This window comes from Solenopsis invicta, chromosome 12, assembly GCF_016802725.1.
Source record: "Solenopsis invicta isolate M01_SB chromosome 12, UNIL_Sinv_3.0, whole genome shotgun sequence".
Lineage (NCBI taxonomy): Eukaryota > Metazoa > Arthropoda > Insecta > Hymenoptera > Formicidae > Solenopsis > Solenopsis invicta.
Window position 1 is genome coordinate 4,946,045 of NC_052675.1, and position 72,089 is coordinate 5,018,133.

At 36.1% G+C, this 72,089-nt stretch overlaps 5 protein-coding genes and 1 pseudogene across 6 annotated transcripts in view; 4 read left to right on the forward strand and 2 right to left on the reverse strand.

The window, feature by feature from the left end:
• Positions 1-1,711: 1,711 nt before the first annotated feature.
• LOC120359080 lies at positions 1,712-4,966 on the forward strand. The gene has a single exon (XM_039455386.1). The coding sequence runs from the start codon at positions 1,712-1,714 to the stop codon at positions 4,964-4,966; it is 3,255 nt and encodes a 1,084-aa protein (XP_039311320.1).
• A 170-nt stretch (positions 4,967-5,136) lies between these two features.
• LOC120359081 lies at positions 5,137-6,129 on the forward strand. Its single transcript, XM_039455387.1, has 2 exons — positions 5,137-5,171; positions 5,322-6,129. The coding sequence occupies exons 1-2, from the start codon at positions 5,137-5,139 to the stop codon at positions 6,127-6,129; spliced, it is 843 nt and encodes a 280-aa protein (XP_039311321.1).
• Positions 6,130-17,692: 11,563 nt separating this feature from the next.
• LOC105193398 (epidermal growth factor receptor) lies at positions 17,693-24,839 on the reverse strand. The gene is given in 8 exon segments (XM_039455853.1): positions 17,693-20,199; positions 20,202-20,488; positions 21,066-21,084; positions 21,086-21,267; positions 21,395-21,800; positions 22,354-23,568; positions 24,048-24,358; positions 24,711-24,839. Coding segments are annotated over 8 exon segments (2,496 nt in total). The 5' UTR covers positions 24,766-24,839; the 3' UTR covers positions 17,693-20,178.
• Positions 24,796-31,395, reverse strand: LOC105207340 (annotated as a pseudogene).
• Positions 31,396-36,337: 4,942 nt separating this feature from the next.
• LOC105206900 lies at positions 36,338-37,244 on the forward strand. The gene is made up of 3 exons (XM_039455854.1): positions 36,338-36,600; positions 36,698-36,826; positions 36,954-37,244. Exons 1-3 carry the CDS (start codon positions 36,483-36,485, stop codon positions 37,163-37,165), a joined length of 459 nt encoding a protein of 152 aa, XP_039311788.1. The 5' UTR covers positions 36,338-36,482; the 3' UTR covers positions 37,166-37,244.
• An 18,602-nt stretch (positions 37,245-55,846) lies between these two features.
• LOC105199864 (UDP-glycosyltransferase UGT5) overlaps positions 55,847-72,089 on the forward strand; it is a 187,387-nt gene continuing 171,144 nt past the window's right edge. Inside the window, exon 1 of one of the 2 annotated variants that reach the window (XM_039456254.1) lies at positions 55,847-57,188. In XM_039456254.1, the coding sequence (XP_039312188.1) occupies positions 56,072-57,188 (1,117 nt within the window). In that variant the 5' untranslated portion in view covers positions 55,847-56,071. The remainder of the gene's footprint in view (positions 57,189-72,089) is intronic. The other variant, XM_039456253.1, reaches the window with a different exon arrangement.

Consider the following 72,089-nt stretch of genomic DNA (forward strand, 5'->3'; position numbering starts at 1 on the left):
GTATATTTTATGTATGTGTGCATATAAACATATATACATATATACTGTACGATACCACGTATATATATATAGTATCTTTAATTTAATTCAATAAGTTTCGCGCCGTCCGGTATTCGCGCCACATCTTAGGCTCGTCCTGCGCCTCGCGAGCAGGCATCGCCATCTCTTGGGTCTCGCGACCTTTTCCGCAATTTTCGTTCGTTTTTCGGCTGCGTCTTGTCGTAAAGCGCGAGCGCGAACACTTCTCGTTGTGAGCCGCCACGGTGCGTGTCTATAGACATTGTTCTCGTCATCTTTTGTGAACGTTTGTACTACGCGAAATACAGTTTTACACATGGTGCGCGGAGTTTCTCCTTGTTCCCCACCCAGCGAGTACACCGTATCATAAAGGCAGCGGACATATAAAACGTAGAGAGACACATGTCTTTCGGCCACGGCCACCGAGCAAATTCCGGTGGCATTCGTGGAGAGGCACAGCCTCACGAATATACATTTGGTCCTTCGAGCCGGATACGCGGCACATCTGCAATTTCACTGCTGCTGGACACGCAAGGGAGTATCTAAGAGGTGAGCTACACATCACACGAGACGCAGCCGACGGGAACGAACATAAGCGTTCCATCCTTGTTCGTCTTCTGCGAGAAGTGTCGAGAGGTCGGCAGCTCAGACCGAGCTACGAGACGAAACGGCTAAGTCTTCGCCGACGAGGCATCTACGACGAGGTCACACGACGAGGGCCTCGTCGAGGAGGGTTGACGGCAACGGCAGGATCCTGCGAGCATCGGGCCATCTCCTGCATCGCCGTTTCCCGCCACCGAAGGAGAGTGAGCGAGACGGGAAGAGTGCGCGCGAGAGAAAGGGTGACTGATCGAGACGGGAAGAGCGCGCACGCAAGAGAGAGAAGGAAGACTACGGCCCCGCGCGGTTCGACGTTCAAGTTTTCCAGCGGAGACTTCCAACGCGGGCAAGCCATCCCCCCCCGCTACCATCGAGCGCGGCAACAAGCGACTGTAAGTAAGGTTAACATTTACAAGGTTGTGCCGTATCGATAGCATTGATACGGTTTTCATCGCACCTGCAATATGCCGAATGACGGCAACGATCTAGCGGCGCTCAAGCGTCGACGCTCTACGTTGGTAGGATCGTGCACGCGCATACGTACTTTCGTGGACGCAGTCGAGTCAATTACACCGTTTACACTAGCTCAACTCGAGGAGCGCAAAAATAAAATAGACGGTTTCTGGGCAGAATACGACGTCGTGCAAACTAAGCTGGAGTTATTGGACATTGCGGAAGCGGATCATCGCATTTCGTTCGAGGATTCCTATTATACGATATCGGCCAAGTTACGCGAGTTAATGAATCCCCCGATTGTACCGCGCTCTCAGTTCGCACCGTCCACCTCGAACGCCTCCAACACAGTGGAACATTTCAATCATATAAAATTACCCAAGTTAGATCTCCCAAACTTACGGGAAAATACGACGAATGGTTTCCGTTCTTCGATACATTTAATTCTCTCATTCATGTAAACGCGGCGTTAAGCAATATTCAGAAGTTGCAATATTTGAGAGCATCCGTCATCGGCGACGCGAGCAAAATAATCTGCGCGCTAGAAATTTCTGAAGCGAATTACGAGGTAGCGTGGAATTTATTAAAACAGCGCTATGACAATAAGCGAGTCATTGTACAAAGTCATGTCAAGGCCATAATGGATTTGCCATCCATGGTCAAGGAAAACATTGTCGAATTGCGGCAAATCGCGGACGGTGCAACTAGACACATTCACGCCCTTCAGGTTTTAACGCGTCCTACGTCTCACTGGGACGATATATTGGTTCACGTTTTAAGCAGCAAACTCGACGCGCTTACGTCACGGGAATGGCAACTGTCATTAACGGGTTCCGAGTTGCCCACTTTCAAACAGTTCATCGATTTCGTCGCGCATCGATGTCAGACTTTGGAAACGAGTTCCAAATCAAACGCCCCCTCAAAAAATGCAAACGCTTTGGCGCAATCTAACGCGAGGCGCCAATCTTCGTGTGTTGCAACGCTAAAAACAAAATGCGGCTTTTGCAAGGGAGAGCACCTCATATATTATTGCCAAGATTTTCTAGCATTGCCGGTTTCTCAAAGAATCTCGGAAATTCGGAAAAGAAAGCTTTGCACTAACTGCCTGCGATCTACAGAGCATGCGTCCAGCAAATGCTTATCAGGCGGCTGTAAAATTTGCAAATTAAAACATAATTCATTGCTTCATCTTGCGACCGTCGCGACAGCAAAATCCGTTACTCCGGGATCCGAAGATGAGGCCGGGGAAAGGGTTCCGACGAATTCTCCGGCAGCGCTTGTTTCACACCGCTTGAATTCCTTCGATAACAAACATGTTATGTTGTCAACCGCCGTTGTTTATGCGTGCGATAGTCAAGGTTCACAAAAATGTTGCCGCGTGTTGTTAGACAGCGGCTCTCAAGCGAACTTCATCTCGCAACGATTCCTGACGGTTCTCGGCCTCAAGGCGCGTTCTCTCGACATTTCGATCTCGGGAATCAACAAAACAGCAACGAGATCATTCGGGGCAGCAGAGGTCAAACTGCAATCGCGAACGAATCCCTTCAGCATTTTGGTGGATTGTGTCGTCACTGATCATGTGACCGACAAAATTCCAACAATCACATTGAAGCGAAGCGCATTCGAATTCCCTCAGAATCTCAAATTAGCCGACCCCCAATTTAATGTGTCGGCGGAGATCGATGTTTTGATTGGCGCCGAGCATTTCTGGAACCTGCTCTGCGTGGGACAGGTAAAATCTTCCCCAATGTATCCAACCTTGCACAAGACACGATTCGGATGGATTTTGGCAGGGCAATTGGACGCATCACCGAACTCAGCACGTAAGGCGCAATCCTTTCACGCATTGATAACAAATACGCAGTTGCATAATCAACTAACGCGTTTTTGGCAGGTAGAGGATGTCTCTGAAATTTCAAACAAACATTCCGAGGAGGAATCTCTGTGCGAGCAACATTTTTTGCAGAACGTGTCGCGAGATAGGCAGGGCAGATTTATCGTCAAGCTCCCGTTCAAGGAGCGGGCATTCGACCGTCTTGGAGATTCGAAGGACATCGCTCTGAAGCGATTTCGTAATCTAGAAAAGCGATTCATTCGTGATCCTAAATTAAAGAGTCAATATTCTCAGTTTTTAAACGAGTATCTGGCATTAGGCCACATGAAACTAATTGACGAGCAGTGCGACGATGGCGCGGAATCATTCTATTTACCCCACCATTGCGTTTTCAAACATACAGCAGGTTTAAGCAAAATACGGGTAGTCTTCGACGCCTCGAGTAAAGGCTCGACAGGGGTGTCGTTGAACGACACGCTCATGGTAGGCCCAACAGTACAGCAGGACTTATTTTCGATTCTTCTGCGATTCCGTACCTTTCGCTTCGTCCTGGCGGCGGATATTATTAAAATGTATCGCCAAATCTTGGTGCACCCTTCACAAACGCGCTATCGCATTTTTTGGCGAGACGATCCTACGTCCGAAATTAAAACGTATGAACTCATCACTGTGACATACGGCACATCTTCTGCCTCGTATTTAGCCACGAGATGCCTCAAATGGCTGGCTGAACATTACACAAACGACTTTCCCGTAAGTTCTATGTGTGTAGGGCGAGACTTCTATGTAGATGACGTTCTAACTGGAGCGGATACAATTAGCGAGGTAAAAATGCTGCGAGAACAAACAATTCAGTTATTGCGTTTAGGAGCCTTCGAGCTCAGCAAATGGGCATCTAATTGTCCGGGCCTGTTGGCGACTAACGCACAAAACGAGGGTGTCTTCACGATTGACACCGGCATGGAGTCGTCTATATTAGGAGTTTATTGGAATCAATTTCAAGATACCTTCCATTTCTCATACAAACCTGACGACAACCAATCAACCGTATCTAAGCGAGTCATTCTATCCGAGGTCTCCAGACTCTTCGATCCACTCGGGTTATTGGGTCCTATCATCGTGCTAGCTAACTTGATTTTGCAAGAGCTCTGGCAATTAGGCATCCACTGGGACGAATCTGTCCCGCAGAATCTTCATTCGCGCTGGTTGAAACTCAATTCACAATTATCTAGCATCAATCAAATTTGCATCCCACGTTGCGTCAAGCTCGACACAAATCCGCAATCAATACAAATTCATGAGTTCTGTGACGCGAGCGAAAAGGCCTACGGAGCGGCAATATACCTGCGAACCAAGCTAGGAAACGATGCATATCACACCGAATTGTTGTGCTCTAAATCTCGTGTCGCGCCCCTGAAGGCCGTTTCCCTACCGCGCCTTGAACTATTGGCGGCGGTATTGTTAGCCAGGCTAGTAAAAAAAGTCGATACAGCATTCAGCCTCTCTGAGGTACAAACCTTCTTATGGTCGGACTCCACAATAGTCCTGAATTGGATAGTCTCGCCATCGCGAAAATGGTTTACTTTCGTAGCCAACCGAATCAGCGAGATTCAAGGGGCTACGAATCCCAGCAGTTGGCGTCACATTAGGTCGCCAGAAAATCCTGCGGATATTCTATCACGCGGTCTCGACCCGCAAGAGTTAACAAGCTTGTCGTTGTGGTGGCACGGACCCGCATTTCTCAAACTGGGCGAGGAATCTTGGCCCAAGTCCGATTTCGTACGCGCACCAGAAGACATGCCAGATCAAAAAAGGTGTACCACAGCTATTACCGTCATCGAGCACTCAATCGTCAACAAATTATTAAGCAAATTTTCAAACCTTAACAAGGCATGTCGCGTACTTGCATATTGTTTGAGAATTACGAGGTCCTTCCGCCCAGCCGCACCCACTATTTTCATATCTCATCACGAGGCGTCAACCGCCCTAGAGGTCATGTGTAAATCCGTGCAAGAACAAGCCTTTTCAGATGAATACAAGGCCTTATTGAAAGGTCATTAACCCGGCCAGTCGCATATTGTCCCTCTCACCCTTCGTGGATAAGGACAAGCCAATCCGCGTGGGCGGTAGGTTAGGCAATTCTAATCTAAGTTCTGACATGCGTCACCCAATTCTATTGCCACAAAATCATATTCTCACTCAAAGAATTATAGAACGGGAACACGTGCGCAATGCACACGCTGGCGCGCAGGCCACGATGGCCGCAGTAAGGCAGCGCTTCTGGCCAATATCTCTTCGATCGGTTACGCGAAAAATATTAAAAAATTGCGTGACGCATTGTGATTCGAGAATCTAAGCGACGCAATGCTGGAAATCACAAGGCATATTTATCAATTTTTGTATGCTTTGCTACAAGGGGGGTGCATTTGGAACTCGTTTCCGACCTCACATCAGATTCCTTTATTGCCGCACTCAAGCGTTTTGTGGCACGTAGGGGTAAACCGGTTTGCATATATTCCGATAACGGAACGACGTTTGTCGGAGCTCAAAGGCAACTTAAAGAATTTTTCGACCTCTTGTCTCAAGATCAAACCCAAGCTGACATCAATCTTTTCCTGCGTGATCACGAAACTGCGTGGAAATTCATTCCACCCAACGCGCCGCACTTCGGCGGACTTTGGGAGGCCGCGGTAAAATCGGCGAAACATCACTTGTACCGAATAGCCGGAAAGTCGCCTTTGACCTTCGAAGAGCTTCAAACAATATTCTGCGAAATAGAAGCGATCTTAAACTCACGTCCTCTAACTCCACTAAGCGACGATCCAAACGACCTCTCGTATTTGAGCCCAGATCATTTTTTGGTTGGCACGGCCTTGAATAGTTTTCCTTACACTGATGTTACTGATGTAAGCGAGAATAGACTGGTTCGTTGGCAGCGTGTCGAACAAATCAGACAGCATTTTTGGCGCAGGTGGAGCCAAGAATACTTGCATACCTTACAGGAGCGCACGAAGTGGAAGATCAACAAGGGCGAACGATTAAAGCCTAAACAGATGGTCCTGCTTAAATCACAGGGATTGGCCCCCCTACAATGGTCAATCGGTCGAGTGGAGGAGGTTCATCCCGGACCAGACAACATCGTTCGAACTGCCACTGTCCGTACAGCGCGGGGTCTGTTTACCAGGCCATTGTCAAAAATTGCTATCCTACCCATTGAGGAATAGCACGTCATGAGATTTTTTTTGTAATCCGACCGAACAAACTCGCGTAATTTTAAGTTTAGTTTGTAACCTGCGCCATTTCATTTCAGTAATTATTTCAAGTTTTCGAACAAGTTATTTGCGTTCAAACAATTATTGTAACATGCTCTTCCAGCAATCGCCTTCTCAAACGATCACTCAGTGATCCAAGCTGTAACATGATGTTGAAAGTATGTCCTTTCAACGGAGGGGCGGCGTTGTACGATACCACGTATATATATATAGTATCTTTAATTTAATTCAATAAGTTTCGCGCCGTCCGGTATTCGCGCCACATCTTAGGCTCGTCCTGCGCCTCGCGAGCAGGCATCGCCATCTCTTGGGTCTCGCGACCTTTTCCGCGATTTTCGTTCGTTTTTCGGCTGCGTCTTGTCGTAAAGCGCGAGCGCGAACACTTCTCGTTGTGAGCCGCCACGGTGCGTGTCTATAGACATTGTTCTCGTCATCTCTTGTGAACGTTTGTACTACGCGAAATACAGTTTTACACATGGTGCGCGGAGTTTCTCCTTGTTCCCCACCCAGCGAGTACACCGTATCATAAAGGCAGCGGACATACAAAACGTAGAGAGACACATGTCTTTCGGCCACGGCCACCGAGCAAATTCCGGTGGCATTCGTGGAGAGGCACAGCTTCACGAATATACATATACATATATATATATATATATATATATATATATATATATATATATGTACACACACATATACATGGAATGTAAATAGAATGTAAATGCATAGAATATTTGACAAACATACACATATCTATTGCATGAATGTACTATGCACATACAGCGCGTTGTATTCGCATATACCTACAACATCCAATGTTCGTCATTTATGTATCACTGTATGTGTATAGGATATGTTCTCAGATAACAATTCAACATCCAATGTATACACATTGATATACATCAGTATATACATTAGATATCTACATATATATATATATATATATATATATATATATATATATATATATATATATATAAATGCGTACGTTATAATTGTAATTCAAAATATACATTCACACACACACACACACACACACACACACACACACACACACACACACACACACACACACACACACATATGTATGTTGCGGAGATCGGACGACGGACGAGTGATGCCGGGCGAATTTAGATAAAAAAGAATTCTCGGGCAATTCGAGATATTTGGCACTTCGAGATTTCCTGTTACTAAGCGGATTTATGTTCGGAATTCCGCGTTACCATGCGCACGCTTGTTTATTAAAAAAGTGCAATTTGTTATCGGTGTTTTTTGTCCTGAATACGCGTCTCGGCCTCTCTACGCTCTCGACCACCGAACAAGAGCAGACATAAAACGTGTGTAAATTCTTTATTTCAGTAAAACCATTAATTCTTTGAGCCTTCTTCCGAGAGTGTTAAACGCGATCACATCGCTCCACGGCTTCATAACGCAATATTATTATAACCACGATAAAATACGCGCTTGTTGTAACGTATGCGCGAGTGACAATAAGCAGAAGAACATTATCCCTTCGACGAATCCGCGACCCAGGGTAGTGACTCCTAGGCGACGTCCTTACGGACTCAGGGCCGCTGCCTCTAGGCGTCGTCGCGGTGGATACGCACATCTTCCTTAGACGTTGCCACGGTATGATGTGAATACACGAATAAATTAATACAAATTATAATATTGGCGATAGTACAATAATAAATAAAATAAATCTTTGAAAATCCAGTGCGCGAAATTTAAGTGTTTCCCACTGAACAGTCAGTTTTTAAGATACGTATGGTAAAAATTCAGAAAAATAGTTTTTTGAGAGAACTAGATTGTTGTATAGGTTATTATATTATCTATAATATAATAATATTATATTATTGTTATATTATATTAATAATAATATTATATTAAATAATAATAATATTATTGGCCACTGTTTCGATTGACCACCGTCCAGATTGATCTCATTAACATGATAGGTAAAGTTAAAGTGGTTTACGTAAGTAAAGTGGTCTTTATTAGAGATAATCAGATAACAATTTTATCAGATAAAAAATTTTATCTTAAGAACTTAAAATGACAACGGAAAAAATACTTTCTTATGATAATATCTTAGTCTTGTGATAAATGCCTCTTCTCATCTTATCTCTTGAATGTAATTATAATAAAGAAATATACGAAGAGTCAAAGATACTCGGTATCTCTTTGTAGATTTATATCTTTTTTTTACTGCTTGATATGTAACATTTTTGAAATCAATTCGATAATTTTGTTTTGAGGCGAGAATTTTAATCAAAATCTACTCAAATATATAATTATAATTGACAATATGTTCAGTTATTATAAGAATGCTTACTCGGTTCCATTTTTATGTTGTTAATGTGTTCCTTGATCTTTGTTCTTAATTGTCTTTTAGCCTTATCCTTATATACTTTTATCAGATTATTATTTTTGTCCAAATACCTATAATCGAGAGTAAATAAGGATTTATTAATTATAATTACGTATTTGAAAGTGCGCTCAATTCAAAGATCACAATTGTTTCGCGTTCGAAGGCAAAAGTGCAACAGTGAGAGTTCGGCAGCCCGGTGGATCTCAGTATCAAGATTATATATTGACATTATAATGCTGCCGCAGTTTCAGAAATGCCACGAATGTATGGGATGACGAAATATCTTTTAGTAATTTGTCCATCAGCATTATCATAATCATTGGCAACATTTTTCAAGATAGTATTTTTAGTTATAAAGTCCTAAATGCTTCTGTCAATGTATTTGAAAATAGATTCTAAAGAATATCCATTATATAACAACATTTCTATAACCAGTTCTAACAAGCAAACCTACCCAAATGTTACACTCCGATTTTGATGAACTTTGAATATGTTGTAGTCTAGGTCAAAATAAGTGACACGTATTTTAGGGGGTCAAGCACCCCTTTGAAGAAAATTGATTTGTTTCTTTCAGAGCTTATATCGTTGAAACTATATAGAAGATAGAAAAAAATGTTTTAATTAAAAGTTGAACAGCTTGTAAAGTACTATATAACAGTGATAAAAAAATTAAAAAAAGTTTTTTTAATACTTTTCCTTCCTTATCTTAGGTTGAACTTAGATGAATTCAACTTCAGCAAGTGACTGCAACTTGTTAGCATTGATTGGCTTCTCCGACAAATTTTTTTGTGGCAGTAACATGATGGCAACATGAAGGCAGTTTATCGTCATTAGAAATTATTTGCAACGAATAGCAAGTTTACAACAATATGATGGAAACATGTGCAAAAATATGAATACTGTGCATTCAATGAAAACGTGATTGTATAAATTATTAATATTCTATCCTAATAGATAGATAATGTTTCACTTATACAATTATCTTTATTTCATTTATTTCCGTCATCTTAATATTGAAATCCACTGGGCTGCCGAACTCTCACTGTCGCACTTTTGCCTTCAAACGCAAAACAATTGTGATCTTCTAATCGAGCGCATTTTCAAATACGTAATTCTTGAGGGATTAGGTCACAGTACACTGAGAGAAAAAAATTGTTAACTTGTCTAAAATTTTCAACACAATTAAGTATTTTCAGCTCAAGTATTTATGTATTTAATTCAAATGCATAAAACACTTGAACTTTGATTTAAGCATTTATATATTTAATTTAAATACATAAATATTTCAATTAAAGAAATTTAATCCAGTTGAAAATTTTAGTCAAGTTAACAACTTTTTTTCTCAGTGTAGCGCACGAAGAAAATAGCCTGTTTTTGACAAGAATTCATGGACATATGAAATTCACGAGAGAAAATTTAAATAAACCTTATTACTTATTTTTTATTGTTAAAATATTTATATTATTTTCTTTTTCATTATAAAAAATGGTGGCGATACGTATCCGCTTGTAGAGACCTTCTATTTTGACATTATCACACACGGCCGTAAATTTGGTACGTGAACCATATATCAATAGTATACAAATGATGTATGAATCTATCTAATTGTATAAGAATTATATGCGAATCTTATGAGAATCGTATGCGATCACATGCTAATCGCATGATTAGGTATATGGTATACGAATTACATATCACCGTTAGACATTTGTTTCGGAACCACGTGTGACATGTTTGACGTATGTTCCGAGTCATATAAGATTGCGTATAAGGTATACGATTTTTATATGACTCGTATGCGACCACACGGCAATCGCATTATTAGACATACGATCGTTATGCGATCACATACGAATTACATATCACGGGTGGAAATTATATAGAATCACGTGTTTAACATGCGGATTTATCGTATAAGAATTATATATGATTCTATACGATAGCACATCCATCATATACGTCATACACGATATACATCTCATACAAAATACATGCATATTTTGCTAAGCGTAACTCTAATTAAATCATTGAAGAAGTCTTCTGAAACCGAGTTTCTTCTCGCATAACGACAATAAATGTTAACTCGATTTATAAATTATCTTACATTTGTTTATTTATTTGCAATAATTATAATTATATACATTCTAAATAAATAATTATTTTACTTTGGCTGTTTCATATTGGATAGTATACATATATTGTCGATGTATTTAAAATCAGTTTATTTTTCGTAATCTGTGCAGTATTTAAATCTTTTTACAGATTATTAATGATATTAATAATTAAAAATATATAATCATATATGAACTTTTAGACGAAATAGGTTTATGAATGAAGAAAACTCGATTTATATCCTAATGAGCAAACAATATTTATTAAAAGTTTTTTAATAAAAATTTTTAATTTAATTTAATTATTGTATATTTAATTTAATTTAATTATTGTATTATATTAACATATATTTTTTAAAGTAGTAGATAGATATTTTGACCGTTACTGTATCAATACAAATTGAACAAGAATGCCTTTAACGGTCGCAGCTAGATCTTCGTGTTTGTATTGTTTGAGTGATTTTTATATACTTTACTCAAATCTTGTTCAATTTAGAACTGTGTTATGACTGAAAATTAATTCGGCACGCCGTTCATTGAATTTGAGTAAAGTAAAAAAATCACACAAACAATACAAGTACGAAGATTTAGCTGCGACCGTTGAAGACATTTTTGTATAGTTTTAAAAGTTTGGGAAAAAACCCGTTTTTTTCAATTTTTCCGCGGATTTTTTCGGTTTTTTTCTCAGAGATAGAAAAATTCATTGGAAAAATTCACAAAATGTTATACTATGGTGGTACCTCATCAGTATCAAAGTTACCTGTTTCATGATATAATTTCTTAACTCTAGCACGTCACACTTATGTTCGAGTTTGTAGTTTGCCATACTTCTATTCGTAAGACATCTCGATTTTTTGTCTTGTCACTTTCATTCTAATTAATATTTTAAAACTTGTATTGTAAAGATTAAAAAATACATAGTCTAAATATCATGCTCATAAGATAATAGCAGGTTGAGAGGACGAAATAATTAAATTTATAACAATTATATACAGAAAGACGTAAACTATAAAACGAGATTACACTTCAGGATTTTACCGGATCAGGATATGGCTAATTAGAGTTAAAAATCTGTGTTAATGAAAAATAATTAGAAAACGATCTGTATAAAGTTAAACTAATATTAGTTTCTGTCCTTAAAGTTTTTCTTTTTATTTATGATAATGTGAATACGAGGGAAATAAAAAGCATATCATGAAACATAAATAAAAACAGAATTAATGTATTTTTTTAATAAAATGAAACGTATATACTTCTTGATAATGACTAATATTCTAAAAAAATTCTTTAAATGATTAATATAAATATTAACTTAAATTAGTCTTTAAACTAGTTGCTAGGATTACATTTGTTCTTAAAACAGTTTGTTTAAGAATTATGATAATTATTAAACCTCAAGTGATGTACATTATTGCAAATATAAACATAAAAATGAGCTCAATTTTCCAGCACTTATACAAGTTGTCTTACTTTAATAATATTGTAAAATTAGCTAGCATGTCATTTACACAGCAAAAACAGCAATTTTTCAGAAGAAAATCGGAATTTTTATAGTTTTTTTTCCAGCGATTTGAAAAAAGCGGTTTTTTTAAAACTATACATTCTTGTTCAATTTGTATATATTTTTTAGTTGCATTCTTAGTTAAACAAATAACAAAAGTTATTTTAGATGCTATTTTGCATTTGTGAAAATAGTAAAAAAACTATAATTTTACATGTTGTTACGTCCGCGGATTCGCGGGGTCGCAATCCGGGACATGATTCCTTTCTTGAAAGAATGAATAAGGGGGCAGCTGTCACTAGTCGTGTCCCTGAGTCGTATGATAACACGCCCAGACACACGACAATATGTATTGATATGAGGAAGGAGGGATGGGTGTGCTTTTCCTGGGAGGATTGTGAATAACTAAAGCAATAAATTATGTGAACGTATAGAGTTTATTATTAAAAATGAAAAGGTTAAGTGTACAGTGTGGTTGAGCTTGGCGTGGGGTTAAATAAACGATAGTGTGTGAATAGTTAAATTAATAATGTATGTTTATATTTATATATTTGCTATACATGCGAACATAAGAAAATAAATGATAATTTGTGATCACTGGATCGTTTAACCGTGGATAAAACGAATGGTTTCGTGCCGATCCTTTGTCAATTTTAATTTAATTTTTACGTTTTCAATTACCACCGGCGTATCCGCGGTATGCCTTTTTTCGGCCCATTTTCAAAGACAACATGATGATTAGCCAATGAAGGATTGCCACGATGATATGTGAATGAGCAAATGACTTACCGGTCTTCCGAAAGAAATGATTTTAAGTGATAGAGAGAGAAGTCTATGCGAGAGATCTACAATTTTTAATGAGATAAATTATTAATTATGGAAAAGCAAATGGCACAGAGATGAAAATATAAGTACGAGTATATACTGAGAGAGACGAATCCGCTAGGTCGGAGAGGACACCCGTTAGAACGCCTTTTTGAAAGTAGGACTGGGCTGGGAGAAAAATGTTAAGAGTCACGGGGTAGAGAAACGGTGAGTGCGTCGAAGAGTCGCGTTAGCGAATCTTCCTCGACGCCAGGGGAGTGAGTAAGAGAGAGAGAGAGAGAGAGAGAGAGAGAGAGAGAGAGAGAGAGAGAGAGAGAGAGAGTCGACGTCGAAGAGTCACGTTCGCGAGTCTTCTTCAACGGCACTGAGAGTGAGAGAGGAGGGAGACGCCGAGGAGTCGCGAATCTTCCTCGACGCTCGGATGAAAGGGAGGAAGACAGAGAAACGAGTGAGGCCACACTCAAGCTAATGCTTGGTGTGGTTCAATCCTCTGGATCTCTGATAGGAAGGGGAGAGAAGGATGGTAGTAAAGGAAAAGACGATTCGACTTTAACTTTTAATTTTTACTGATGATAAACAAGGTTTTAGTAAATTTAAAAAAACAAATAGATTGTTATTTTTACATTTTACACGCAGAAATTAGCAAAAATCGACAAACCTTAAGGTTGTCATCTTATCTCCCTCTCCCTTACCTTCTTTTTATCGATATCAAAATTATCAATGTGGTCAAGTGGTCCGTTTAGAGACTTGTTAAGACTTATCATGTGTTGAGACTTATCTTGTATGCTTTACTTTTTTCATGATTAAATTTTAAATTTAGATCAAGCAGAGGAATCATATGACGTAATAAAAATTATATAATTCCACTTAAAAGAATAGCAATGATCTTTATATGACCTTACAATTTATCTGAAACGTATTTGACAAATAATGACAAACTGGATTGTTAATTTTACTATCGCCGAGCCGAAGTACATGGCACCGTCTCTAATACATGTAACAAATGAACATTTATGCAAGTAACCATGTGAATCAATAAACATTAATCCTTACGTTTCATTTCTTATGTGTATTCAAATGTATATATGTATACATATATCTATTTATAGACTCATATTTATTAGCGAAATTAAAGTAAACTTAAAAAAATTATAATTGTTTATAAAATATTTAATGTTTTATTTTATATATTTTATTCTATATATCCTCTGATGAAAATTTTTCTTATAAATTTTTATATGAATTGGAACATTTTTCAGAAATATTTAGAAAGTCTACATCTCTCGGAATTCTTTATATACGAGGTGTGTTCAAAAAGTATCGCGAATTTTGTGTTTTTTCAAAAATTATTTATTTATTCATGAATATCTATTTTGTCCCCTTCAAAGTAATCCCCATGAGATATTATACACTTGTGCCAACGGTTTTTCCAATCTTCGAAGCACTTCAAAAAATCATTTTTTTTTATCTTGTTCAGCTCCTCCTTCGATGCCGTCTTTATCTCGTCAAGCGTAGCGTAACGTCGTCCTTTCATGGGCCTCTTCAGTTTAGGGAACAAGAAAAAGTCACAGGGGGCCAGATCTGGGGAATACGGTGGCTGCGGCATCATTAGTGTGTTGTTTTTGGCCAAAAAGTCGCGCACAAGCAACGATGTGTGAGCAGGGGCGTTATCGTGGTGCAAAAGCCAATTTTTGTTCTTCCACAAATCCGGGCGTTTCTGGCGGATTGCTTCGCGCAAATTGCGCATAACTTGCAGGTAATATTCCTTATTGACCGTTCTACCCTGTGGCAAGAACTCATGATGCACCACGCCCCTGCAATCGAAGAAAACTGTCAGCAAAACTTTCACATTCGACCGAACTTGGCGCGCTTTTTTCGGTCTTGGTTCGTGCGGCAGCTTCCATTGAGATGATTGAGCTTTGGTTTCCACGTCATAACCATAAACCCACGATTCGTCACCAGTTATGACCCTCTGGAGCAAATTTGGGTCGTCGCGGACAGAGTCCAACATCTCATTAGCAATGTTCATGCGATGCTGTTTTTGGTCGCAATTGAGCAATTTTGGTACGAATTTCGCGGCGACCCGTCTCATGCCCAAATCATTGATAAAAATCGAATGGCACGAGCCAATCGATATGTTTAGGTCCTCAGCAACTTCTCTAACGGTGATTCGACGATTGGCCAATACCATTTTCTCCACTTCATTAATTTTTTCGTCTGTTGTTGAAGTGCTCGGGCATCCGGCACGCTCTTCGTCGTTCACATCTTCTCGGCCTTCTGAGAACATTTTGTACCACCGATAAACGTTGCTTCGGTCCAAGGTAGCTTCTCCGTATGCCACAGTCAACATTCGGAATGCATCCGCGCACTTAATTTCGTTTTTCACACAAAATTTGATACAGGTTCTTTGATCCATTTTTTTGAATAGGTAAAAATCGAAGACGATCCAAAACACGTGCAAGCAAAGCAGCTGTCAACAATTAAGTGAACATTCAAAATGGCCGAGCTTGTCGGCATAAGTGAGAGACATGAGTACCAACATAACGCCACAAAAAGATCGAAATTCGAATATACGTAACCCGCGAAAATTCAAAATTCGCGATACTTTTTGAACACACCTCGTATTTGAATTTAAAAATATAATATTTCTTATCATATTATTTCTAAAAAAAATATTTTTAAATTTTCCAGATTTTATAAAAAACATTTTATCAAAAATTATAGAAAAATCTTAGAAATCTTAGAGCATTTTACAACTAATTGCATGTATAAAAAATTCTGAGAAAGGATGTACATTTTCCGAGTATTTCTTAATTATGTTGCGGCGTGATTGCCGTCCACGCGATTGTGATCCGCGGCGTGTATCTCGCGATCAGGTGTGGTCGAGAAGGACGTACTCTTTCTCTGATTTAAATACGAGTATACTGTTATAATATATTGTTATAACTCTTACAAACCGAAATAAGCCGATCTCATGTACAGTAGCAAACTTGTAACGACGTGGTGACGATGGTACAGAACAGAACTCGGGAGAGAGAGAGAGAGAGAGAGAGAGAGAGAGAGAGAGAGAGAGAGAGAGAGAAAGAGTGAGTATCCGAAAAAATATTATTGAAAAATGTAGCATATATGCTAATCTATTTAGCACGTAAATTATAAACATTTTTTTATATTTTTAAATTATGTTGTTTCAAATGAAAAACGACAAATGGTAGGAATGAGTGTTCTTTATTACAATAAATTTTTACGATATATAATGATACAATAAAGATCTATAAATTCTATGTCCACAACCGAATGGCCACTCCTCGTAAATTACACAACATTCGATTACCTTGTACAATTTCTAATTACCACGATCAGTCGCAGTTTAATTTACATTTAGAAGACCAAATCTGCGAGAGTGAGGATAATGGAAAGACGTTTTCTTGGTCCGTCCAAGAAAAATCACGTGTCTTTCTTCGTGTGGCGAGTAACGCGTCGCGATGAATGATATATTACAAAGAGAATTTGTTACAATGATAATAATTAGTAACACTTAATGCAATGTACACGATACGTCTTGGCTACATTATTACGTGTAAGATACTGTACGATATGCAGCGAAATTGAAAATCAGTGTAGATTATTTTTTCGCAAGCATTTTTTACAAATGTTTTCGTTTTTATTTCGATCATCATAAAATACGATTGCGATAGGAAAAGTGTGCAAATATTTTTGGAAATTCATAATTAATATCATTTTGTATTTTAATATTAAGAAAAGAAATATTTTGTGTATAAATATATATATTCTTTTTTCTCTACCCGAATCAAATCTGCAAAAACAAATTTTGAGTGGAGCGTGCTATCAATTTTTATTGGTCAAAAGGCAACAAATTGTACGTAGAGTCTATAATATTTGATAATGTCGGTAAACTGCCGTCATAAATATAACGAAGTGTCTGCTGATATGCTGTACCAGTAGGCAGTAGAAGTCAAGAAAATAGCAACGTGTGTCGATATTATGGCTAACATGTTGCTTGCAATTATATGTGTTGCTATTAGAATTGCAGTAGCTGAGTCAGCATTGGTTGACAAATTGATGTCTTCGCAATATGATAACTTTGAATATTAACTTGCTAGAAACTTGCTTGTAACTTTGAAATCATCATCATTAAAATTCATACTGTTGCCGTTACGGCAATGTACACATGTATACATTACTGCGTGTTGATTTAATGTCGGTATATTTGAAATCCTTGAAGATAAATGAAAGACAAATTGCCAGCATTATTAGTTATAATCATAAATTTACGCGATTTCGCTAAGATGCTTAGTTATCTGGGACAGAATTTGTAACTTTTGCTCGATTTTTGCTGCCAGTTTGTCATTAAATTGTTCGTGCGCGCAGATTCTATTTAACTTCTGTCACTAATCTGCTGACATAGCATGTTAGCAAGCTTTGTCGTTGGAACAAATTGAAGGAATATATAACTATTGATCTGTGGTCAAAATTTGATTAAATTTGTTGCTATTTTGTTATTTAGGCAGTTAAAATTAATATCTATTGCACACTGTTAAAAATACGCATTAAAATTTAATGTAATCTAAGGAAAATAAATTTCAACTACATTAAAAAAATTTGATGTTGTCAAAAGTGTACTAAATTTCATGCACATACTATTTTGTAATAGATACAATAAATTTAATATACTTGTGTAATTTAAAGATACATTAAATTTTATGATATTTTTTACAGAGTGCTTACATGTAAAAAATATTATATCAGTGTTGGATGATTTAAGAAAAATGTAGGTGTTTTATATCTAAATGTACATTTTTATTTCTTTATAGTTTCGAAATAACTTGATTTGATTACTTTATGATACTATAAGGAAAGTATCAAAATTAGAGAATTAAAGCTATTAAGGTTATGTGACAAATAATTTAATAATAATGTAATATCATCATCATTTTTCCTCCAAATGATAAAATGACGATAATTTATTGATTACAATTTACCAATATTACTTCCAAAAAAGATCGCCAATCTCGCGCACGCTCCTGCTCATTTATAGCAAATGCAAGGCTCGTAGAACAGAGTTCCCGAGAATTTATTAAATACAATAAAGATCCATTCTCCATCATAAAATTTGCTCTTTCGCATATTTTCTTCTTTTTTTCTGTACAACATGGCACGTCCTATCATACTGTTACTTAGTGTAGTTACACACGGATTGCCGTATTTTGGCAATCGATACGATCATTGATCCGTCCGACTCTTTTTTGCGTTTCTTACACCTATAGAGCTTTTTTGTTTACTATTCTACTCGCTAAATTATGTACAAATCGTGTTTCACGTATAAAAAATGAAATAACTGATAATTTCCATCAGCCAATTGATTCCGCTACAAAGATGATGGCATAAGAAGAAGGAAAAACGTTTTCGAGTCTCTTTGTTTCTCCATTTTTAAGTAGAATCGCGTTCCTCTGCATCGATTCGTATCTCAACGCGAGGCGAATTTATCTTCGGCAGTAAAATAAGACAATGTAGCTTCGCTGTCATAACTTACTGCGAGAAAAGGGAAAATGCAAATTATTGCGGTATTTGAGTGTCAGAAGAAATAAAGTAACTCATATCACAGTCAGCGGTGTACCGCACAAATATTTTGGCCTGGTTGCCCTAACGTCCAACAGTTTGAGCTTTGAACGATAGATAATTGATTTTTCTTTGCCCTCTCCCACATTATGATCTATAAAGCAGATTAAAACAAAGACTACTATTAATCAGACTTATGTTATATGACGCTGCTGCAAGCTGGCCTTTGTAGCGGGACTGCTTAACTTTCGTCATTCTAAGCGGAACACTTTATAAATACTAAAACATCTTTAAAAACATTAACTTCCAACAAGAATTTATATTGAACATTAATAAAATTGAAAAAATATTATTGCCATTTCGAGTATACATACATTCATACATTATTATATTCTAAATTTGAAATTAAATCCTTTGTCAATATAAAAAAATACTTTTAATTAACAACATATTTGAATTTATGTTTATTAGAAAAAGACATAAGAGATTTATTATTTAATGATGTAAAATGCCATTAACAAATCTGTGTGTTCAAAAAAGAAATAAAAACTTTTGAAACAGCTTTTATATAATATAATGTAATGAGCGATTTCCTGATATATTTTTTCAAGTATTCCGCTCAAAAATGTTTAAATTTTACTATTAAAGTTTTAACAACGACTATGAATCTTTTTGGAGTTCGAATGGTCATTGATTTTTTAATAATTTGCGTTGTAATTTCTTTATAACTTTACAATTAAAAAATTTAAATTTGTGTAAAAAAGATATTACTTCACATTTTTAATCAAGTTTGTTGAAAAATTGGTACTGTCATTGTGAATATTAACTTTTAGAGTGTATAGATATCTTTGTAAAAATAGCTAATAAGGGAAAGATCGATTTAAGTTTAAAAAATTTGTAAAGATCAACATTTATAATTTCATTACTTCGAAAAAATTGGGCCGTATTATTTATTATAACACGTATATGATAATAGAGTTAATGTTACAAAGACAAATGTAAAAAGATTTAGTCAAATAAGTAAAATCATTTATATGTCGTTTTCTACCAATTTTGTACCATTTTTCAAACTTATATGAGGACTTCGTTTTGCGATGGCAGGGCCCAAATGCCTTAATATAGTCCTAAAGTAAAACTATTAAGCAAAGACGATATTGACGCTGTCGTTGCGAATTAAGTCCTAGAATATTTCTTATATCCTCGAGAAACTATTACGAGAAGTAATTTATTTACAAGCCACGACAAATGGCACATTAAGAATATCTTTGCACTACTTGTTCGCGAGTATCGCTGTCGCACGATTCCCATTTCCGGTATGTCATTATAGTCTCTTTTATTTTATTTATATTCCATAATACGCACGAGTTTCTAACGCGTCTTACATCTAATCACAATCGAGCACGGCACTTGAGTGAAGTGTCTTTTATAAGTACAATGGGTCCTGTACTCAGAAATTGAGTAGCTATGTGGTCAGATAATGTTGCGATGTAGAAAAGCAATGCTTCTCTTTTTCCCTCCAAGATTCATCTTTTATCCCAATAAAAGTTTTTTATCAGTATAATCATCCCTGGTCCCATATAGAATCTTAAACGGTTCTTTTCGCGATAGCACCACTAGAATCACACCGTCGTTTCATTCTTCTCCTAAAAGGCTTTAATGGCTGCAATTCCCGTTCCAACCGATCAAAGTCATTGTAATATTCGTGATCTGATTTTTCTTCGGAACTTCGTTGCCTAATTTGAGATTCAAAGGCGCCATTTGGCAAAACTTTTTCCAAGTCCGGCGTAGGAATACCCAAGGTCTGCGGCGTTAGCGGACCCTCATCCTGCGGCATTATGTATTCCGGATTGTCTAGTGATGTCTTCCCTTGAATCGTTAGGAAGTCTGGATACTTTCGGAATCTATTGTTCAACCGCTTCGATTCTAGTTCTAGATAAAAAATAAGAAAGTTTTGCTTTTGTAAAGAGCACAAATACATATATGTAGACATATAAAATTATAGATAAATGTTACATTTATATAAAGTGATAAAATAAATAAATATTATATATGGAGTAAGGAAAAATTAAATTAGACGTTGTACAAAATTATGTATATGTAGAAGTACAAATAAATACAGTAAAAAAAATTTTCCTAAGAGTTAATACATTTCTATTTTCAACGTTATAGATAAAATTATTAAATTGTAGGTACTGATGCAGAAAGTTTTGCGTCTGTGCTCTCTGTGGCAAATATTCAAATTTGCCACTACCTTCCGAAAGATAGATTCCGAATACTTCTCGGAATCTATCTCTCGGAAGGTAATAGCAAATCTCCGAGATTATCTTAATACCCAAAATTAGATTATTTGGAATCGGTGTTTAAACTGTAAGTTCCTTATATCTGTTTAAATTGTAAAAAAGTGCACTGCACAGAAATGTACGCTGAGATGTTATCGAGCTCTGATAAAATCTAAGGATTGAAGAGGAACAGAGAGATGAGATTAGTACCAAGGTTTACTTCTCACCTGTTGGTTTGGATTCCCCAAACCTCAATGAGATCCATATATTGCGTTGTATTGACTGGCAGTTGTGGCGATGGCATAAGGTAGTCATCCTCATCCAATGGCAAATCCAATTTCAAGTTTCCGACTTGAGCCTGCTGATGCGCAACAATGTGCATTACTTGATTCACTTTTGTATCGAAGCAGTCATCTGTCACATCGCAATCTGAAATTTCCCCATTGATTCGTTAAAATTCATCCCACGATGTTTGTGCGTATAATGATTCAATATCAATCATTGCCGCAATAGATATTTTATTCCACTTTTTTTTAGCAATTAACATTTTGCTTACCTCTAACACCGACCATCTTCAATGGATCTGAGCAATATCTCGAATACGAGTTATCTATTCCTGCGATATGTCCGCAGTAACCATTGGGATGCGTGTAATGCGTGTGTTGACCGGAATTGCTCGCCTCGTGCGACGCGTTTCCGCTCCCATGATTTCCGCCATACCTCAAGAGCTCTCTATCCCAATTTTGCTGATTTTGCGGCGTTGGAGAATCAGCGGCGAGTGGCTTGCCGTTCGGCCAGCACGATTTCACTGGCATATTTGGCGGTGAACCAGAAGTACTTGATGCGGAAATTGCAGGCGGAAGTGGAGCTCGTGATTTAGGTTGTAGATACTCGTCAGCATCCACCAAAGTTTCAGGACCATCCATCGCTGATGCGAGATTTCGTATCATCTCTTTTTCGTCCTAAAAATTCAAATTAAGAGTCGAGCTAATACTAAATCGTATTGTGAAATTCTACATTGGAAATTTTTGTCATTATATGATTACTATAAAAAGTTATAAGGTATTATTTCTAACTTTGATTTAAAAATTTTATGTCCGACAATCCATATCGGTACGTGGTTTATAAAAAAATATATTTAATAGTTGATACAGAAATATTATTAAGTATCAAAATCTGCTTTGATAGAAATTGTATTGTTCTTCTTATTTTTTTGTTCTATAGTAAAATTACATTACAAAAGTTATTATATTCTAGGAGTCGAGAATATACAATTTTTTATTATTAGTCGTTAAAAATTCATAGATTATTATCGATATCTAATATACTTTATATTAATGAACTGCTTAAGTATACGGATATAATATGAACAATTTGAAGCATTATTGATATGATCGTAACGCAATTATTATATCAATGAAATCCATTACATAATAATTTTAATAATTTTTAATTATTATATCAACATAATTAGCTTCGGTAATACAGCAAATTTTGCATACAAGCAAAATTTACCTGTAGTGTATACGAAGGCAGTCTCATGTATTTATCTCCTTTAATGGCAAGATATCGACCAGGATCTCTAGACATTTTCGCGAAATCTTCGGCCAGTTCTTTAAAGCTAGGTTTGGATTCAGCATCAAGCATCCAGCACTTAATCATAATCATGTATACGTCAATCGTACAAATCGCGGGCTGCGGTAATCTTTCGCCCTTTTCCAATAATTCTGGCACGTTTCGAGCAGAGACATTTTCGTACGGTCTACCACCATAAGTGAGAACCTCCCAAATGGTCACTCCAAAAGCCCACACGTCCGATTTGTGATTAAACACTCGATGCTGAATGCATTCTAATGTCAACCACTTAATCGGCATCTTCCCGCCTGCAGCTTTATACTGCTCCTCGTTAATGTCCAATAACTTAGCAAGACCAAAATCGGTGATCTTCACGCAATTTGGAGTTTGGACGAGGACATTTCGCGCTGCTAAATCTCGGTGAACTAATCTTCTCTCTTCCAAATAGGCCATACCCCTCGCGATCTGCGTACACCAATTTAACAGTGGCTTCGAACCAATTTTGTCTTTGTACCTGCGTACAAAATCTAGCAGACAGCCCAGGGGCATTAATTGAGTCACCAACATCATCTGTGACGTCATGCATACCGCAAGTAATTGTAACAGATTTGGATGCTCACTAGCCATAATATAAGCCTCGTCGAGAAATTCTTTGGACGTATTTGCACCTGTGCCATCATGAAGAACCTTTATAGCAACTGGGATCTTTACGTTCTCTTCTTTGGGTACCCAGAGGCCTTGATACACGTTGCCGAAAACACCATAACCCAATATACCGCCTTTCCTCATCTCTTCTTCCTTGATGATTCGCAGTTTGGCAAGATTTGGTTTTACACCTGTCGGTCGAAGTGGTTCGTTGTCGTTTAATCCGGTCAAAGCCATCGTCATTTTCACTGTGTTCTCCTTAGCTTTCGTTTTTACTCGCCAGAAGTACAGTAACACAACGATGACAATAACAAACACCGCTAATAAAACACCAATGCCAGCCAAAACAGCTGGATGAAACTCGTTTTCCATCTGGTAACCGAGGTCTAATGTTTCTATAGAACAGTATGGCTCACTGTCAGGAGGAAAGATCTTGTGAGGATACTCTGGTGGACAGGTCTCCGTGCAGTTAAAGGATGTTGAGTTGTCGTCGGGATCGCCTATCCTATCCTAAATATGTAAATTATATAAATTAATATTATAACTGTTAATCTTTTCATACATATAAAGGTTTTATAAATAATAATAAAAAATATAGAAGCTTGGTAATGTAAAAAAAGAATTAATAATTCAATAAAGGCTACAACAAGCAATTCAGCAAGAATGATAGTGCTTATTTAACAAATAATTTTATATTTTAAATAAAAAATTCTTTTCTGAATTATAATTATTTATATATAATTTATGTTGAATAAGCGCTATTATCATCGTTAAAATGTTCATTGCTGCATGTTATTATAAATTATAATTATGAAGATATGTGTATTTTGATGTTGATATTACTAAAATAAAAGATCTCTTTTTCCTTTTTATATTTTCTTTTTCCCCCAAGTATGTTGTATTGTCTATGACGTTTATGTATTGTAATAAAATAGATATAAATGTAAAGCGTAATAAAAACTACTTCTTTAATATTGACGTTTACGTACAATATAAATTTTATAATTCCGACATTTGTAGCACTGATTAGGGCCTGGTCCAAAACATTCTCGACATTCTGCGAAGCACGGTATACATAGCTGCGTGTCAGAATCCGCGAAATGATCGGCAGGACATTCTTCTTCACATTGCTCCCCTCTTTTATACTTGGTGCATTGTTGACACACTTGCTCATGGAAGCCGTATCCTGTGCACTTCTTGCAACGTGGGTGGCACTTGCGACAGACAGCTTTTCCGGCGAGAGGTTTTAAAGGACCTTGTTCCAACGGACTCACCCACTCGTAATAATGTCCTGCGAATTTTATAATAAAAAAATTTATATAAACGTTTTTACATACGACATTAAATAATACTTGTTATAACACTGAGAAATTACATAAATTTACCTCTTATTATCATATTGTTTAAAAAATGTATTATAATTAATTTATTATTTTTAATTATACTTTGTAACAACGTTTACTATTATTTTCAAACATTTGTAGAATTAATAAAAATAATTAACATAACAAAACTCTTATTATATATAATATAATTATTGGTTGTATAATAATAATTAATATAAAGTATCGATTTTTTTCTATTTTTCTATATAGAATATAAATTAAATTCATACGCTAATACAAAAGTTATAAAATGATGGTATAACTTATCATCGAGACACAACTCTTTCTTTTGCAAACATCCCTCTGGTACATGGCCGTTCATAATTGCCTTTTCGCAACTATGACATCCGTTGGCGCCTATGTTGTTCTCTGGTTCCTCGCAACCGCCTACGCAATTCTGGTGGCAATGTTTACATTGGCCGTTGTCGTTGTACTTCGAGGATGGACACTCGAGCACACAGAATGGTCCGTCTCGCACATGTTTGCACCCTTTGCATTAATCGGCACTATGACCGGTGCAGGAATTTTTGTATTCTTCGTGACACGTCTTACAGGTTTTTTCGTCTGCTTGATACATTCTGACAACACAATCGTAAATAAAATTATTAAGCGACAATGAATTATCATGTACAGAAGTGACACGTAAAAGGCGCAAATAAAAAAGATTAATTAAAGTAACGGGGAATAAAACATTATATAAAAAGTTTGCAAAGATAAAAGAATAAAATGGTACATGTAAAGAATTATTTAAATGTAATTCAAATTGTTAAGATTGTCATTCACTTGCTTTTTTAATGCAATTAAAGTACTAAGAGTGCACGTGCTGCACTCTCAGTACTTTACGCACACACGTAATATGCTTATGAGATGAATAACGATGAAAAAAAAAAGGCAAAAATTGAGGCTTAATTTCTCGCGGAAGATTTTCAATTTCAACCTTCAATCCATGATCTAGGATAGCAATTTCGATTGGGCAGAAGTCATATTATTGAAACTTTCAATTTCGTATTATTTAATTCTACGCTTATTGACTTACCCAGTATCATTGCAATCTCGAAGACAGTCATTTCCTCGAATAAAGTTTTTACACGATAAGTATTGTTGTCGTCCCAGTCCCCAACATCCTTCGTTTGAACACTTTCCTCATCACATACGAGACCATCTTTAACTGCATGTCGAACAATACTTTGTAAGGTTTTCATATTAGAAATTTAATATAACTTACTTATATAAAAGTGAGTAAATATCGTTCAAACATGTGATTATAATTTTAATTTAGTCTGGAAAACATAAAAATAGCTCTCAAAATAAAATTTATTATAAAAAATATACATGTTACCATACAAAAAATTTATTCCATTTAGAATGTTAATAAAAAAGAATTAATTTTTAAATTAAAAAAAATATTATGTAATCTTATTTATATCTAAATTATTTTACTATACTCACTGCATTCGCTTTCATTTCGATTATTAGACAAAAGGCTTTCATGTTCAGATAATTTCTTGATTCTGGTCCAATTGATGCTTTGTGCGTAACATAGATTTTTATTCTCCAAAATAACGACCAAGCCGGAATAAATCTTTTTTAAAGAACTCAGGCCAAAAGATACTAGAGAAGTTTTGACAATGTACAACGACGCAAAATATTCCGTGAGCGTTCTGCCTCCGATCACCTCTAGATTACGAAAGTACGAAAGGTTCTTGAAATCCTTGTGATCTCCTTGAATATTAAGATAACCCGTAATCTCTTTCAGCGTTTTGAAGATTTCTAATTTATCGGGATGCATCTTTTTGTATCGTTTGCCGAACGTATAATTTGGATAAACGTGTTGAAAACCCTCGAAACTCTGATCCAGAATCGTGATAGATCCTTCAATAATAGTACAATCCTTGAAGGTGTCGATGTTACCAGAGTGCACCTTTTCTACGCCCTTGCAGGTTTTTGGACAAGGGCCATCGCAAGGAACACACTCCAGATTCACTGTTTTCTTTTTCGGTGGACAAGATCTCACGCATGCACCGTTGTCCTTTAAGAGATGATCCGGACATTTTCTTACATATGTCGCCCCATACTTTCGCGTACTTTCCGTCAGGATTGGTTTCCCATGAATAAGTTGTTGAATTATATCTAAAAGTATCATCAACATTTGGATATTAAATATTAAATTTTATTATTAATTTTGTCATCTAAATTAATTTGCAATATAAGCAAAATCCTAGTTTTTTAAATAATTTATTATGTAGAAAGATATGCTTAAATGCTCAGAAAAATATTATTTGTTTGATTAATTATGAAGAAACGATCGAGTCGGTAAATTAAAATATTACTCTGTATTTTGTAACATTGAGGTGATTACGATAACTTTGGCCTTTTAAAATAAAAATGATTTTTGAAAGCATTTGTAGCAAGGAACACAGCAAAAAGATAAAAAACTTTTTAACTAACAGATAAATAAATCAAAATAAATCAAAAATATTATTAAGTTTAACTTTAAAAATATAAATATTATATAAAAAAAATTATGTGTTTTTAAAACAGATAATTTGTTTTTTGAAGCACGATTCTCTTAAACACAAATTCTAAAAAAAAAAAAAAACAAATAAAAGAAATTTCTTTCTTTTTTTCCATTTGTAATTGTTTGTTATTTTAGCATTTGTTGATTGGAGAATTTTTTTATTATTTCTCGCGTGTGTTTCTCGCTAAACATGTTTCCCGCATTCAAAAATCACTTTTATTTTGACGGGCCAAACTTATCGTGATCGTAACATCTTTTGTAGCATTTTACATTAATCTTGTGTAAAGACGGAAGTATATGAGGTGACTTACTTTTACATAGGCGAACATTCTTGCGTGCACACGCCGTCATCGAGGAAATTTTTACAGGCAAGACAGTCGCTCTGTTTAGGGCCGATACAGCCACCCGCAAAAAAGATGGCAACATTCGCTCGGATTAGAACCGAAGCATCTGCCCTGCCAGCACTGAGGCGAACAGTTTGTCTTCGAGAACTTCTGACAGTTCTCCGGACCTTCGCCCCAACAACCTTGTTCGCAACTTTCATCGCATGCTGGACATACTCGTTCTGGCGATGTAAAATTGTACGAGTAAAAGTATTTTCCGCCTTGGCCTGTGATTATTTCTTTCCAATTAATAGTCTTCATGTGACAGAGATTGTAGTTGTTGTACATGCCCACGCTCTCATTGAGTATATCTATGATGAAATCAAGTGCGGCAAGTTAGGTGTTGTCGCAAACGAAATGACAGGTCATCTTAAATTTCTCGCTTAACAATGTTCAATTGATATTATTATTTTTAAGAGATATTTAATTTATTATTAAAGAATATCAAATTTGTATATTTGTAAGCTTTAGACTAATAACATGTTAATTGTTAAAATGTTTGTACGTCACGTCATTAATTATAAACGTAAATTATAAATATAATCAGTTTACATAAATAACTACTTTACATAAATAACTAAATATTCAAACGTATCATACAGATATGTCATTTATCGTTTGAATCTCATTCCAGTCATGTCAACTTGACTAAAGTCTTGGAAGTACTTTATGCCTTATTTTATTTTATCCCTTACATAATACGAATAAAGTAGACAACGTACCTCTAAGGGACGGCATCTCCAGGTTGTGCATTTGACACATTGTAACGAAGAGGGCAAACTCATGGTTGTGAATATTGAGCTTAAAAAGGGTCCTGCCACGGATGATCTGTAGGCTCGGAAGGACGATCTTGCGCACGTCCACGTGACTGATGAGCACGAAACCGGTGACCTCCCGTATATATTGGAGAAAACTGAGGTCGAAGAATTCCTCGAGCCATGTGATCTCCACGTTGCCGTCGACGTAAGTACAGTTGGTGTACCGGTCTCGAAGATTCCGGTAGTGATGTTGTTTGCTGGACGGCACGGAGAGACGGCCATTTGTACCGATGCAAACTACAAGCAAAATCATTAACATATAAGTTACGTTTCTAAATTTATATAAATATTAAGATATATATAGATCGAAATGTGTAAAGACATTGTTATTACTTTAACCTCTATTTTTTTCTCGATTTATTAAAAATATAAATAGATTTAAGAAAATAATTATAATAACAGTAATAGTAATATAACTTTATTTTATTTATTTAATTTAATATAATAATATAAAAACTAATCTATAATTATTATATTATTATTTAGTTTAAAAGAATTCTCCTTTGAAAGATAAAAGAAATGAATTTCTTAAGTTTAATAACCTTATTATTTTAAATCTTTAAAATTCCTCAAATATTTTATCTATATTTAGTAATTTGACAAAGTTATAGATAAAATAGTAAACGACGTATAGATTGATATCGAAAAATTGGTTTGTTTGCAAAGAACTTAATTGAGTACGATGTTTATTATTGGATGTTTTTGAATAAAAAGGAAGTTTATAAATACTTAAGTCATTATCATGGATGATATCCTAATAACTATATTATACTATTCACATTCATTTATTTTGATTTGCACATAGGCGTGAGATAAAATTAAAAATACAGAATACGGTTTTATTACGTTAGTTCGTCACTAAACATTGAACAATATACCAATTACTGTCATGGAAATGTTTCAAAAATGAAATAATGGAAACTAAAATTAGACCACAGTCAAAAATATTTACCGATAAAAGAGATAATGTTCGTTTACAAACGCAACCTACGTTATAAATGACAAGAAGAAGAACAAAATACTTAAGAAAGAAGAATGATAGCCAATTTCAACGAAATTTCAATGATAGCAACATTTTTTTTGAGTAAGATTTTTTTTTTATTTTTGGTGTAGAAGAAAGTTTTACCATTTATCCCACTTCCTTTATAAATCTTTTTACTATTAGTGATTAATAAGTAGCAAGAAAGTAACATCTTTTTAATTTAAAAAATATTAAAATATTATTAAAATATGTGATCAGTGAGTAACAAATAAATATGCTTAGTTTAATGTTACTTGATCTTTGTGTCGTCTTAAAAAAAATCTTGGCAACCCTTCAAAAGAGAATACTTTTTTAATATCTATTTTTAATTGCCATCATATTTGTTATTGCATAAATCAGTTTTACATTTGAATTAATATTGAAACTATGATTTAACGGTCTTTGTTCATCAATGAGTTTTATAAATTACATATAACAATATCTTTCAAGTATATACGTAGTTTAATACTTTATTGAGCAATTCGACTAACGGGATTGAAACCAAATATTGAGATTAGATATGGATTTTCTGTACGTAGAAGAAATCTTGCGTAATTTATTTCCGATTACGATAGTTTGAATACCACTCACACTGTGAAGAGTTTTCCCGTGATCTAGAGATAGCGTTTTATGTATGAAACGTATTGGTGGGCGAACCACTTTTATAAAATGTAGTATACGCGCTGCCGTGATTTCGTTGGGTAATTACAATCTTGAGTTGACTGTGTTTAAATGACTGACGCTTACATTCAGAGGCCGCGTATGCATACTTCGTATATAAGTTATGTTTTATAAACAAACGTTTGTGGTTTACAGAATAGGACAAAACATTTTCGTAAGCCACAAAGTCGCTCGTATTCCTTAGTAAAAATAATTATTAACTGTATATGAATTAATATTAATATTAATATTGAAAGAACGTCTACATAAACTTAGCATGAGAGTTAGTTTCATATACAAATAAAATTAATTCATAATTCTTCTCTTGAAACAAAGCTGAATATCTGATAGGGTTGAGAAGAAAAAGTTTATAGCTACAGAATATTATTTTTACCCGAAATTTTTTTATATGCGCTAGTAAAAGTTGGAAATTCAAAACAGGTATGTTTATATAAAAAAACTAAAATTTAATAAGATAATGAAATACAATTCTTATTTTTCTAAAACTAGTTTAACAAAACAATACATTTTTTTATTGCGGCAATTAAGGTTACATACTATCATAAAAAGCATAAGTTTATTTCAAGTCTCATTTCAAGACTATCTTAAGTAATGTCTTAAGATATTAATACAACTCTCTGATTGGTGAATGACATCTTAAGGTACTTATATACTTAAGACGGTCTTAAATATAAGAATTGACTGATTACCGGTATTGTATACGTATTAATATAAAAAAAAATCTTTATATCCTTTTACATGTTCTTTATCAGCAATAATTGTACGGAGAATTCTGAATAAATAAACTAATCTTTCTTAATATAATAAGACATTAAGATATTTTGAAGAAATATTATCTTATTGTAGTGTATAATTTTCCTTCTTTTTATAATAACTCCTAATAATTATGACATAATCATAAATATCACAAAGTATGCTATATAGAAATTAACTAAACAAGTAAATTCTCCTTGGCACATAAAAACGACCATATGAAAAAGAACTCAAGACTTTATTAGATAGCTTCGCGCAAATTCCTTGCAACGCAAAGAAACGACCGTCGCGGAGAACATACTGTAGTCGCACGTTTGTCGCAACTCCCCTGGAATTTGGTTTTGCACGCAACTTAAATCGCACTTGCATCTTCGCGGACTGTTCGCAAACGAGCGGCTGCGATCGGCACGCGGTGCCGAAAGGACGGTCTTAATCTGACCGGTGATCGGAGTCATGTGAAAATAATTGCGCGGTAAGGACAGCCTTCTTGCGCGAGGTACCTGAGGGATTGTGTCGCAGAAGAAGATATCGTCGCCGACAATGCCGGGATTCGTGAACCAAAGAAGGTAAGAACCGGCGGAACACGAAAGCGAACCTGAGTACTCGTGTATTTGTATCGGCCAGATGCTATTGAGAGTCGCAGGATGCCAAATGTGCGCTTACTGTGGTATGGCGCCAGAAGCCTCGAGAATGCAGACCGAATGTGGATCTGCATTGCCGATGGGACCACGCAGGTTTTCTGTCAACCTACCTTTTGTCCCACAAAGTCGAGCCGCATCAAAAATGAACGACTAGATTGTCATAATGAAGAGGCATGGCAAATATTTGTCGGAATATTTGTCTTACGATTTTTCGTAGAAGAAAAAATGCCGCTATAAAATCGCAGAATTTACAGATTTCTGTCAGACAAATAAAAATCTCTTATACATATGGTTTCCATCAAAAATAATAATATATAATTAAGTTAAGTAGCATCACCAATAATCAATCAGATTTTTTGCATTTGTTGTATTCAAGGTTTCTGTTAAATTTTTCGAATAAGTAGAGACATATTTTTGTACAAAATTTAAAAAATTATTGGATTGATAAATAGGAAACATTTGTTTCAATAGATTTTTCTTAAATAATACAATATTATGTTATAAAATTGTCTACATACTATTACATTAATTAGCAAAGTTAGATGAGCTTGTTTGTATTCTTAGTGAACGTACATACATATATATACATATATGCATAAATAAAATTATTTTCTATGACTACATATGAGTATATGTTTCCACTAAATTAATCTTAATTTGTTGATGAATATTGCTAATTAATATCATTTTTTATTACATTGTATGTCGTGAAAGAAAATTTCTTTGTTATTTTGAACTGCATTTTTCTTGTGTTTTAGGCGTTGAAAAGTTGAGTTCCGGCTTTAGATATTAGCAATTTTTCAGATAAAGTATTGCATCATTTAGACTCATAAAATATGAATTAAGTGCACATCTTATATATATATATATATATATATATATATATCTTGTACACAATTGTAATTACTATAAGTATTTAGATCTATTATATAAAATTTATAGATGTTTGAGAAAGTATTCTAGTCTAAAACTCGTAAATGTTTGCCTATTGTTAAGAATTTTTTTAAAGAAAAACTGCTGCACATTTTTCAACGCGTTTGCATATCTACTTGTATTGTATATATTTAGCAAAGATTACGATTATTTATAAATTGTTTTTTATACAAAAATTATATTTAATTAAATATTAAAAAGAATCGATACTTGTTCTTTAACCGTGCCATTTAATAATTTGCAATTTTTTATTAATCTTAACTCAGACAATAATGAACATTTTACATATAAAAGTTAAATGTCAATAGTTTTAGTAATTTCTAACAAATTGTGTCAGCTAATTTGGTTAGCTAAAATGTATCTGTTTTTAAAAATGTAACATAAAAGATAATAAATATTTAGCCATATAAACATTTGTAAACGTGAACTAAGCATATATAAATCTGCCTTTTGTATCTCTATTCAATTTTTATTTAAATAATTAATTACGTAATAAATTAGTTATCGCGTAGCTAATTAATCGGAATTAAATATTTTTTTAAAAATATAGTCTACATTGACAGAACTCTAACGAAGCCATGAAGGCTATTTAGAGCGCATTCCACTTTTAAGATTCGCAATGCTTATGGAATCATTTCATCTTTGCTGTTTGTTAAATATTAAAGGACAAGTAATGCACACTTAACGCGGGTCACATGTCGTAAACGCGGCACAGTCAAAAGCATTAATAATTCTTTTAATGCTTCTGTGTTTTATGTAGAATGGCCTTAATAATCATTAGAGATTTTATTATGGTTCTTTGAATATATATATGTGCTTCGATAAAAGAAAGAAAAAAAACAATTAATTATAAGTTGTTGATATTTTATTGTTAATATTTAGTTGTTTGCATATCTAATTAATAGTTTCAGTCAAAAAAAATTTATTTTATATACAATAAACAAAATGTTTTTTACTTGATCTAGTATATACATTTTTTTTATGTAGATAAATGAACAAAATATATTTATGTTTGCAACAAATAAAATTAACATTATGAAATACTATAAACTGTACTAGTACATTTTGCAGATTTCAGGATTTGCTTAAGAATTTAATCTATATTGATATATTTCATAATATACTATCTAGTATATGTTGTATAAATATTATGAAATATATTAATATAGATTAAATTCTTAAGAAAATCCTGAAGTCTGTTCTTGCCAATTAAACGCAATAATTTTGTGACAACATTTTGTATGTATTACTTTTATAAATTTAGAAATCCTATTTCAGAATTAAGGTATATGCATTAAAACGTGTCTAAAGTATGGACTTTATGCAGAGAACAAAGAAAGTTTTTTAATTCAAATCTTTCTTATCATTTCTTAGACGTATATGGCGTCCATAGCTGTCAAATCGTGACAATATTTGCCTGATATAAAAGCTCTATAGTCTGTACTTACAAAATTGGAATCTCCAGGCGTATAAATTACACGAAGAAATAATAACGTTGAGTTTTTAGAACTAAACACCTAATTTAATATGAAAAGTTTATTATACAAAAATTTATATATATGTGTGTGCTTGATATTGATGTAGCAATATGTAATGACGTACTGATATTAGATAAACCGTTCGTATGTAGTAAATTGTATGTTTGTAAGTCCTTGTTTAGTCGGTAGCTCATAACCTCAGTAACTCATGATACTTCTTAAGTTTTAATTAATTGTATTTTCTAATACTGATTGATAATTCACTATTATCTGATTAAGACACTTTAGATAACTATACAAAATGCAATTCGTACAGTCATCTTGATAATATTATCTTTAACAATATTAAAGTCCGATTCGTATATAATTTTCTCATACTTTTAATTATTTAGTAACAAATTGCTGCAGAAGAAAAATATTTTTAGAGAATACAATTAAATTTACAAAGTTTAATAAATTAATTAATAATTATTATTTTTCATTCGACTTTGAAACTGCAATAAAAAAATATTATAAAAATATTATAAAATTTTTTTAAATATATACAGTTAAAAGTATAAATAAAGTAAACAAATCTTAATTTTAAAGTTTGTTGTTTTAAATTTTATAGATTTAAATATGTAATTTTGTCACATACATATGTAATAGATAGATTTTTATAACGGTTTTTGCCGGTTATCCATATGGAAATAATATATGATTATTAAACGTTAATGGAAATAGATGTTTCATAAAGTTGTAAAAATTTAACGGATGTTATATACATGGATGTTTTGAGTTTTATGCCTGTTCTACAATAGCAGTAAACACAAGACCGTAAGGTTGTAACGTAAGAAATGAAAATTTTTCATTCGCTTACGAGTTCTTAAAACCACGCCTTACAACCTTACGGTCTTGTGTTTATGCTATTGTAGAACAGGCTTTAGTGTAAACAGTTTTAAAGCTGCAAAATTATATACTTCAAAATTATGTAAAAGTACATACTTTGAAAGTATATAATTTTATATTGAGTATGTTTACTTCTTCGTACTGTGCACACACACTGAATTTCTTTAATTTAATTTTATTAAGTCTTTTTTGTTAAATAAAATGATACCCAATACGTTTTATTTTCGTATTGAAGAAACGCCGAGATTATAAACGTGAAAATTTGTGCAAAAGATATCTCAAGCACAGATATCAACGCTGTGCGATTACTCGCGCGAGACTGCGAGAGACTGAAAACGTGAAGCTATCAATATGTCGTAATAGACATTCTTTATGACTAACATCTCGGGTCTTTCCGTACAGTTCCGTGAAGTGCTGTGTACATGACGTTACATTTATCAAATGACGCTGCATGCGCAATGTGTTAGAATAACGTAAGTGCCATTTATTAAATTTCTTAGAAAATTAAGAAAATTTATTTTTTTGAAAACAGTCAATCAATTACTTCCAAAATTCTATAAAAAAATTATGATATAAAGATATTAACAATCAAAATCTGCAAATAATTTTAATTAAGTTCTAACTTGTATATAAAAATCTTACATAATATATACACTTAAATATTTAAAATTTCAAACGTTGTAAGTCTAAGCATAATAAAAATGTGCAAGAATTATACTGCCCTCTTTTTTACTTTTAGCGGCACATTTCACGAAACATTAATATGTAATGAAAACACAGCAATTATAATTCTTTCAAACAATAAAAGACATTTGCATAATGGCATCGTTTTTTTATGACACGTCTTTTTGGAAATAAAAGAATCGATATGATAATAATTAAATTAATAAAAAAATTTTTTTATTAATCTATTTTAAATTGTTATTTCAAATAATTAATGTTAAATAATTATTATATATATATATATATATATATATATATACAGGGTGTCCGGATATATATATATATATATATATACAGGGTGTCCGGAAACTAGGGAACTTACTGCTTTGACAACTTAAAAGAGATAAAAAGGGACAAAAAAGTCTTATACTATTTTGCGATATTCGCTATTATCGAATTATAAAATAAAACGTATGAGCCAATGTGCGGTGACGCCGCGCCATCGCGCTTAGCTCGTCGGCAAGAGCGCGCGGCGAGACAAATGACGCGTCATTGTTTGAATTTGCACAGCGCGACGGTCTGAATTTGCTGCACCGCGTGTACATACACTGCAAAAAACAAATGTGTTATTTTAGCTAAAACGTCTTCTAACACATTTGATAAATGTGTAAGGTTGTACTCCTATATTGCTAACGGCAATGGAGAGCTGCCGAAAACATCACGGTGCAGACGATCGTTTCTCACTTCCACAATTCGTGTACTTTCGCAATGCGCATGCGCGTGTTCCCAACCTATATTTCATTACCACGTTTATTGTGTCCGACCAGTTCGACGTATTCATCAGTAGCTTTATATATTTCTGTATTCAGTGTTCAGTAGTGAATATTTAAAAAAGGAAATAATGCCGCGATCTTGTTATTTGTGTAAAAGAAAAACCACGGAGGATGAAAAGATTACTTTACATAAGTAAGTTTAATGACAAATAATGAAAGTACATACGTATCTGATTGTTTACAATAGTTAATAAGAATTAAATTATTCTTTTTAGATTTCCGAAAACACCCGAAATACGAAAAAAATGGATCGACGCTTGCGGATTCCATGAAAAAGGATTCCATGAAAAAAATGTGTCCAAAATTTATATTTGCTCACATCACTTTGATTTACCTAATAACACTGAAAAGAGATTACCTCCTGGGGCTATACCCACTGTACAAATAACTGTACCAAATCAATCAGTTGAATTATCAAATGCATCAACAATGAGAAGTACTACAGTGAATACGTCGAAATCATTTGAAGTAAACATCTTCAATGCTGATGTAATGGATTGTGCTAACGCTGTTCATTCAATATCGGAAGCTTTAACTTATCATTCATGTAAGTTACATATAAATTATGTAGAAATAAAAATATGTACACTGTAAGAGGAAATAACATAAATGTCATTTTTGTGATAAATATTTTATTCTTTCAGTGCCAATAATAGAAAATACTAGTGCGTCAAATTCATGTGAAGAAAATATTACATCTCCAATTGTATCTAATGAAATAGATTTTGATGATGAAGTTCAGCCAATATCCGAAGTTTCCACTTATTATCCATGTAAGCTACATATAAATAATATAAGTGATATGGCTCTATAAATTAAAAATAATTAATATAATAGAAAGGCTATAAGGCTAAAGGCTAAATAAGTATTATTTTTGTGATAAATATTTTATATTTTTAGCTTGTGAAGAGAACATTTCTCCTCCTCGAAAGAAACGTATGTTTGCAGAGCCAAGATATATCTCAGAAATTAATACTAGTAACGTTAGCACACCGAGAAGAGCGAGAAGAGTAATCAGTTTTATTAAACAAAAGGATAAAAAGAAAAGTGAACAAATTAAATCTATACAAGATGAAAACAGAAGACTTCGAAAGAGAATTGTTACATTGTAAGAACTAGTATCTCATTTGAAAGAATCAAAATTAATTTCTGAAGATGCTGCAGATAATTTAATAGTATGTTATGGATAATATGGACTAATAACGTATGAAATATTTTTTCTTAGGCTGGGTTGTTAATTATTATGAATAATTAATTTTTAGGATATTTTTTATAATTAATTTTTAGGATATTTTTTATAATTATTAATAAATGAATCGTAGAGTCAACTTAAAGGTGATAAAATAAGTATTATAAACTTGTTTCAATTATTTTCTTTCTATTATATTTAGAATACATTACCGGAAAGTGTGAAGGCGATAATATCAAGAAAAATAGGAAAAGGTGGTACTTATTCTGCTGCAATTCGCAGCTTTGCATTAACATTGCACTTTTATTCACCTAAAGCATTTAATTATGTACGAGAAAAGTGGAATAACTTGTTGCCAAATCCTTCTACGATACGAAATTGGTATCGTGTAGTTGATGGATCTCCAGGTTTCACAACAGAAGCATTAAATGCCATTGCAAAACGCAAGAATAATAATAATTCTAAACCTCTTATTATTAATTTAGTTATAGATGAAATGTCAATAGTAGTAAGTCTATGCCGGTTCTAATTCGGGAGCAATGAGGGGGGGTGAGGGGCGAGGGGGGAATGTAGGCGCGGGGGGTACCGCGGTACTGACATAGGAGGTGGGTGGTGACCCGCGAGACCTAACTTAGGAGGTGGGGGTCAGCCCGCTGAACTGACCCGCGCGTGGGAGTCAGCCCGCGGTCCTACCCGGGAATGATAACAGGAGTGGGTGGTGACCCCCGAGACCAAACTTGGGAGGTGGGGGTCAGCCCGCTGAACTGACCCGCGCGTGGGAGTCAGCCCGCGGTCCGGGGAATGATACAGGGAGTGGGTGGTGATCCTCAAGATGCAGAGGGTGGTGTCACCCACTGATCTAGAGGTGGGATTGAAAGGTGGGGGTAAGTCGCGCGGCAGAGCGGTATGTAGCGCCGAGGATGATGTTGGGGAGAGAGAAGCCCCGTAGTTAGAACCAGCGTGTATTAATGTTGTATGTTTTCTTATAATAATACCGCGGCGATCCTCCGCGGCGATTTCGCGGCGATTTCCGCGACGATTTCGGCGGTGGTTTTTCCGCGGCGGTTCTCCGCGGCTATTTCCGCGGCGTATTTCGCGGCGGTTCTCCGCGGCGTATTTCGCGGCGGTTCTCCGCGGCGATTTCGCGGCGGTTCTCCGCGGCGATTTCCGCGGGGCCCGCCGGCCGCCCGCCGCCGCCGCCTGCCCGCGCCCGCCGCCCGCGCCCGCTGCCGCTAGCGCGCGAAATCGGCGGACAGAGAAAAAAAACGTTCGAGAGATATAGAATATTCTTTATTAGAATATATTGCTTGATGCAGCTCTCAGGCCTTGCCGTGTATTTTGACGGCGGCTCATCACAAAGGTATACGATTACATCGAAGACGAAGCGTACGCCTTGGCTGAATGCTCGCTGTTCTATTGTAATATACACATGTGTTTACTATTATATTATTATATTATAAATGTTTTCTACCTAATTTTCGTTATTCTTCCTGGATCCAATTGGAAGACAGTATTTCACTACGTATAACTTTTCAAGTCTCGTAATTTTCTAGCCTACCGTTCGAGAGATATAGAATATTCTTTATGCAAGTTATATTTGCCGATGCAGCTCTCAGGCCTTGACAATGCTCGATTCTTCCCCTGTGGAATGTTATCGTTCGCGTGACGCAATCACTGTCAAGGCTATTCTATAAGAGACTAAACGCAACTTGTAAAACTAATATACGTTATAACATGGGAAAGGTTTATAACGAGATAAACTCTTTTTTATACATTTCACATTTTTTATTGAGGATGTAATACAATGTGTACAATCATTTTATTAAGTAGTTAATGCGTCGTATATAATAGTATCAATAGCGTAGGCTATTAATTCACACTCAATTTGCGAACTCTTATCATAAGATTTGCGCAATAATTCTGTCGCGTCTGGTTTGTTCATGGCAAAGTTTTGACGCAAAAACGTTACAAAATATTTAAATTTCTCAGTCGCAGTTGCAATGCTCTGATGCAGCGTATAATATACATGCTCCACACAGTGCTCTAGTTCAAACATGAAGAGCATGGTTGTAGGCTTGAGGTAAATACATGCATCGAGTAAAGATAACTTAACAATACTTTCATCACGCAATTTCACGAGTTGCACGGTAAGGTCATGAATCGTTAACGATGGTGCTTCAGTTGACTGGACGAATCGCTCGAAATCCGCACGTTTATCTAACAGAGCTCTCCACGTTCTGTATGGTAGGACAATCCGGTTGCCGCGTGTATCGCCAAGCGATATCTCCACGGAGCAGGAAACAGATAGGAGAGGGGAGGCTTCCCCCTCTTTCAACAATTTTATTATTGTCGTCGTTATCACTTTCACATGTCACGACACGTTTATGCTTCTGCAATTGTAAAGGAGTGGGGGATACTTTTCCCCTCTATCAAACAATTTCATCATCATCGTTATCGCTCGAACGTGTCACGACACGTTTTCGCGGTCTGGCAACGTTATACATGAAACGTGAAACATGACGTACATGAAACATGACGTACATGAAACGTGAAATATGATGTACATGAAACGTGAAGTACATGAAACGTGAAACATGACATACATGAAACATGACGTACATGAAACGTGAAACATGACATACATGAAACATGACGTACATGAAACGTGAAACATGAAAAAGAACGTTAATCTGAACATGAAAAAACGTTAAACTAAACGTGAAAAAACATGAAAAAACGTTAAACTAAACGTGAAAAAACATGAAAAACGTTAAACTAAACGTGAGAAACATGAAACGTGAAACGTTACGTACATGAAACGTGAAACGTTACGTACATGAAACGTGAAACATGACGTACATGAAACATGACGTACATGAAACGTGAAACATGACGTACATGAAACGTGAAATATGGCATACATGAAACATGACGTACATGAAACGTAAAACATGACATACATGAAACATGGCGTACATGAAACGTGAAATATGAAAAAAACGTTAATCTAAACATGAGAAACGTTAAACTAAACGTGAGAAACATGAAAAAAAACGTTGGAGAAACGTAGATGTAATGGAAGGGGAAAAAAAAAAAAATGTATGTCGTATATTACATATGTTTATTTTTGCAATTGTGTCCACCAATTGTAAAGTTTGAATACATTTTGTAAAGCACAATGTTTATTCGTACGGTGTTGCCCACATTGAAAAGTATTAGCATCATCTAGATTATTCAGATTATCCACGTCTTCATAATCCACATCCAAGCTCTCGATGTATGCGTATTCTCGCCGATTGTCCAGAAGTAATTCTCCCAGCCATTCTCGTTTCTCATGTCCTTTGACGTATACAATCTCCTTGTCGTCAGGATTTTCAGCACCCAGTACTGCAGTTGTAATCACTTGTCTCGCTTTCCGGTACGGAACCACCCCGTCGGTGCCCCATCTTAGCCCATGATGCATGGCAGTGAGCCAGGAGGCGCAAGATCTTTCGGATTTCATCAGCCAATCCCATGGCTGGGGGCTGTCAAAGATATAATGCGCGAGAACGTTTCCCCCTCTAAGAGCAGCAAATTCTTTTACGATGAAACCTCTCAATCGTCCAAGGGGGAAACCTTGCAGATCCACGAACGTCGGCACGGACATGTCGCGATCGAAACGAAGACTGTGGTCTACGTCGATGTATCGTATAATATATATGCGTGGAATTAAGTGATTTTGCGCACAATGTTTGTCAACGGGTTGTACTGAATCACGCGATCGTGTATTATCAAGCAATAGGCACTAGTATTTTCTGGTACGTTATCCTTTGTCTCAAATTCCAATCGCACGTCAACGGTTGCGCTCTTGATTGATTCAACTTGCCGACTACAATCTATTATTACGAAAGGACCGTGACGTATAAAATTTGTCACTGTGAGATTCGGCTCGAGATACTCGTATCCGAGATAAGTTTTGCAGAAACGTGCATACATGTCGTACAGAATAGCCCATCTATTTTTACTAATATCTAAATTCATATCTTCATAAGGATAACTATCAGAGTTCAAGTACAGTTTCACGTTGATTAAATTGCAATGGTCGAATCGGCTCGTGTCCTCGGACATGACGTTTTTTCGACCGGTTTGCAGAGCAAAGATGACATATCGCGGCTTCTCGAGTTGAGTAGCGGTCTTGATAGCCCACGAGTGCTTGGTCGTACGTTGCAAAAGCGGATACTCGTATAGATCCCACGAGCGAAAAGCCATGCTGAGGTATCGTCCGCTCTCCAATGTGCGCAGCATCGAAAGTTTATTTATTTCATTCAGTATTACGTGCGGCATTCGCCACTGAATCTTAAACAATTCTATCACAGGCTCTACCGCTGAATTGCCCTTTAGGCAATTGTTATCGTTGCGCGCTCGTATCAAGATCAATTCGTGACGAGCGTTGATCACTACTCGACGGTAATCCTCGCAGAATCCCAACAGCACGTAAAGCGGAATGCAAAAGTTGAAGTAGCCATCAGCGGTAGTCAACTGTTCTTCCCAGCCAGCATTTCGCAAAATCACGCTTTTGTCAGATGACAGCGTTACATAGTTTTTGAGTGAGCTAGTTATACCCACGTTTCTATTACGATCAATCTCGACACCGTCGAGTTCATATCTTATCTCGTCAAACATAAATGCAACACAATTATTTCCCAAAACCACGTCACCGTTGACCTCCTCAGGTTTCTTCTTTTTTGTCAGCCTCCCTTCGACATATAGAAAGCTCTCGTACGGCAATGTATACAAATCCTGTTGCTGTATGGGTATTCTTATCTCGTCGCTGTGCCCGTACGTTGTGTTTGCATACGGCGAATAAGCATGCGTCTCAATCTTGACAATTCGATCGTCAAAGATTGGCTCGTCTCCGATATTTAGAATATCAGTCATTTTTTCTTTTTTTAATCAAGATTGTCGTACCGCGAATCCCAGTGATTGTAAAAATTTAACGTTTGATACACTGAGCCTCTTTCGCTTCTCAGTTGATCGAGTCGGATTATCAATCGATGATGATGATGATGATGATGATGTCACCGGTCTTGTAAAGAATGCGTTATCTCTCTTTGCTCGCTCAGCTCCACTCAACACAAGCATCTCATGTGTCGCGTTATCGTTTTCGAACGTGCAACCTGACGGTAATTTCCTCCCCTCGAAAATCCAGCAATCGTCCGTTTTGATCGACAATGCGTATGGTAAGATCCGTAACGCTTCGTATGATCACTGGCAAGTAAATGACTGTTGCAGGCCTTTCACTGAGCTTATATCCTGAAGGCACGCTCGGAGAAAATTCATGAATCGTATGCACACGCGCACCGTTATTGTATGCACCTGCGGTGATACTACATTCGACGCGGATAATATTTACGTTCATAATATTAATTGACATGTCCGATTCGTGCCATCTACGTGGTTGCAGTATACGCTTCGAGAATCCCAGCAGCGATCCAATGCTGTTGGCTTTGTTAAAGTTTACTTTGTAAGCGCATTTAATTTCACATTTCATCGTGTTATGATTAGCTCGAATCACTATCGCTTCCTCGCTGTCATCATTGATCACGCCGATATCGCCGCGGACAACTAGCGTGTCACCGGCATCTGGCGCGTTGCGTCGTGGACGTTTCTGCGAGATTGCACGTTTCAAAAATTCGTTAATGGCCGGCAACTCGTACGATCCCTCGGGTATCGTAATCTCCACATCGTCTTTGCCGAAATAAAATTTATTGTTTGAGGCGTTCACGTTCGGTATCGTGTTGTAAGTCTCAAAAAGCGTTAAACCGAGTTCGTATTCGGCATCGGTCAAATCTATCGCCGGAGAGTAATTTGCAGCGAGAACGCTGCTCTTTCCGCTTAGCGTTAGCGTAAACGACATGATGGAAAAAGCGTTCAACGAATACTGAGACTCTTCGACACCTCATCGATCTTTTTAAAAGTCAACAGTTTGTAAAAATCTCAGGCACATTTGTCCGCAGAAATTTTGATTGTACGTCTGATAGGACGTTTGATTGTACTCTATCGTAACATTGCTTCCGAAATATCGCACCAACTCTCGAGGCGGTCGAAGATTGCCAAAGCTGTCGAAATATACAACGCGGTTGCCCCTCTTTGCGTAAGCCACCCAGTGCGTGCCAGGGCCCGTGGTATCGTCCAAATTAATGATACCGCTCTCGTTTCGACGTACACCACTCGTCGGTAAAGCATTACGCATGTACACACCTCTAAAATACGGTATGCGCATACGTCTCGCCAGCTGGTTCAATTGCACGTCGGTGGTCACGCCCGCAGGCATTTTTATCGTCTTTTCGACGTTTTTTTTTTCCTCTTAGTTGATACGCCCTGTCCGCGTTTATACGGCCCGAGATAAATTCCTCGTCCGTATTTATAAGGTGCCAAGTATAAACCGCGACCTTGTTCCATCGCGCGATTGTGACGTTGCAGTTCTTCAAGTTGACGTCGCGCATCTTTGCGGGCGCTTACCGCTTTCGCTACATTTGCAGCTCCACCGATCAAAGATCCTAGAACGCCCAACATTGGTAGAATCGGTAACATGCCGCCTCGTTTTGCCGACGGAAGTACTCGTTTTTTTTTCGTCGTCGTCGTTTTCCTCTTTCTCGTCTTTGCTTTCATACCCATGCCGATCTTGGTCTTGGCCTTCATCGCTGCCCAGATGGCTGCAGCGGCGGCTCTCTCGCCCAAAGTCGAGTCTCTCGCGGTAATGCGTTTCCGTGCTGACGCTGCGAGTATATCGTCAGCAGCGTGTCTATCGACGAGTTCGTTACTCTTAGAATACGCAATATCGTGTTCGCGGCACGCTGCGTCCAATGGATTTACGCCCGTGTCGCCTCTGGCTAATCGTTTCTTCAGCCGAGTGCCCGGACCGCAAAACTGGTAACCGGGAATATGTAACTCGAAAGGAAGCGCGTTTATCGCTCGATTCAGCAAACTTCCGGTTTTGTTCGACGCTGACATTCGCTGCAATCTTTTATCCTCGGTGCAGGGCCGTCGATGTGCGTACGCTGCCAAGGTTGATTATAATGCTCGTCGCAGCGACGATAAGTTTGAACTACCGGGTCCACCTGTATATGTTTCGGAAGCCGTTCCCAAACGTGGTCGATGTAATTACCGTACACGCGTAACAGTACGACTTTAGGTATATATTGCAACTGCTCAGCGCTTAGGTCCAGAATATCGCTGGGATGTGACAGCGCGAGAAACATTTTTGATACTGAGCTACTCAAGATTTCACACATCTATAAATAGGTCCTCGACGCGTCACGCGAGTTTAGTGTGAAACATGAAATTCGTGCGGCAGTCGCTGACGATACGCGTCACAAACTGTGACGAGAAATTGCGAATGACGGGGGACAACGCGCAGTTGCGGAAACATGGTGAAATGCTGCCGAGTACCATCCGCGCAATAATTGCGGGACCATCTTCGTGCGGCAAGACTAATGTTCTGATAAGCCTGCTCGAGAGTCCGCATGGTGTACGTTTCGAGAATGTTTATATTTATTCCAAGTCGCTGCAGCAGCCTAAATATCAATATCTCGAAAATCTGTTGAAATCGATCGATGAAATCGGCTACTTTACGTTCTCCAATAATAGCGACGTTATTCCACCGAGCGAGGCGCTTCCAAATTCAATCTTCGTCTTCGACGATGTTGCGTGCGATAAGCAGGATGCGGTGAGAGAATACTTTTCAATGGGCCGCCACTCGAATGTCGACTGCTTTTATCTTTGTCAAACGTACGCGAGGATACCTAAACATCTGATACGCGATAACGCCAATCTCCTAATTCTGTTTAAACAGGATGGTACCAACCTCAAACACGTTTACAACGATCACGTAAACACCGACATGTCGTACGACGAATTTTGTGCTTTGTGCCGTGCTTGTTGGCAACAAAAGTACGGATTTCTAGTGATAGACAAGGACAGCGCGCTTAGTAACGGACGCTACAGAAAAGGATTTAACGAGTTCGCGGTACCGCAAAACGATTAGTCATTATCGATACGTCAATGTTGAACGTTAACATGGCGGAAAATAACAAAGATATACGCAAGCGTGAGCAACTCGCGAGGGAGATTGAAAAAACGAGCGATGCGATCCGCAAGAAACATCGCGCTTTAAAAACCGGCAGGATCGAGGAGGAAATTGCAATGGAGAGACGTTTCAAGCCCATCGTCGCACCTCTGAAACAGATTGTCGAGGAATCTCAGCCGATTAAAAGAAAAGAAGAAATCAAGGAAGAAAGAATAATTAAGAAAAGAGCGAGCGACGATGGTGCATCTTACGAATTGTCGAAAGCAACATCGAGCAAAAAGCAACGTTTTGAACAAGCGTACGACGCAATGGATTCACCAGCGATAACGTCAACACCGCGTACGATGATTGGTCCTGCAACATTAACTAACAAGGCTCTCGAGGACGTTTTCGAAACCACAGACGATTCGTTTGGAACGTCTGTTCAACATCAGATGCAAACGTTGGAAGGTCGAAAAACGTTGTCTGAGCATTTTGGCCCGCTCGGTCAAAAGTACATTGGAGATTTCTTTAGCGGTGGTGGAAAAGAGAAAATTATAGACACCGTGTATGGTGTTCGTCTCGACAAGGATGGAATGATGCTTGGTAATAAAAAGTTTGACATGGACATCAATGATAACATAATTATCGACGGCGTGCGATACGCTGGCACACCCGGTCTTTACGAGTTGATTTTTAAGAGACTCCCCGATGATTTTCTCTATAAGGAGGACGATTTGCAAAAGTACAAGAGCATATTGTTGACTACAAACGTACATAGAAAAAATTACACCGCGGAGAGTCGACTACGGGGCAACAAAGGATACAAGTATAAATACGTGATTGCGCCATTGATGTCAATCGAATCTACACCAAAGAGAAAGAATAAATCCGGAAAGGGATTACCTCGCGCTATGATACTGAACGATAATAAGATCGATTACGTGCACTGGGACGATCCCAACGAATTAGTAGATCGTCTACGATTGCTAGACGCTTCACATCGAGCGGGCAATGACGCTCACGGCAACGAGATGTTGTCCATCGTGGAAGAACTTCGTGAAGCTGGCATAATTATAAATTAAATCGTATACCCACGAAACGAGTCAGACGAGAGGTTGATTTTGTTTGAGAAGGACGTGCGATAGACGACAAAAATGAGCAGCAATGAACGTCGAAAAGACGGTTACGAACGTTTAACGAATGACTTTGAACGATTCTTAAATAAAAATCGGACGTTTCAAGAACGGTTGTCAGACAATTATCGATCGGCTCAGGATCGCTATGAAAAGACACACGAACGAGTGAAGGATGGTTATCGAATGGCCGTAGATCGAGTCAAAAATGAGTATGAAAAATTATCTAATCGACAGAAACCGGAAGACAAAGAAAAGTTATTAAAGGAAGACAGAAAATACTGATAAATGGAGAAAAAACGTTTTTTTAAACAAAAGTAGAGGAACTTTGCAATGCCGACATTATAAATTACATCGTGTAACCGCTAAACGAGTCAGTCGTAATGCAATTCGTTTACGTGCCGAAATATGAGTTCATCGAAGAAAACAATAAGCTCCGAGAGGCGAGGAATCGTCGAAGAATTACACGCGTCAGCTAGACGCAATTTTCCTAGAAGACGTGTTATAATCAAAGGATTCAACGATCTTTGGCAAGCTGATATCGTCGAGATGCGTCCCTATTCAAAGTACAATAGAGGTCATAATTACATACTTACCGTCATCGATGCGTTGAGTAAATACGCCTGGGCAGTACCGCTCAAGAGCAAGGCCGGGCGTGAGACGGCTGACGCAATCGCCAAGATAATTCGAGAGAGCGGAAGATGCCCGAAAAATTTACAAACGGATATGGGAAAGGAATTTTATAACGCCGATGTGCAAAAAGTCTTGAAAAAGCATGACATTAATCATTATTCTACATATTCGGTTTTAAAAGCATCGATAATAGAGAGATGGAATCGCACACTTAAGAACGATATGTGGCGTATGTTTACACTTAACGGGTCGCACAAGTGGGTCAACGAGCTGCCGCGTCTGGTGTCGGATTACAACAACCGCAGGCATCGTACTATCGGCATGCGACCAGTCGACGTTAATTCGGAAGTTGCTGAAAAACTCCTGGGCACTGTATACTCTCACATAAAAATCATGGGACCCGCGAAATTCAAAGTAAACGATTCGGTGCGCGTGAGCAAGCACAAAACGACATTCTCTAAGGGGTACACCCCCAATTGGACCACCGAGGTGTTTAAGATCGTTAAAGTACAGCGCACTAATCCCGTAACTTATCTCCTGGAAGATTATCGCGGTAAACAAATAGCGGGTGCCTTCTATGAGTACGAGTTGCATCGCACGACTCATCCAAATGTATACCTGGTAGAGAAGATAATAAAGAAGAAAGGAAACAAGGTTTACGTCAAGTGGCTGGGATTCGATGATTCGCACAATTCATGGATAAATAAAAAAGATGTTATTTGATTTATTTCAATTAAATATGTATATATTTTATATCATATCAGCGATTACAAAAAATATATAAAATGAATACAAACAATTTTTTTGGTCTTTATTCTTCTATCCTTATTAATACAAAATGTCATATAAAAATTTTTATTAAAAAACGTATATCTAAAATTTGAAAAAAATATCAAAAATATCATATTCATAAAACGTCAAATATATTAAGCGTGTAACATATATGAAACAATACATAAGATGTATAAAATGAAGCATACAGAATATAAAACAAAGTATAAAGTATGAATAACGTACTTATACAAAATATTACTAGCATATTAAACGTGTAAGAAATACAAAAATATAATACTATAAAAGATTAAAATGCATAATATTTGTAAAAATGTGAGAACATCTTATGATTATAATTGTATCTGCCAATGTCCCCATGGTAATGTATTTGTTAATGATGATGGAACAAGGTATCTTTTATCATCATATGGCGAGAGCGCCACTTTGGATTCTGAAACTGTAAACACTTGATGCAGCTTCGAACGTATACACGATTGGCTACGAGTTATTTCTATTTCATCGTTCAAACATCGCATATAATCTTCAAAAGTAATAGTTCGCGCTACTACATTATTTTTCACACCTTTCGCTTTTTTGGTATCCTTTTTACCATCTACTTTGATCGCGTACATCTTTGCTCTAAGCCCTACAAATTCGGTCATGATCGCACCGTTGTTTTCATCTTTCATTAGACCGAGGACTTTTTTATTCGCGAGAGGCATACCGTACGGGTTGTCTGCGGGATAATCGCTTGTATCATATCTCGCTATATCGCGTTTCATCGTTGAATAAATATCATCGCACTCGAGGAAATAAACAAGACTATCGGTATCTGAATATAACAATTTGCACTTGTCTTTATATAGCGGAAACATATATTCGTGATGAAATTCGTACAAGCAGATTTTTGATATGTCAAGTATACACATACCCACATAAATCGGCTTGTTAAACTTCACCTCGAGTTTACGCAGTTCGACGGCAACTAAATTTTCCGCAAAGACGCTGCGGCTGTGAAAATTTGGTTTAGCGATTATTGCCTCTGCACCGTAACGTCCTTCCCATTTTGTCAATAATTTTACGTCGACGTGATTACGTACGTTTTCCATAGTTTTTCCAAACACGGCGTTGTTCATCAATTTGTACAAATTCTTTTCGAAATCATTTTTTGCGCTCATTCTAAATTTTGTGTTCAATTCTATATAATCGCGAAGCCATGGAGATTGAGCAAACTGTAATACGCGATGAATTTTTGTTACGCTAAGCCCATTGCGCGTGCATTGTTGCAAATAACGGTAATGTATCACATATCGCTTTTTATCGTACAACGTTGCGAGAAGTTTTTTCTGCCGTGATCCTGGCGGTTTATCGTGTGTAGGGCAGAAAGGTAAGTCAGTGTGTCGATCGTGCAGACATTGTGGATATGTGAGATCGACTTCTAGCACATACCCAGTGGGCGAATCCGAAGCGATCGCGTTCACGTCAAAATCGTCAACGTTTTCGATCCATTGAAACTCACCGTATGGTAATGGTTGACACATCGCAAAACCATACATATTGTTTATGTCAAAATACATTAGATAAGACGATGGTTTCGATGGATCGTAAGAACGCATGTACTTATTATTGGCTTTAGCATATCTACCGGAGCATTGACTCAAACCACCGCGTATACCGCGTTCTATAAATAAGATCATGTCTATATCGGTGAGCAACTCAAATCTTACGCGTGTTAGTTTCAACATTGCATCCCAAGTGTAGCCTGGCAATGTGTAATAATGCGCGGGATCAAGACCATAACTATTAATGCTACTTTCGCGGAAGTTTTGAAAAATATCAGCCAATAATAAGACATCGGTCTTGAGATATAAGTCGCTGTATTCACCCAGGGTTTTGATTGAGAACCGCTGCCAAACTTTTTGAGCATGAGCATAATCTGTCTGTGATACCGTCTGCTTGGTAAGAGAACTATAAAATGATTCACGCGGTGGTAGTTGCGTTTCATATAGTTTGTCAACATTATCCACGTATTCGTATGGAAAGACACCTTTGCGTGTCAACAATTCAAAGTCTTCGTTCGATAACGAGGAAAATTCCGAATGAGAAATTTTTAATTTATCAAGACTTAAAAACGATGCCAATTTGTCAAGACTTGAACTTAAAAACTTGTACGAATCGATGAACCGTAGCCGTATACAATTTCGTGCATTTTTGAAAATTATGTCTTTATCACAAGTATTTTCAACATATTTGGTAAAAGATATATATTTTTCTTTATTTATCGGTAGTAAATCGATTTTGCCTTCGAACGTGGTGGCAATTTCTTTTATGATGAAATGTGCATCGTAACCAGATAAATTATGAAATATGATCGGAATAACGTATGAATTTTTGTAATTTAAATTACAATCTGAATGAGCAGGACCACGGTAAGACCCTGTCAAATGGCAATGATCGCGCACACGTATACTATTCGGTGCGAACGGTTTTTCACATATATGACAATTCTCTCGCGTTACTGTATGCCTCTTGCTGCTCTTTAGTTAATGATTCCATAGGAACATTGGCGGATATTCTAGCTTTCACGCTATGCGCCAGGTTTTCGAGTTCTTTCGCGAACCACACGACGCAATCGTTATCGCGACGAAAGTGATACTCTGACAACGCGTCGTCGTATGAGCACTTAACATAATATGCTATACTAAATACCTGGTGATGCTGATACGAGAAATTTGAAGTGTTCTCTGTTCCTGGGTCAATCTTCCGCAGTACGCACTCCAAATCTGAATAAACAACAAAGGGTACACGCTCCTTGTTGTTGTAATTATCGAATTCAAGCCACTTGTTATCCTCGCTCGGTAGTAGAACGGCGCAGTCGTTTAATTGCTGACAATCCACTTTGTGTGACTGCAACTTTTCTTCTGAGCTGAAGTAATGCAGACAACTATAAAAAAAATAGAAGACGATTTTTTAAAATTAAAACGATTTTTATAAGTGAGAAATATTTTTTAACAGATTTTATTATTCTTACCGATCACAAATGAATTTCTTGTGTTCGTTTTTGCTCAGCTGTGAACTGACCAGTCGTGATAAGTTCTTAATCCACGCAAAGTGACCGAGGCTGTTATCACGTTCATCTTCCAAGTACAGTAGATTGGCATGCTTCTCCTTCTTATCCTCGGTGAGCCTTATCGGGAAAACGCGTAGTTTCTTTTCTTTTCTGTCGAATTCGGTATCGTACACATTTACCGACACGTCGTTCAAACGTTCAAATTTTCCAATGTCTTTTATGTTCATTGGGAATGTTATGTCACTAACATTTAAAACAGTCGAATAATGCGGATATGACGACTCCCGGTCTGCGTTTCTTTCGGCAGGGTACAGAGCGGCCACTACCGACCACGCGAAACACGCATTGTCTTTCGATTGCACATTAATCACGGCACGTTTATTCTTTATTCCCCGCGGCAATTCGATGCAACATCCCGCGTGCATGAGATTATGTTTATTAATGTTTACCGTTAAATTCAGTATTCGCGTAAGAGCCCAACCACTATCGCGTTCTTGGAACTCGTCGAGCATCGCCAACGTGACATCGATGACACTCTGCTGATACCACTCGCGCAAATTTGACGACCGATAAAGTTCATTGTTCCTCGTAGCGATATTTTTAATATTACGTTCATCATGATTATTAACATATTCACCATTAAATACGGTGTTTACCTTTACACTATCATGTTTCGCGATAGCGTCTTGCACTCGCTCAATCACCAAATCACTGGCGTCCTCCAAAAAATGTCGCGGCTCGATATAATCAATGTTAATAACAGCGCCAGTCACAATGCGATTCTTGAACGCGGTCTCGATCTCGCGCCATACGAGCGATTGCTTATCATCAGCGCCAGTGCTTGCATAATTGCCACCAACATGCATGAAACGTCTTTCTAACTGCGCTTTTTCACCTTTGAGTCGCGCGATTCTTGACACAAGTGATTGTCTTTTTCCCACGGCGAGTCGAGGACGTTTGGCACTACAATGTTCTTCGAGCTGAGCGAGGTACTCGTCGCATCGTTGCAACCACTCGAAACATTCAGCTAAATTTGCAATCTGCGAGCATTGCTCGAGCAGTTCGCGTTCCACTCGCTCACTATTTTCCATTTTTCAAAATGTTTATCACAATATTTTTATGTTAAGGAAGTATAGCATCATAACGAAGTTCCACTGGTGAAGTTTCACTATGTTCGTCAGAAAGCTTCCCACGAATCATGTGATTGCACGTATAAAGCCTTGAAATTATTTCATCATTACAATTACCATTATAATTTGATATATCAATAAATGTACGATAATGGTATCTGCCATGTAGAGAACAACGAAACAATCTATTTTCGTGTTGACGTGTTAAGGTAGCACAGTATTTACTTGTATCAGAGGCAAGCGCGTTATCAAATCCAAGTTCTCGACCACGAAGGAGATGCACTAACAAACAAGATTGATTAGTGGTTTCCATGCTCTTTTTTTCACTGAGCGTATTAAAAATAATAATTGTTCAATGTAAGCACACTCTGCACATGTTAGCTGGAATATACACAAACATGGGCCGGCGGCATTTGGAGCAGATACGTCCGTCAAGTCGTTCAAGAAAATCTGTTTCGTGGATTTGAACGGCGTCCATTGAGTCCAATTCGATGTCAGAAAGTTCAATCATGCACGATGCGCAAACGGCAAGGGCACCACCCGTCGAGTAGTAAAACTGTATCATGCAATGTTTCGTGCGATTCAAAGCGCGTAGTTCAGCAACTGATACAACACGAATCTCAGGATGCTCACTTAGATCACTGTCACATCCGCTATCGTTTGACATCTCTTCGTCACTTTCTTCGTCTATTAAATCTTCAAAATTTATTTCTGCATTTTCAAATGCATCATTCACTATGTCCATAAACTCGTCGTCTGCAATATTATCAACCATTTTTAGAGAGTAACTCTTACGACTGATTCGGTGTCCACATCGAGACTGACCGTATAATACATTCGTCAAACTTATAACCGAAACAGGAGTTTTGTTTAATCGATCGAAATATTAACGCTTCCCTCTTGCATCATCTAAATATTGTTTCAACGTGCAGCAGCCGAATTATCGGCGCTTATCTTTACTAAGAAAGATACCTTGCACGATTAGACATGCCACTGGGTGGTAACCGCACACGAAAAAGAGCTCACGTAAACAAATCTAAATATTATTTCACACGTGCAGCAGCCGAATTATCGGCGCTTATCTTTACTAAGAAAGATACCTTGCACGATTAGACATGCCACTGGGTGGCAACCGCACACGAAAAAGAGCTCATGTAAACAAATCTAAATATTATTTACACGTGTCATTAGAAGCCGGACTATCGGCGCTTCTCTTTACTAAGAAAGATACCTTGCACGATTAGACATGCCACTGGGTGACAACCGCGCATGAAAGAGAGTTCACGTAAACAAATCTAAATAATATTTCATCGCGTTATTAGCACAGCTGAAAGAGCTGTTCAGCGCTTTTCTCTCTCTCTCTTGCATCCACCTTGACCAAAAAATTATTAGAGGATAGCGAGCGTTGGGGGCGGCGGCGGCGGATCGCCCCAGCGGACCCGCGTTAGACAGCGCGCATCCCCTCCACGCACGCGGCGGATCGCCCCAGCGGACCCGCGTTAGACAGCGCGCATCCCCTCCGCGTACGCGGCGGCGGCGGCGGCGGCGGCGGCGGCGGCGGCGGCGGACCCCGCGGAAATAGCCGCGCACACCCCTTCGCCATCGTATCGCTTATCCCCCTCGTGATGACAGACATTTCCGATTTCAAAGAACAGTCATACCTCCTCGCGATGTGATTTATTATGTTTATGTAAACAGAGTGACAGGTACATGGTCCATGTTTACATTAAATGGTCAGTAGTTGCCTCCACGCGGCACATTTCAAAGGTGTCGGTCAAGAACATGATCCTCGAATCTTTATCACTCTGTTTACTTAAACATTGATTACGCAGAACCATTTCCGATTTCAAAGTACTGCCATACTCACCTCCTCGCGGTGTGATTTATTATGTTTATGTAAACAGAGTGACAAGTACATGGTCCATGTTTACATTAAATGGCCAGTTGCCTCCACGCGACACATTTCAAAGGTGTCAAATTTATTTAAACATCGGCCAAGAACATGGTTCTCGAATCGTTATCTCTGTTTATATAAACATTGATTACGCAGAACTACCGGTTAGGTTTACACGTGTGACCCCGTTTTAAGCCCCCCTCCCCCTCCGCCGCCCGGTTTGGTCCACCCGCGGGACCTTATCGCCGGTTAGGTCCCCCCGCGCGACCCGAAATATTCCCCCCCTTCCCCGCACCCCCCTGAGATCCCCGAGTTTGAACCGGCTTATACATTCTACTACGGCACGCGAAACTTTAGGATGCCTTAAGGAATATTTTAAAAACTATAGTAGACCGAAAATGTTAGTGTCCGATAGAGGTACGAGCTTTACCTCGAAGGATTTCATGTCAGAAATAAATATTAAGCATGTTAAAATCGCCACGGGGTCTCCTCAGGCTAACGGGCAGGTAAAACATTATAATCGTATGTTTGCTCCGATATTAGGAAAATTGTATACAGGAAAAGATTGGCATAAATGTATGGGCGAAATAGAGTTTGCAATAAACAACACAATAAACAGAGCAACGGGAAAGACGCATAGCGAATTGATATTTGAAATAAAACAGCGAGGACGTGTTGTCGATGCTCTAAAAGAATTTATTCTTGAACAAAATGAAAAAGAAAATAGAGATTTAGAGGAAATAAGAGACGAGACGGCGAAAAAAATCGAAAAAGCGCGAGTAGGAAACGAACGCTATATTAATTGCAAAAGGAAGGCCGCACGTGAATATGCGGAAGGCGATCTTGTCATGGTTAAAAACTTGGAAAAGTTAGGTGGAAAATTATCCCCGGCTTATAGAGGGCCTTATCGAGTTATGAAATGTTTTAAAAAAGATCGTTACATAGTCGCGGACATCAAAGGATGTCAAATCTCGCAAAGGCCATACAAAGGAACTTGGGAAGTCGCGAACATGAGGCCTTGACGATGCGAAAAATTATGCGAATCAGAAGATCCCGATACGGATCAATACAGCGAATCCGAAAACATGTAATATTTTATGAAAGAAGCCTGTAATTTAGTTTAAGCATTAATTTATTTGAAATGTATGACTTTATAAATTATAGATTTAAGTTCTAATTGTTCAAAAGAATATTGCGATAATTTAAGTTATTTTTGTGTAATATTCAAGTTACCACGGCCGCGGACGGCCTAATGTCAAGCTGGCCGAACTTTAGCCAATTTCGGTGTTATCTCGAATATATCGAGATACATCTGATAAGCGTTGCTATGATAATTGCGAGAGATTAAAGGCTGTAAGATTGAGATTTAATAAAACTGCGTAGTTGAACGGACGCATAATAAATATTCTTACGTCTTTTCTACAGAGTTTAACATATATTATAGAGTTTAACACATTTTTATATTATTAACTTTTTGTCAATCATGGATTAAAACGTCTGGACGCTGTAATACTGTAATAACTTTGCATGTTACCATTGATTTTACTGTATGAAAAATTCAAATTATATTAGTTATTATTGAAGATAGAAAATCTAACATACTAATTTTGCTGTATTTGCACCAATAATTGTGTAAGCCTTGGAAAACTATTTTGAGTCAACAAACTAATAATCTTTTTAATTAATTTAAATTTCAATAATTTCAGAAAAAAATGTGAGATAGCCTTGAACTCTACAGATAATATAATCTTAAGATTTGTGCTTCATCACGGATGCATCATGTCAATTAATGTTCAGTCATCATCATTTTTATCAACAATGAAATGGCATATTTTTCTGTCGTAATCTGTAGATTATGCGCTACTGCTTTAGTTGGTGATTCACTATCGCAGTAAAAAGAAAAATTATTTTACTGTAGAGCAAAGGGGCAAAAGCGGAGAGATACGCGTATGAGATATCCCCACCACTCTATTAATAACGTACATATTAGTGTTCAAATGGACAGTTGAGCAGTCGGCTGTACACCGAATACTTGGACGGGTTGATTAACTAACTGCAAGTTCGTCAGCGAAGATCGATCGTTGCTAGTGAAATTATCAACTTACATTCATTTACCTGAAATTAGAGTCACTTTGACATACTGACATGCAAAGAACGTATTTATTTGTCATTCTTATTTTGATCTCAGTGTTCTCTGTATGCTGCTTGGCTATGAACCAGAACTCATTCGGGAATACTACTAAAACAAGACTCAAAATACTTGGCGTCTTCGGACATCTAGGCAAGAGTCATTTCGACGTGTTTAAGCCGCTTCTAGAGGAATTAGCTCGAAGAGGTCATGAGCTCACTGTGGTCTCATATTTCCCTAGAACCGATAGTGCAAAGATGAAGGAGCCGCTACCTAATTATAAAGATATCGATTTGGTGGATCCGGAGATCGGCGTCTTCGTAGACGTTATAGATCTTGAAAGGATTAATCACGCGTGGTTCCGTCCTTTAAGGGAACTACACATGCTGAGATACATGGCAGATTATGCGTGTAATACCGGTCTGCGAAGTTTGGCTGTCAAAACATTTCTACAATCTGACGAAAAATTTGACCTGATTCTTACGGAGAACTTTAATACCGATTGTTATTTAGGTTTTATATATCGTTTTAAAGCACCTTACATAGCCATGTCATCGCATCAAATCATGCCGTGGACCAACAACGATATGGGCAATGCGGACGATCCTAGTTACATTTCAGTGTTATTTCTTGGCTTTACTAAACCTTTAGATTTCTTCAGTCGAATGCAAAATGTAATGTGGCTGTCATTGTCTAAAATGATCTACGAGTATTGGTTTCGATCTGCCGATCAAGCCATTGCCAATGAAGTTTTCGGTCCGGGTCTTCCTAAGCTGAAAGAAATCGCCCAGCAATCACAAGCGTTGCTTGTGAATACCCATAGTAGTATTCATGGTAGTAGACCTCAGCTACCGAATGTAGTGGAAATCGGTGGCCTTCACATTTCATCCAAGATCAAACCGTTACCCAAGGACGTAGCCGAGTTTCTTGATAGCGCTCATGAGGGAGTGTTGTATTTCAGTTTGGGCTCAATGATCAAGATGCATTCGATGCCACGAAAGAAACTGGATATGATATTAAATGTGATTGACTCGATACCGCGGAAAGTGCTTTGGAAGTGGGAGGCTGACGAGCTACCGCGTAAGCTGGACAACGTTATGTTCAGGAAATGGCTGCCCCAGTTTGACGTGATAAGTAAGTAAAAAGACGTAATATTTCCTTTTTGTTTTCATAAGAAGAGAGCATGTAATCAAAGCCAAGATCTTATATTAAGCCTTCAAATAGCCTTCAAATTTTGAATTAGCTCGACCAACGTGAAGATACACGATTAACATTAACTATATATTAATTGAGACTAAATTAAATGTAAGATTATAATAATCTTATATAAAAACATTTTTTATTCCCTACAAAAAAAGCAATCAAAGTTTATAATTTTGTCCACAGAACAAATTTTTAAATTAGTTTTGACACTTTTTTTTGTTAAAGTAATTAAAATTTACGAATATAAAATTTGGTATAGATATTTTAATTATATTTATATATAATTTATAGATTTTTATAAATATTTCTATGTTTTTTAATTTAAATGTTAGAAGCTATTTTGTACATTGAATCTACAACTATTGATCTAACGGTACTTAATGGCTCTTCAGTTTATGAAATTTATGAAATTACTGGAATAAAATTACTATGAAACACTAAAACTAAAAATTTTTTAAATCTATATCAATGCAACTAGCGTTTGAAAATAAACCTAAATAAAGAGATTAAAATTTTAAACAGTGGTAACATATTTTAAAACAAAATAATTTTATTTTTATGAAAATTTTTTTATCTTAGTTATGAAAAAAACAAGAGTTTTGAAAAAGTTAATTTAAAATAATGGTTTTCGATAATTGAAGTATATTTTAAACATGCATGCAGAAGCATAATGTCGATTAGTTGCTGGTAATTGTTCCCGATATATCATGATGACTGTTATAGAAATCATTGATTTATTATGTTTCCAAACTATTTTTTGAAAGTTTTTCGTGCAGTTTGAAAGGAAAATAAATTTGTGGCATTTAAACTTTTATAACTCTGTTATTTTACGTTGTTTTGACTCACTTAATTTGGGTCCTGGAATAATATTTTTAAAATATACTTCAAAGAAGAAAAAAATTGATTTTTTATTTTTAGATAGGAATCTTCCTTTATCTGTTGTATAGTGCGTGATGTAATTTATTTGTTGCAATTTAAACGATACGTACTGTGATAAACGACAATTAGAAATAAAGCAAAATGGTCATTAAGAAATGAAGTTTAATAATTCTTAGGACGTTTGAAAGTGAGTGTGTTGCATCATTCACATAATAATTGCTAAATTGTATATATCATTATATGTAATTGCTAATTGTCCATAATGAGTAATGTTATGAATAGATACATGGCATAGTCACATATGCGTGATATAATATTAAATTTGATAGGACATCAGAATTGAATTGCGATTTAAAAGAAAAGTACATATTTTTAAAAAGACAAAAGTAGGCTAAAGTTGGCAGCAATAAAATTAGCTTATCGTAATCACTATATGTACATACACGTTTATTTCGATAATTTTAGCAAAGAATTCTATAAAAAATGAGCAGTGTGAAGTCGTTATTCTTAACTTATTACATACTGCTTTAGTTATTTAATTATTTTTTTATTTGTGCAAACTCTATACAAGAATACATATTTTTAAGTTTTTGTAAGATTTAGTGTACGAATTTTATGATTTGATATACAAAGATAGATAGGTAGGCTTAAAAAAATATTTAAAAGATAGTCATTTTATTATTACATTAACATTTATACATACGAATGTGTCTAAAGAAGTATGATGGTCATTGACTATGATTACGATATTCCGACAGAAAATGTCTTACATATGTTAATTGTACATTATTTCCGTTCTCTTTATACATATATATTATTGGTGTCCAGAATTTGTAGTTTTGAACTTGAAATATGTCGGTATTCGTATTCATTCGTTCTTTCTTATTTAGACTGTGTTCCAATATACACTGTCAGTACAGAAAATCTATAATATATATAACATAAACTACAAATTTTTAATACTGGCAGTGTATATTGGAACATGGTCTTAAAACAACAATTGAAAAATAGGCTAATGAGAGTCAGCACGGGTGAAGAGTGTGCGAACACATGTATTGATATATAATCATTTTAATTATTTATTCATATCTCTTACAAACGAACAAACATTTCGACTCACTTTGAAGTCATCCTCAACGTATTAATAATATTAAAAGTCGAAAAATATCGAAAAAACAGAGTACACAGCATACATTTGTACGTTAGACGATGAGCACGCTTTGTTTTTGAACGCCTGAATGTATACTTTGACAAGGGAAATTTATTTCTCACGATTGAAATTTATCCAAAGCTTCATTAGTCTTCATCAGTCCTAATGGTTACATAGACAAGTGTCAGTGACTGCGACATGGCCATGAGTGGAGATGCCACGACGGATTTGGTAAACCGTTAGTGATTTGACTGCTTCCCGATTATGGTGACTGATGACGGTTAGTTTTTTTTATTTCTATTATTAATGATACGCTAAGGATAACTCCAAAATGAGTCAAAATGTTCGTTCGTTTGTAAGAAATATGAATAATTATATATCAATTCATGTGTTCGCGCACTCTTCACCCGCGCTGACTCTCATTAACTTATTTTTTAATTGTTGTTTAAATTTTGAGAGTCCTTAATTAATCAATTGATGGTCTTAAAAGCTGTTTTTTTGTAATGCCCCGGGAAAAATTTTTCACATGCAATTATACGTAATTATATACCAAATATATTAAAATATATATAATTATATGTAATTATGTAATAATTATATATAATTATATATAAAAACTTTTTTCCTAAGGCAAGACGTTTATTTTCTAAAACAAAGATCATTTGAAATTGTTAAAAGTTTTTGACATGTATTATTTTCTATTTAAAATATGTTATTATTAATATCATTAATAAGAGTATATTTTAATATTATTAATCATAACTAGGAAAACTCGTGGTATAATGGGTATTATTTTAAACTAGTTTTAAACATATTAAAAATAAATAAGTCACATTGTTTTTTACTAAAAAATTCTTGGGAATATCTATTTTAAGAAAAAATAAGTTTTATTGCAATAGACTAGATTAAATTATGGACAAAATTACTGTTTTATTGAAAACGTGCATTTACCCCATTATGCTCTGTTATGCGGAGTAAATCATAAAACTTGCTTATTTTTCAAAAATAATGTTCAAAAAAATTTCTTAAGTAACTTAGAAAACTTATATATGTAAGAATATACTTCCAATTAATAATATATACATATGTATATTTTATTAATAATTTTTCTGATACATTATATTACTGTTATTAAAAACTTATAGAATTAAAATTTCGTAACATCTGTTATTATATATTAGAGGAGAAGAGAGTATTATGGCTACTGTCGACAATATGGCTACCCCTATTATTTCCGTTATTAGGTGACGTATTCTAACAATGTTATATACAAGAAAGTGTTCGCAGTCAGAAATAGTTCCTCGAATCGTTCCGACATCGTTAAGATCGATTCGTAACTCACGTCAAAATTATAACATTTTCGAGAAACCAAAAATTGCGTATGTAAAGAGTATAATGGAAGTTTCATACATTTTTTAATATTTTTGGAATGTATATGTAATAAATAATCTTATATTCTAGAAAAATTTGTTTAAAGATCGAATCGATATCGATTTGACATCGATTCGACGATGCGATGATGCAAAAAGAAAATTAACTAATTGCATTTCTATTTTTTCATCGTTCATTTTTATTATTTATTACATGAAAGAAAAGTAGAATGATTTTTGCATGTAATGATTTATAGAATCGTCGTCGTTCGATATCGATTTGAACAATAATTTTATTAGTTACCTAAAATTTTTTTCAGAATTTTTATATAAATTGGAACATTTTAGAAATATTGAGAAATCCATATTTTTTCTCCAGATTTTTTTATATATATGTGTATTTTTAAATATTTTAAAGTTTACATTAAAAAATCTGAGAACTATTCTAAAAAATATGTTATAGAAAAAATCAGAAAAATTCTAAGAAAAGTTTTCATCGGAGTATATAAATTTGTCTCAGATTTTTAAATATAATTTTCAAAATTTTTAGATATTTTTTAGTCATTTCCAGAATTTTTCAAAATTTCTGTAATATTTTATAGTTTTTAGAAAATTTCTTAGTTTTTTTTATAGAATATTAGAATATTTCAGAATTTATGCATACATAAAAGATTTAAAGAAAAAACTTAATTACTTAATATTTTTGAAAAATGTTTTGAAATGCGTACAAAAAGTATATCTCAGAAAAATTTTTATCAGCAAGAGCTATTGATGTCTTTCTTCTCAAACTAATTTTTCTAGTTTTATCTTTTTTGTATACCAAAGTTATTACATACGTTTATAAACTATATATTTTTTTTTCGATGTTTATTTTGAAATAGAATTGTTGCAGCATGAAATACGTTCTGTGTTTGATCAAATTAACCAAAGCATATGTAAGCCGATTAGATAATCTTAATCAAATAATCGATTTTTAATAAAGCGATAAAAATAAAGCAATTTTTGAAAAATTAAATTTAATAAAAAGTGTTATTATCTTAAATACACAAAAATAAAAAAAAATACCTTTAACAATAATCCTAACTCGAACCAATATCGAAACGATCTCTATTTCTCAATTATTTTATCTAGTCAGAAATAATTCTTTAAAAAGAAAAAAATTTAATTATTTTTCGTGTTTGATGGGATGTTCTCGAAAAATATCAAAATAATTCCTCGAAACGATCGTTTCGATGTCGAATGAAATTGAAAATTACTCGAAATTAGAGTAAAAAATCCATCAAAATTAATAAAAATTTCAAAAATTTTTGACTTGCATTTTTGACATCGAAACGACATCGTTTCGAGGAACTATTTCTGACTGAGTTAAGTTGATGTTACAAATAATAATTCGATAATTGACGCAACGAGTATAACTGGCAATGAGGAGTAAATATAAATGTGAATTTAACTAGCTTAATAAATTTTATCATATATTTGGTGTAGCAGCATTAATAAATTTACAGGCATCGGCGGTATAATTTATCGGTGGAGGTCACTGCGCGGAATGATTGGCCGGATGGGCAGTTTTACAAAAGACGCGGTTTACGCGTGGACTTCGGAAGCACGATGTCTCGTTTCATAAGCTAGCTGTATCTGTTTTCTAGCGGCGCAACCTATTATTACGGCGATTATCTGTTCCGTGCTATTATTAGACGACACGTGCGGTACAATCTGCTTTTTCTATATATATATATATGTCGCGTGCGACTGTGTCAAGCGCGCTTTGCGGCGGGCGGGCACGTGGTAGAGGGACGCGACACGACCCACAAATATGCGACTTTTAATTTCGTGCGCGAGATTCTCGACATTCGTGAGTTAGATTACAACGAATAGACCAAGTACTCTTGGTGGAGAGGAAGACGCTTCACCCCTGTTCGTTTAGTCGTTGCTAAAGGATCGGTTTGTGTGTTTTGTCGGAAAACCGACGGCCAAGTACACTTGATCAAATCCAAGCACATTGAGCCCGACGTTGCCGCGTCGCGTCGGTAGGAAAAGACGGGTGTCGGATGGTAGTCACCAAAATCGCTCGGTAGGGGAAAAGCACGTTTTATCTTGAAGCTACGTAGAGGCTTTTTCGGAGAGATTTATTAGGCGGAGTGAGTCTTCCGAATAATCGGCGGAGAAAAGCGCAGCTTCTCGCTGCTCCGGTTCTTTTATACCCGGATCTCAAAACGTCTAGGATGCTCAGATGCTGCTCGGCTCATCTCGGAGTACGCATTCTTGCCGCTCGAGATCGGGTAGGGAGAAAGCGAGCGAAGCACGCTAGCCAGGCGTGCGGATTACGTTAGCTGGCGTGCCGATTCGGTGCCATGCGCGTGCGCGACAAGATAATCAGCGCGCGAATGCGTTTTATACGATCGCGCATTAACAAGAGATTTATTAGCGCGATGCGCCTAGTCTTCGTCCGGCGAATGGACGGCTGAGCGGCAATGGACAATAGTCAGTCCGAGGAGGTGATAAAAGGCCGTTTGTTACATAATAATGAAATGACATGAAAGACAAAATTTCAACGTCGACATATCACGTTTCACGCATATTAGTTCTAATTTTTTTTTGCGATACTATGTCGTTACCGTCAACGCAAAGTTCTCGGTTGAGGAGTTAGGATGAGGATGCTATACTGACGGGAAATACCGACACATTACAGTTTACATCATTAATTTTCGAATTGGCTCTACAGATCACAAAATCCTTTTGCAGAATAAAAGAACGCACCAAAATAAAGTCCAGGCTGGTAAATTTTACGAGAAAATCGAACAAAAAGTTAAAAATTTATTTATTTTTGACTCTTAGATCTATCAACCAAGGTTAACTTTTGTCATTTAACGACGTTCTGTAGTTTGATGCATTTTCTTGTTGGACTTTCACAATCATAATTTATGCAACAATTTTAAGTAATTGAATTACGCGTGATGACGCGTCTTTGCATCAATCGCGTGACATTCGCGTGGCATCAATTGCGGTAGATAATTCTATCTCGCGACAGCCGTTTTCGTAAGTGGCGATTGTATTATTACAACGCCGACTAAGCCGTGAGGATTTGCAATGGTAATGGCTTGCTAAAAATTTTACCGAGTCGTTTTAGACACCGTTTGATATTCTATTGCCTTTGCACACCGCGTGGCGCGTGCTTGATGATGACGAGCATCTGCAACATGCGCCTTTTATTTTTACCATTTTATTTTTTTCATTTCGATCTTTTTATCACATTGTTCGTAGTTAAACCGTACCGCTGGCATAATGCACGTTTTCATTTCGTTTGTACTCTTTGCGATCTATTTTTCGTTCGTAATCACATTCTTTTCTTCTCGACTGGTTTTACGCGTTTCTGTGACACAAAATTTTATCATTAATAGGAGTCTATTATTTACATGTCACATTTTCTTTATAACCTACTTTTACGATCTTTTTTTATTTAATGCTCCAGTTACACTAGTTAATACTCGACTAATAGTAATTATTTATGATAAATATTTTTTTGTAAATAAAATTAACTGTATATTAAGATTTTATATCTTTATTTTTATATAATTGATTTTGTGATATATAATTGCATACAAAAATATTTACAAATACATGTACATAATTATATTATTTCTTATCTCCTTAATGGAATATTTATAATTTTGTTTATTAAGATAAAGAAAATTCTCTTTCTTCATTATAATTATCATCCTCAGAAAAGATTTGTAATAAGAAGACTAAAAATATTTTTGTTATCCCTGATAAAAAAACCAATAGAAAACGATAGAAAGTGCCAGAAACTTGATTCAAAAACAATAGAATTCTATCAAAACGATAGAATCCTATTGTTTTTGAATCAGGTTTCTGGCACTTTCTATCGTTTTCAATTGGTTTTTTTTATCAGGGTTACGCTTTAAGTTGAAGTATTTGTGATATTCACAAAGCAAACTCCCTTGTAGACCGTGAGCCTTTATGATATTTTATTAGAAAGAAAACAATTTATTAACAATATTATGCAATTATTGAAAATAGTATTCCTAGGTGGGAAAAAGAATCGACTTTAATTAACTTACGTAAAAAACCGTTAGCCTTTTTCTTGTTCTTGTGTTTTTTTTTAGATAAGTTAAGATCAGTAATAGAAAGATAAATAATAAAGAATTAAGCTAATTATATAATTAAATAAAATATTATAAGTTTTATACAATATAATATTAAAATATGTATTGCATTACATAAAATGTATTGCATGTAACTAACAAAGAAACTGCGGCTCCAAAAATAAATATAATAATAAATTTCCAACACAAACTTTGCAATTATTGGTGCGTGAAATTAGTAATTTGTAATTTATCGAGTATGATACATTTAATTGATTAAGTATACCATACTTTTTTAAACGTTTTGATTCCGGATGTGAATAATTCTCAGCGACAGTGATCGCCAGTACACATTAGGCAAAGAGTTATCTCATGTGTGTTAATTACATCTAAAAAAAAGTTACGTTTAAATTAAAGAAATTGTTTCTTTAATTTAATTTTTTTTCTAAGTTGAAATGAAGGTATTTTTGAAAAAAATAAAAATTTATTTGATTTTAAGAAACGACATTACTAACTTTTCTTAGAGTACATAAATTACACAGCCACACAAAAAGAAAAAAGTATTATGTGCGAGACATTAGACCTATGTATCCCTATATATTTTGACGCTCTGAAACCGAATATGATCTCAGAGTCAAGATTTTTTTTTACCTTAAAAAATAGTGTAATTTTAAGAAATTTTGGCCATTTTTTTGAGAGTAAAAAAAGTCCTGATCTGATGGCGCAATTCTGAGGTCATATTTGGTTTCAGAGCGTCAAAATACATAGGGATACACAGATAAAATCTCTCAGACATGACACTTTTCTTATTCTCAAAAAGTTGCCAACATTTCTTAAAATTACACTATTCAGCCCGGATCTTCCTTTAATTGAAAAACATCAAAAATGTTATGCAGGTTTTTCGTACATATTTCAAAATGCTGAAGTAGTAGTAAATAGACTCTGAAACCCAAAGTTCCAAACCCGGAGGAGTTTCCGCTGGGTGTTCGGCTAAACAGCGCGGATCGGTAAACGGTTCGGGGGTGGTCGAAAAGCGGTATGTTATAAGTTAAATCAATCCTAGTCATATCTTAATGCTGTTCATCCAAAACCCAATTTCACTGATAAAACTGAGCATAGTTTTTTGATATTACACATGTTATATTTGTATTTACCTGTTGTCAATCATGAACAAGGATTTGGATTTTTTTTCAAAGTTTTTTCTGCTGCCGAAACAGATGCGGCATGCGATGACAACTGCCCCATAAGGGGATGTGTAGAATAATTTGATTTTGCGATCCGTTTTGGTAACAAAGCCAGCAAAGGCGAGCTGCCCTGCAAGGGACGTTTGGGTGTGAGGATGAAGCCGTAGTGTGTCCGACGATGAGTTGACATAGTCCTCATCAAAGTCGGAAAGCCTTGATACTTAAACTTGGGGAGGTATCAGGGTTATCACCCCCAGGACGGTGGACTCATCTACTATCGGAACAGAATCCCTAACGTACGGGTTTTACATTTAAATATGGAAAATTTAACACAAGAAAACAGCAATAACCTTAGCAATATCTTTCCAGTTAGAATACACAGTTGTGAACGAAAATCAAATAATTTCTGTTATATTTGTGGAAAATTTGCAATTTCGCAAAATAAGCGATCAATAAACGTTAAAATAAAGAAAATATATAAAAAATGCTTCAATCTCAAAATAAGCAATCAAGATGCGAATTGGGTATGTAGTTGTTATACACATTGTATGTAGTTGTTATATAATGTTAGATTGTTCGAACAACAAATCTTCACAAAAATTAATGAAGTTCACAAGGTCTATGCTTTGGAAAAAACCACTTAATCGAGAAATACATTTGCATGACTAATACAATAGGTGTCAATAAAAAGAACAAGTCATATATCTGCTACGCAAATGTACAAACTGTTGAAAGACCAATATTAGCACTTGATACTACAATCAAAATGGTAGAAGAAATGGACGTATGTAATGAACCTCCACCAGAAAGCACGGGAATCTAGCGACAGAGATAAACAATAGTAGTATTGATAGCTACGATGATAGTGAAGATAATGAAAATGCCTATTCAATAGATAAAAGAACACAGAAAGTTATAAAAACGTTCACACAAAACTAGTCAGAAATTTAGGATTGCCCAAAGATGGTGCGGAATTTCTAGCCTCAACATTGAAAAAGAAAAACCTATTAGCAAAAGGTGCAAAAGTAAGCTTTTATCAAAATCGTGAAAAAGGATTTCGGGAATATTTCTCTAAAGACGAAACTTCTTCATTAGTATACTGCACCAACATTTCTGTATTGATAAATGCATTAAAACCAGATTGCTACAAAGAAGAAGAGTGGGGACTATTTATCGACTTTTCTATACGTAGCTTGAAGGCAGTTTTGCTCCATAATAGAAATATTTATGCATTTGTTCCAGTAGCTTACTCGATAAGCATGAAAGAAAATTATGAAAATGTAAAAGAAGTTGAGAAAAGTATATAAAATCACACAGACAATACAAGTACGAAGACCTAGCTACGACCGTAATAAGCATTCTTGTTTAATGTGTAAAAAAAGTTCTTGAAAAAATAAAATATGCAGAACATATGTGACAAATATGTGGAGATCTTAAAATAATGTCTATGTTACTAGGCCAGCAATCAGATTTCACAAAGTATCTTTGTTTTCCATGTCTATGGAACAGTAGAGATCGAGAGAATCACTATAAAAGGAAAGTATGGCCAGAAAGAACAATGATGACACTTGGATGCATGAACATCATCAACGAGCCGTAAGTTGATAGAAGAAGAGTCTTACTTTGCATATAAAACTTGGTTTGATGAAACAGTACGTAGAGGCCTTGGACAAAGATGGCGAATGTTTTCGACATTTAGGGCGAAAATTTCCACAAATTTCGGACGCCAAGTTGAAAGAAGGAATCTTCGATGGACCACAAATTCGTACATTGTTAAAAGACGAAACCTTCATCACAACAACGAATACTGTAGAGAAAGCAGCATGGCTCAGTTTCAAAAACGTCACTGAGAATTTTCTAAGAAATCATAAAAGTCCAAATTACAAGAGAATGGTTAAGGAAATGCTCGCAAACTTTCAGAATTTAGGATATCTTATGAATTTAAAATTTTAAACTTTTTACATTCACATCTAAATTACTTCCCTGAAAACCTTGGTGACTATAGTGAAGAACAAGGTGAAAGATTTCATTAAGATATAAAAGAAATGGAGCATAGGTATCAAGGAAAATGGGATGTAAATATGATGGCTGATTACTGCTGGTCATTGAAAGAAGATTTACCAAGGAGAGGAACGAAATGTAAGAGAATGCCATTACGAAGAACTTTTGAGAACAAGAGAATGCGTTATAACAAGATATAAGCTCCTTTATTTGAACATCAAGTTAACTTTTTCTCCTCCCGGGTTTGGAACTTTAGGTTTGAGAGTCTATTTACTACTACTTCAACACTTTGAAATATGTACGAAAAACCTGCCTAACATTTTTGATGCTTTTTAATTAAAGGAAGATCTGGGCTGAACAGTGCATTTTTTTTTACCTTAAAAAATAGTGTAATTTTAAGGAATGTTGGCAATTTTTTGAGGATAAGAAAAGTGTCATGTCTGAGAAATTTCACCGTGTATCTCTATGTATTTTGACGCTCTGAAACCGAATATGACCTCAGAATTACGCCATCAGATCAGGATCTTTTTTACCCTCAAAAAATGACCAATATTCCTTAAAATTACACTATTTTTTAAGGTAAAAAAAAATCCTAACCTAATGGCGCAATTTTGAAATCATATTCGGTTTCAAAGCTTCAAAATACATAGGGATACATAGGTCTAATCTCTCGCATACTTTTTTCTTTTTGTGTGGCTGTGTTATTATTTGTTCAAATTATTTGTTTAATTTAATTTGTTTAATTTAATTTGTTTAATTTAAACGAATAATTTTTTAATTCAAATAGTAGTGGCAGAAATATAAGCAGCAAATTGTATTTAACAATTAACAATTATTGTATTAACGATTTTGTGTGTGCCTACGCGCACGCGGTGTGTGTGTGTGTGTGTGTGTGTGTGTGTGTGTGTGTGTGTGAATAAATAGCTGAGTAAATGAGTGAAAATATGACTTCTTGTTGCTCAATATTTTGAAGTATGTGCTTTTAAAGCCAAATAGTACATACTATTCTCTACATCTACTTCCCTCTCATACACAAATAAACACACATATACAAACAAAAATTACATACATGCATAGAAAATATTATGTGTATGTATGAATCACATATTATCACCTAATGTGTCTTTATTTATTACAAAGGTTGATTTGGATCGTTACTAAAATAATCGTAAGATACAACACTTTAAACGTCTGTAATAAAAAAACTAATCATGCTAAAGTTTTGTGTTTATTGAAACTTGATTAGCGAGTCAAAAACAACAACACACTAAAATTTTAGCCAATTTCACCAAGGGTCAAAATCCTATGATTTTGTGCGGAGTCCTTTGTATCACGCATTTTGTAGTGTTAAGCAATATGTATGTACATTTGTAATAATAGATTTGTAATAATAGATAATAATTGTATTGGATTTTATTTAAAAAGAAATTAAAGGTACCACTACTTGGATTTTATTAAAAAAATAAAAGTACTGTCACGTGCATTTTATTTGTTAAAAGTAGTACAGCAGTTATTTCAAAACAGCAATATACACTCTTTATAATTGGCGCCATTTAAAGTTTTCATACTTTTTTTTGAAAAAATACATTTAGATTGATTTAAATTTAAGATATGTAACGACCACACTTCACGCATGGACGGTGATCGGGAATGAGGGCGCGAAGGGTCGCCAAAGGAATTAGACTTTGTTTTGGATTTTTGGACTTTGTTTACAAAAAAGAAGAGTATTTATTAGATGCAGAAATTATCGCAGTGAAATAAACACAAGTATAATAGTGCGGAATAGCGTCGGTAACGTGATTGCGATAACACAGAAAATGAAACCGGACGGTAATTAGAGCGGATCTTATAATAGTAAATCTGAGCGCGCGGACGGACGTGATAATATAATCGTGGATTAAATACGAAAATCTATTTACAAGTATATCTACAGAAGCACCTGTATCGCGAGACGCGTTTCTCGGAACGGCGTCGAGCTCTTTTCTTGAAATTCGGGCGGCCTTGTTATTGTTGGCCGTGAAAAAGCGTGCGAGGCGCGGCGTGTGGTGCGGTATGGCGGGGCGCGACGCGTACATGGATCCGTGTGTTTGTTTTCGGTTTTGCGCGGCCCATTGCGAGGCGGTTAATACCGCTTGCTGCAATTGCCGGGTGGCACTACCCCATGCCAAGTGCGCTTGGTGGAGGCACGGAGCACCGTACCCCCCTTACGCGTGGTAGCGCCGGACTCGGGATGCTGGAAGGATCGCTCTGCGTCAAGTGTCTTGACTGGGCCCAAGTTTGTTTGAGCCCGTTGCGGCGAGTAAGGAAGTGGATTTGGACCGGTATCGGGAGCGGTCGAGAGTCAAGTGTTTTGACGGAGACCGAGGCGCTCGATTTCTTCCTCAACCTGGGTGATTTCTGTACGGCGGACAAGCCAGAAGCGGACAAGGCCGTTTTTGGCCGGCTTACGTATATACCCGAGAATCGCGGTAAAGGGATGTGCGGCGTGTTTCGGCGGAACGGTCCGGAGGCAGCATCCCTGCCACTCAATCTCGGATCTCTCGATTTGGGCCACGCGCGCGTAGCGTGGCTGCGGACGGCGACGGAATGAGAACGCGTTCGCACGGAGATGCGAAGCGCGCGGAAGCGCTCGCTCGCTTGCTCAATCTTTGGTAATATTACTAGGCGTTATGCGCCGATACTTGCCGTTCGGCGGATGTTTGGCCGGACGGCTCGGACGGTTAGGCGGTCTGGGGTTCGGAAAGTGGTTTGTTACAAAAGAATTACAATATATACATTCTGCAATGGAAGGTATGTAATGTTATTAAAATGCTTCAATTATAAAACAGATGACTTTGATACAACACTTTTTAAACTTTAAAAATTTCAGAGAGGGGTAATATTAACTGCTGAAACGAAGAAATTTGCTTTATTAAGTTTAGATCACGATTTTTTGTGGCAATAGAAAATATGAGTATAAAATTTTAAATTGAAAGGTGTTATTTTACTATGGTAATCTCACGTACCAAAGTCGCCGTTTTCTACAGTAATTCTTTTAACCTAACTCATCACGTATCTTTTTAAGATCATAGCTCGTTACATTTCGCTCCATAAAACGGACTGGAATTATAAAAAAAAATAAAAATTTTAACAAAAGTAAGATCACATAACTTCTTGAATTACATTAATATAATAAACATTAAAAATTAGATATCATATACCTTTTTTTTCGCATTACGAATTACAGTTCTAATTACCAAATGTCGGTAAGCGACCACTAAACAAATGCGTGTTATAATTTCTTATGCAGTTTGAAAAGCCGCATTTTATAAAAGTAGGGCCAATTTCACACAAGTATGTTTTTTTCGCATTATTAATTACAGTTTTAATTACCAATAATCAAGAATGGACTACCAAACGTCAGTAAGCAATCGCCAAATCAATGCTTACTATTATAATTTTTTATACTGAAAGCCGAATTATATGAAGGCGGAGCTAACTTCACGCGCGAGTTTGTCCTTTTTTCGTATTATTAATTACAGTTTTAATTATTAATCATCAAGAATAGGCTACCAAACGTCAGTAAGCAATCACCAAACGAATGCTTATTGTTATAATTTTTTACACAATATGGAAAGCCGAATTTTATGAAAGAGGACCCAACTTCACGCGAGTATGTCTATTTTTTTGTATTATTAATTAAAATTTCGACTACTAATCGTCGGGAATGGACTACCAAACGTCAGTAAGCAACCACTAAACAAATGCTTACTGTTATAATTTTTTATGCAGTCTAGAAAGTTGAATTTTATGAAAAGAAGGCCAACTTCACGCAAGCATGTCTTTTTTTGTATTATTAATTACAGTTTTAATTACCAATCATTAAGAATGGATTACCAAACGTCAGTAAACAACCACCAAACAAATGCTTACTGTTACAATTTTTTATGCAGTCTGGAAAGTCGAATTTTATAAAAAGGGGGGCCAACTTCACACAAGTATGTCTATTTTTTTGTATTATTAATTAAAAATTTTGACTACCAATCATCGGGAATGGACTACCAAACACCATCAAACGACCACCAATGAATAGTAATGATCGTTATTAGATTTTTAATAGTGGGGAGGCCAATTTCAGCAAGCTAAGAACTGCTACTGAAATAAAC

Bases quoted from the DNA above. Each gene is read 5' to 3' on its own strand.
- LOC120359080 (XM_039455386.1), top strand. From the start codon at position 1,712: ATGGATTTGCCATCCATGGTCAAGGAAAACATTGTCGAATTGCGGCAA.
- LOC120359081 (XM_039455387.1), top strand. From the start codon at position 5,137: ATGCACACGCTGGCGCGCAGGCCACGATGGCCGCA. The intron at 5,172-5,321 runs GTAAGGCAGCGC...CTTTGCTACAAG, and splicing joins CGCAGGCCACGATGGCCGCA to GGGGGTGCATTTGGAACTCG.
- LOC105206900 (XM_039455854.1), top strand. From the start codon at position 36,483: ATGAGAAGTACTACAGTGAATACGTCGAAATCATTTGAAGTAAACATC. The intron at 36,601-36,697 runs GTAAGTTACATA...TTATTCTTTCAG, and splicing joins AGCTTTAACTTATCATTCAT to TGCCAATAATAGAAAATACT. The intron at 36,827-36,953 runs GTAAGCTACATA...TTATATTTTTAG, and splicing joins AGTTTCCACTTATTATCCAT to CTTGTGAAGAGAACATTTCT.